Source organism: Helianthus annuus, chromosome 5, assembly GCF_002127325.2.
Source record: "Helianthus annuus cultivar XRQ/B chromosome 5, HanXRQr2.0-SUNRISE, whole genome shotgun sequence".
Taxonomy (NCBI): domain Eukaryota; kingdom Viridiplantae; phylum Streptophyta; class Magnoliopsida; order Asterales; family Asteraceae; genus Helianthus; species Helianthus annuus.
In genome coordinates, this window is record NC_035437.2 from 137,049,905 (window position 1) to 137,121,993 (window position 72,089).

General features: G+C 38.3%; 3 protein-coding genes across 3 annotated transcripts; 2 read left to right on the forward strand and 1 right to left on the reverse strand.

The window, feature by feature from the left end:
* The first annotated feature begins 10,604 nt into the window (after nt 1-10,604).
* LOC110943664 lies at nt 10,605-11,714 on the forward strand. The gene is made up of 3 exons (XM_022185399.1): nt 10,605-10,803; nt 10,977-11,057; nt 11,587-11,714. The coding sequence occupies exons 1-3, from the start codon at nt 10,605-10,607 to the stop codon at nt 11,712-11,714; spliced, it is 408 nt and encodes a 135-aa protein (XP_022041091.1).
* A 1,006-nt stretch (nt 11,715-12,720) lies between these two features.
* LOC118492172 (protein FAR1-RELATED SEQUENCE 5-like) lies at nt 12,721-14,136 on the forward strand. Its single transcript, XM_035989989.1, has 4 exons — nt 12,721-12,741; nt 12,823-13,392; nt 13,490-13,584; nt 13,638-14,136. Exons 1-4 carry the CDS (start codon nt 12,721-12,723, stop codon nt 14,134-14,136), a joined length of 1,185 nt encoding a protein of 394 aa, XP_035845882.1.
* A 19,908-nt stretch (nt 14,137-34,044) lies between these two features.
* On the reverse strand, nt 34,045-35,239 carry LOC110943663 (major centromere autoantigen B-like). The gene is made up of 2 exons (XM_022185398.1): nt 34,872-35,239; nt 34,045-34,288 (listed from the first exon to the last, which is right to left on the reverse strand). The coding sequence occupies exons 1-2, from the start codon at nt 35,237-35,239 to the stop codon at nt 34,045-34,047; spliced, it is 612 nt and encodes a 203-aa protein (XP_022041090.1).
* Nucleotides 35,240-72,089: the final 36,850 nt, after the last annotated feature.

A 72,089-nucleotide genomic window follows, 5' to 3' on the forward strand; every position in this document is an offset into this window, starting at 1 on the left:
CAAGGGATTCATCCGACCGAGCTTCTCGCCTTGGGAAGCCCCAGTACTATTTGTCAAGAAGAAGGACGGTAGTTTCCGTATGTGTACCGACTACCGGGAGTTGAACAAGCTGACAGTCAAGAATAGGTATCCTCTGCCAAGGATTGATGATCTGTTTGACCAACTGCAAGGTTCAAGCTTTTACTCAAAGATCGATCTTCGATCTGAATACCATCAGTTAAGGATACAAGAGTAAAGTATCCCGAAGACAGCCTTCAGAACTCGTTATGGACACTACGAGTTCCTAGTTATGCCGTTTGGGTTAACAAACGCACCTGCAGTATTCATGGATTTGATGAATAGAGTCTGCAAGCCGTATTTGGACAAGTTCGTGATAGTGATTATCGATGACATTTTGATTTATTAAAAGACGAAGGCTGAGCACGAGCAGCATCTTAGAGCTATTCTGGAGCTGCTAGAGAAGGAACAAGTTATTTGCCAAGTTCTCTAAGTGTGAGTTTTGGCTGCGAGAAATGCAATTTCTTGGACACGTGGTGAATGGAGATGGAATTCATGTTGATCCCACAAAGATCGAGGCGATCAAGGATTGGGAAACGCCAAAGACGCCAACCGAGATTCGGCAATTCTTGGGTTTGGCTGGCTATTACCGCAGATTCATTGAGAATTTTTCAAAGATCGTTCAACCATTGACGCTCCTCACTCAGAAGGACAAGAAGTTTGATTGGGGAATCAAACAGGAAGAAGCGTTCCAGGTATTGAAAGATAAGCTTTGCAACGCGCCAATCTTAGCCTTACCAGAGGGTACAGATGATTTTGTGGTATACTGCGACGCATCGCGCCAAGGATTGGGTTGTGTGTTGATGCAACGCCAAAAGGTTATTGCCTACGCATCACGCCAACTGAAGATACATGAAAAGAACTATACCACACACGATTTGGAACTCGGCGCAGTAGTTTTTGCTTTAAAGATCTGGAGACACTACCTTTATGGTACGAAGTGCACAATCTTCACAGATCACAAGAGCCTCCAACACATATTCAACCAGAAGGAGTTGAATATGAGGCAAAGACGATGGGTAGAACTGTTGAATGACTACGACTGCGAGATTAGGTATCATCCAGGGAAGGCGAATGTGGTCGCCGATGCCCTAAGTCGAAAGGAGAGAATCAAGCCCATAAGGGTTAGGGCTTTGGAGATGGTTATTCGAACCGACTTTCCTCTGCGCATTCGTGCCGCGCAGAAGGAAGCTCTCAAAGAAAGAAACCTTGAAGAAGAGTATCTCCGTGGGATGGAGAAGTTATTGGTACCAAACAGGGAAGGAACGTTGTGTTTTGAGAAAAGGATTTGGGTTCCTTTGTTTGGAGGTTTAAGAAAGGTTATTTTCGATGAAGCTCACAAGTCACGGTACTCTATCCATCCTGGAGCGGATAAGATGTACCAGGATCTTAAAGATTACTATTGGTGGCCTAGGATGAAAGGCGATGTTGCTATTTATGTGAGCAAATGTTTAACATGCGCCAAGGTTAAGGCAGAATACCAGAAGCCTTCGGGACTTCTGCAGCAACCAGAGATTCCCAAGTAGAAGTGGGAACAAATCTCTATGGATTTTATTACGAAGTTGCCAAGAACGCCAAGAGGCCATGACACTATTTGGGTAATAGTGGATCACTTAACGAAGTCAGCACACTTCCTACCTATCCGAGAGAAGGATAATACGAGCAAACTGGCCGAAATTTACATGAGAGAGATTGTTACACGCCATGGAGTACCTCTCTCGATTATCTCTGATAGAGACGGAAGGTTCGTGTCAAGGATATGGCAATCCTTGCAGGAAGCTTTTGGCTCAAAGTTGAATCTGAGCACTGCTTTTCACCCGCAGACCGACGGCCAAAGTGAGCGGACGATTCAGACGTTGGAGGACATGCTGAGAGCGTGTGTGATGGATTTGGGCGGTAGCTGGGATAAACATTTGCCTCTGGTGGAGTTTTCATACAACAACAGCTATCACACCAGTATTGGTGCCGCGCCATTCGAAGCTTTATATGGGCGCAAATGCAAATCACCGCTCTGTTGGTCTGACGCAGGTGATAGACAGTTGGTTGGTCCTGACATGGTACAGGAAACCACAGGTAAGATCGCACAGATACGAGATCGCATCAGTGCGGCTCGTGACCGGCAGAAAGCCTACGCAGATCGAAGCAGGAAACCTCTAGAGTTTGAGGTTGGTGATATGGTTTTGTTGAAGGTATCACCCTGGAAGGGTGTGGCACGCTTTGGGAAGCGTGGGAAGTTGAATCCAAGGTATATTGGACCGTTCAAGATTTTGGAAAGAATTGGGACCGTAGCATACAAGCTGGACTTACCTGCTGAACTAAATGGTGTTCACGATACATTTCATGTATCCAATCTGAAGAAAAGTCCAACACAAGATACCGTTGCCATTCCTACCGACGAAATTCATGTTAGCGACACGCTCCACTTCGTTGAAGAAACCGTTGAGGTCACGGATTGGAAAGTGAACAAGACCCGCCGGAGCAGTGTCAAGCTCGTCAAAGTTCGTTGGAATGCCCGCCATGGTCCTGAGTTCACCTGGGAGCGTGAGGACCGAATGAAAGAAAAATACCCCCACCTATTTCCTGAGAACCCTGCTTCTACAAGCAGAACTTAAAATTTCGGGACGAAATTTTTCTAACGGGGGGAGAATGTGACAACCCTCACTAAACCAGGTATCCGTACGATCTAATTAATAATTAATTGCTGCTTAATTACTGTGCTTACTTGAAATTACTGATGAACTGCTACTTGACTGTTGATACTTGTACATATCTGCATCTTACTTTGATTTCCGTCACTACATAATTTACATGCTGTACTCTAGTGACAAACATGATGCACAAAATCACAGTAGCACCGTGACCGGATAACCTATTGAACATGCTGATAAAGCCAGCATCAGGCAGACACTGCCTCTAAGGCCTGTATGGGCCAGAAATATTTTACTACACCCATATTGAGTGTAGGGATACAAGGGTTGTAGAACTGCGTCTCTAGGAATAAGATATAATGACTGGATGTGCCTAAAACGTACTCTAAGCACGAAACACAGCACTTTTATTTATATACTAGCTTCTGGCTAACTAATAAAGTGCCAAAACATGAGGAAAATATTCCTGACACTTTGGGAAATAAGATGTGTCACTAAAAATGTTATTTACGACACTTAAAAGCTTATTTAAGCACTTTAACGGATTACTATCCAACCAAACAACCGGACTTTACCCGGAACATAAAAATATTGACATTAACAATATTGGTCTTTTTCTGAGCCAGTTAGGGTCCCTGAATACCCTAACACCCGCATTAGAACGCATCACACCACTAACCGAGTTAAATCCTAAACTTAACAAGATTAACCTAACTAATGTCTAACTATTTAGTTGGATTTGAACTAGTACCCCCCCCCCCATTGAAATCGGCCAACTAGTGGGGACAAGAGATGATTTCTTTTGATTAAAATATTATAGTTGCCTAATATCTTGGAGACATGAGAACCAATGGTTAATTATCATAAACTTTGTCTATAAGTAGCCTACATAATCCATCATATTCATCACCACTTAAACTCTCACACACACACTCCCTCTTGCTCTCTAACTCTCGGCCGAACTCCCCTCCCCCTCTACATCCATTTTCGGCTCTTGATCATTCCATTCCAACATCATACAAGTGTTCAAGGTCACGCATAAGGAGTCTTGGAGCTAACGGAAGGCGAAGGACCTCGTTAGAGTAAAAATAATATTTACAAACGTTGACAAATCCAAAATAATACAAACGCTTTCACGATAAACATATAAGTTACAACGGTAATTATTATTACCACACGATTACTAAAACGTAACTTACGCATTATACGGAAATAATTATGAACGCGTATTTTATCAACGTATTGTTTTTGGGGAAAAATTATGTGAAATGGAAATATAATATTTTTGAGAAAAATATTTATATTTGGAATTAGAAATGAAAATATATTAAGCGAGACTTAATATTATAAATTGAACGCACATGTATTAAATCCCCCATCCTTGGGAAGGAGATTAACTACCAAGTACATGTAAAATATAAACGCGAAATAGTTGTCTAACTATTTCCCAAAAACCTAAACTATAAAGCTAAGGCACGGCCATCCGTCTAATAGAATTAGTACATGTAGGTCGTCGCACAGCAGACATTCGGAGTACTTGGTAGAGACGCACTGACTGTGAGTTCATGTCCCCCTTTTCTCTTAACTGTTTTCAGTTTTCTAAACTGCGGGGGTGAAATACATGTTACAATGTTTATGATTACTTTATACATGGTATGGTTAGCGTAAGGAGGGTTACTTTTTAGATCATGTGAATGGGTAGGCGAAAACTTGAGGTCATTAATCCTCAGGGTAGGACCGAGGGGCAGGAGCGATAGATCTATTTGGGTGTAGCGAGCCCAGTCCCAGGCCCAGCATAACGGACCTTGGGATGACTTTGTACCCGACGCATAAATCTGCTAGGTTTGAGCCTTCCTACTTGCATTTCACACATATCAATGGCCTTGCAAACCATTGGTGATCTCTTTTTCCTTATTTGCTACATACCAGGATTTTTGATAAATACAAAGGTTTATTTACTCACTTACGCATGAACTCGCTCAACATTATTGTTGATTTTTCAACTTACATGTATTTCAGGGAATTAAAAGGTCTGGCACGGTATGGCACGTTTTCCCGCTGCACTAGTTTCCAAGATCATCCGGGGTTTAGGGAATGTGACTCTTTCCTGGACAAGTCACAGTCCTTAAACTGTGTTTATGTTATGTTTAAGTTCGTAATGTTTGTTGAACAAGGATATGGTTGTTAGGGCGTGTTTCCCGTTAAAACAATGGTACTGTATTTGGTTTTTAAAACTTAATGGATGATTCTTGCATGTTTTTAATTCATATAGCTTTGTTATGATTAAGCTATGGTATTAAGAAGTCACACCAAATTAACCACGCTTCCGCAAAGCCAGGGTGTGACAACTCCCTATCTTTATCTTCACCCCCCTAAATTTAAAAAAAAAAAAAACCCTCACACGAGCCCCCCCCCCATACACGAAAAGCCAATATTCTCCTCTATATCATCTCTCCCGCACACACATATTTAAAAGAGAGAGAGAGAGAAATAAAAAAAAATAGAGAGATATGTATTAAGAATGAGAACATTCACATCCTTTTCACCATTTTCTACCCTATAATTTAACTATATATCTCACCTATTAAAATTATTTAGGGAAAATTTCACAGAATAGTAACCAAGTTTTAAAAGTATTCTAGTTAAGTCACTAGTGTTGTTTTTGTCCCAATTAGATAACTTAACATTCAAATCGAGCCATGTCCTTTTTTCCACGTGTCGAGAAAAAAATGAAGCATAAGATGTTGGGGTCGAATTATTTTAATATATGAAATTATATTTATTAAAAATAAAAACCATTTAATTACATTAAAAATTAAAAAAATAAGTTACAATCCACGTCATCACTGGACGTTAGTATCAAATAAAAGAGAAAAAAGAAACAAAATCCACATCACCACGGTTACCTATGAAATGGATGAAAAAACCCTTAATTTTAATGAAGAATGAATGTTGAGTGACCTGATTGGAACACTTTTGAAACTTGAGTGACCTAATTAGGACACTTTTAAAACTTGGTTACTATTCTACAAAGTTACCCCTAAAATTTATCTCTTATTAAAAAAACTCCTACATCCCATCATACCTATCTCTATATTCTTTTTTATTATCTTTTCTCTTTCCTTTTTATTATTTTTCTCTCTCTTTATATATATATATATAGTCATTTTGGATCACGCATATTCCTAAGCTTTTTCATAATATAATGTGTAGTTTAAATTTGACTATATATATATATATATATATGTGTGTGTGTGTGTGTATTGTTAAATCTTGAATTATACACATATGTATATAGTCAATTGTAAACTATACATATGTGTATATTATGAAAATCTTAGGAAATATGTGTGGTCCAGAATGTTTAACAAGTTTCTCAATTAGTCTATTGCTTCTCACACGATCTTAACCATATATATAAGTGATGTATATGAAGAAAACTCATTTGAGTTGAAAAACTCAAGAAAACCCTATGCAACATTTTTGTTTTTTGCTAGAAAAAAGCAGGGAATGTAACATACATGTAGTTGAACATTTTTATAAAAAAAATGTAAAAAGGGCCGACTAGTTTTTTTTTTAATGTTCAAAATCCGTATGTTACATTTTTTTGGATATATATTATATAACATGGAATTTTTAACATCTAAAAAAAAACTACTTGGCGCTTTTTGGTATTTTCTATTATAAAAATGTTCAAATACAGGTATGTTACATTTCCTATTTTAAAAAAAAAATAAAAATGTTACATAGGGTTTTTACAAGGGTTTCTTGAGTTTTTTCAACTCAAGTGAGTTTTCGTTTTAACCTTGCCCTATATATATATATATATATATATATATATATATAGGGTAGGGTTCATGAGTGAACAATGGCAGTAAACGAACCGAACGTTCAGCGAACAGTTCGTGAACCGTTCGGCGGGAAGTTCGTTTATGTTCGTTCATTTAATAAACGAACGAACATGAACAAGAAATTTTGTTCGATTAGTTAAATGAAAGAACATGAACAAATGTCTCGTTCGTTCGATTGTGTCGTGAACGTTCGGTAAGGTGTGCGTGAACGTGTTCGTGAACATTCGTTGATTTGCGTTCATTTATGTTCGTATGTTTGTGTTTTAATTGAAGATCTTTGTACTTTCTTATATTTTATTTGTACTTTTTATATTATTAAACTTTTATTTATTTTATTACCCTAACAATTAAACTAGGAAACCCACTTTCACCTTGTTTATGCATCATTTCCCTTTCATTTCTCATTATTTACATCGGCGAATACGATCGACCTCCGTTCCACATTAAGGGATTCAAGTTCGAGTGCTACTCTCTGGGCCATCTATCTTTATCCTTCGTCGCGTTCGCCAAATTTATTTGTGTTCGTGAACCGTTCGCGAACACGCTCATTTCCTTAATGAACGAACACGAACATAAAATCTCGTTCGGTAAGTGTTCATGAACCGTTCGTGAACACATTTATTTCCTTAACGAACGAACACGAATAAGGCCTTGTTCATGTTCGTTCGGTTCGTTTACAGCCCTATATATAAGTGATGTATATGAAGAAAACTCACTTGAGTTGAAAAACTCAAGAAAACCCTATGCAACATTTTTGTTTTTTGCTAGAAAAAAGCAGGGAATGTAACATACATGTAGTTGAACATTTTTATAAAAAAATGTAAAAAGGGCCGACTAGTTTTTTTTTTAATGTTCAAAATCCGTATGTTACATTTTTTTGGATATATATTACATAACATGGAATTTTTAACATTTTAAAAAAAAACTACTTGGCGCTTTTTGGTATTTTCTATTATAAAAATGTTCAAATACAGGTATGTTACATTTCCTATTTTTTAAAAAAATAAAAATGTTACATAGGGTTTTTACAAGGGTTTCTTGAGTTTTTTCAACTCAAGTGAGTTTTCGTTTTAACCTTGCCCTATATATATATTCCTCTGCATTGACGCAATTTATGATACTATCGGAGTGAAAAAGGGGTCTAAAGAAGAACAGAGACTGGGCTGTATTAGTAACAAGTAAATCCTTTGTGTGTTTATAAAAGGTCTCTAAAAATTTTGGGGATCAACACCAATCCTAAGGTCTGAGACGACCCAAAAAGCAATTGATCAGATCATGATCTCTTTTATAAGCCTACTTGGGTATTGAGTATTTATTTGTAAGAACTGAATTTTTTGCACTCGAGAGTTTCAACTCCATATATATATATAGGGGAAGGATGTATAGAAAACCCACTTTAATTTAGAAAACCCGGGAAACTCAAAGCTACCGATGTTTTTTTTCTTGAAAAAATTTACACATGTTATATACATGTTTTTAAGGGTTTTGGGCAAAAAAAATCAAAAAAACACCGAGTAGATATTTTTTTAAAAAATAAACAAGTTTTGGTGTAACACATGTTACATTCATCTGACATATTTGTAACATGTGTTACACCAAAACTTGTTTATTTTTTTTTTAAATATCTACTCGGCGCTTTTTTGATTTTTTTTTGCCCAAAACCCTTAAAAACGTGTATATAACATGTGTAAATTTTCTCAAGAAAAAAAAACATCGGGAGCTTTGAGTTTCCCGGGTTTTCTAAATTAAAGTGGGTTTTCTATAGATACTTACATTATATATATATATATATATATATATATATATATATATATAGGGGAGCGCTAAAATGAAAACCACATCCAGTTGTAAGAACCATGAGAACCACTTTCTAGCCATTAGATCTTCAAGAAGGATGGATGAGATTAAAATGTGTTAAAATTAATATATTAAATATTTTTTGTCTTATTGTGTTTTTAATATTTTAATGCAAAATGGTAGTTTGGTAAATTTACACTTTTTTGTCTTTTTGTGTTTATTATTTTTTATTACTTTTTTTGTATTATAATATTAGTTTTTACTTTTTAAACAAAAAATTTTTATTAAATGCTTTTTAAATTCAGATTTTTAACAGATTTTTTAAACTTTTTACGTTTTACGTTGAACTTTTTACATTCTACGTTTTTACGTTAAAATTTGTACGTTTTATGTTAAACTTTTTACGTTTTACGTAAAACTTTTTAAGTTTACGTTAAACTTTTTACGTTTTACGTTAAATTTCTTACGTTTTACGTTAAATTTCTTACGTTTTTACATTTTATGTTAAACTTTTTATGTTTTACGTTAAACTTTTTACGTTTTACGTTAAACTTTTTACGTTTTACGTTAAAATTTTTACGTTTTTACGTTTTATGTTAAAAAGTTTACGGTATAACTTTTTTCTTTTACAAAAACTTTTTTGCGCAAAACGAACGCACCCAGAAATCGCAAACTCGGGAGGTGTCTTAGATAGATTGTTATCATCATCGAATGGGAAAAAAATATAAAAAACCAACAACATCAAAACAATATGTATCTTGAAAAAAAATGGGGCTTGGCTCAGATTTTCTGATAATCAAATGGCTGCAAAAGTGGGGTTGCAGGTTAAAAAACCTACCCTCCACCGTCCTTGCCGCGCCATAGTCATCAAAAGCTACATTTTTTTTTTGCATCATCGCCGCCCCAATCGAAAACAGAAATCAAAACCCACAGATTCAAAATACAAATCAAAAACATAAATAAAAAAGAACACATCAGATTCAAGAACACACCACTTCATCAGATTCAAAAAACCATCAGCTTCAAAAAACCATCAGATTCAAGAACACACCACCATCAGATCAAACCCCCAAACATACCAAAATACCATCAGATTCAAGAACACACCACTGGTCGTCGCTACCTTGTCGGCATCCCACCAGCCACCCCCATTACCTCAGCCGTTCAAAAAACCATCATATTCAAGAAGTCGGAGCCCTGCCGGAGCTGCATCGCCACCGTCGCCGTTCTCTTTCTCTCTCCTCGGACTCTATTTCTCTCTCCTCGGACTCTCTGCCTCTCTACAACGTTTCTTTTCTCTTTCTCTGAAATCTGATTCAAGAACACACGACCATAAGATCAAACCCCCAAACATACAAAAACAAAAGGTTTCATGGTGGTGAACGAGTATGAGAGAGAGAGAGAAATAGGGGTGGGTGACAGTTTCATCCTCACCATCAGTCGTCATCATCATCATCTTCGTTTAACGGGCGGCGGTCGCCGGCAGAGAGACAAAGAGGTGGGTGTGGTGGTTGAATGAGAGATGGTGGTTGGATGAGAGATGGTGGTTGGATTAGAGATGGTTGGGTTTTTTCCTTTATGCAGGAGATTTCGAACAAAGGATGAGAGATGGTGGTGAAGGATTTCAAGAGAGAGAGATGATGAGAGATGCTGTTTTAATTTCAAGAAATAGATGGTCTGCAACTTTAAAAGAAAGACAGAGGAGAGAGGAAGGATTTGACATTTGGAGTAAATGACCAATATACCCTTTATGTTGGCATAATCTGATTGATTGAAAGTGGTTCTCGTGGTTCTTACAACTGGAGGTGGTTTTCATTTTAGCGCTCCCCTATATATACATATATATATATATATATATATATATATATATATATAGGCTAATTATAATGAGAAAACTTACTCCAGTTGACTAAACCCTGAAAACTCTAATATGTGGCTAGGATTGATCCACGATTAAATATAGATTAAAAGGAGTAAGGGCATGATCGTCTTTTTCTATCTTACATTTTTGACACCAACTTGGTGATGGGTTGGTGATGTGTCTGCACACGCAGACTTCTCATAATACTTGCTTCTTCTTGTCACCATTTAATTAATTAAAGTTGTACTTGTGGAACTAAAGAAAGTTTGCCTTTTCTCTCACATCTTCCATTAATACATATCCCTCATCATCTCACATCATTTATTCGAACCAGAGAGAAGAGTGAAAGAAAGAATCCTTACTAACCATTGAAGAGTATTTGCATTTAACATGGCTGATTCGAACAGCCAACAACATCGAACTGTCGTCGGTGGTACGGGGACACTCAACCTCAATGATGATCCTGGTTCACCCTTAAATGTTGTCCCACATAATCTTTCACTTCATTTTTCATTTAATGAAGATGAAGATGCATTGGTTGAGAGTAGAGTTACACAAGATCCTGAACCTATTTCTTCAGAGCTTCCAGGTGAGTGATTTTTTTTTTCGGTTGTATTAAATGTACAGCTTTAAAAGCTTGTTTAGATTGCCGTACAATTCTTCTTGGTTCATTTTTTTTTCTGTTGTGTAAATTAAGGATTTCTTGTTTAGATGTTCATTGGATTCTTCTTGCTTAATTTTTTTTGTGTTTTTTATGTGTAGCCTCACTTCTGAATCAAAATGGCCCTAATGATGATGAAGATGGTGTTCAGGATTGTACTTTTACACAGTTGCTATCCACAGGTCATTGTTTTATGTGAAACCATGAATTTTTATCTATAGGGTTATTGTAACACCCCTATTTTTAATGTTTGTAGTTTATTATTATTATTGTTGTTGTTATTATTATTATTATTATTATTATTATTATTATTATTATTATTATTATAATAAACAGATGATTTTTTGGTTAGTTTGGTTGAAAATGTGGTAATTTTTTCTAGGTAAAAACAAGTGTAACCATTTTTTTTATGAAACAAGCTTTTATAAAACATGTCGTTACACTTGTATTAATTTTTTATATTTTTTAGAAGGTGAAAACATTCGAGATTACATTTTTTGTTTACATAAAAAAATGCACCAGCATCTACACTTTTTGGCGACATAAAAAAAAATGTACCTCCACGTTTTATTTGCATTTTTTTGGAAAACGTGTTAAAGTTGTTTTTGGGAATACAGTAATATGCATCAGTTTGTTAGGTTTCATGTTACAAGTAAATTTGTTTTTTAACCTATATGTGTTATAATTTATTAAACAATACCTTCTTTGTAGGTGTTCATGCGGACGAGGAATTTTATGTTCACCACACACCCAATGGCACTAGAATGTGGTGTCCTAATGTTCCTATTGTTTTAAAGCCTGTTGTTGGTTCTAAAGCCTGTTGTTGGTTCTGTATATGAAACGTGGAAGGATGTGTTCACTATGTACAAGGACTATGCTGTGTATTCTGGGTTTTCTATTCGTAAGGGGCAAACCAAGAGATGGAAGGGGTTTGTCACTCACCAGTACATAAGGTGTACTAAATATTCAAAACCACAGATTAAGCGTAAAACTGATACTTTGGAGCAGTCAACCTTGAGTATCAGGCAAAGTAACTTCACAGTGACAGATTGCAAGGCTAGTATACTGGTTAAGTTTTGCGAGGGCAGCTCTATGTGCACAGTGGTACGGTTCCATGAGCACCATAATCATCCGTTTGTTGAGCGTTTTAATCGTGACCTAAGTAGGATTTCAAGGAAACTACCCTTTGCATCCAAACAGTTTATCCATAACATGAGTTTGAACAGAATTGGTCCAATTGTTTCTCACAGAGTTTTAGTGTCCCTGATGGGTGGACATCACAATGTACGTGGCACGCCAACTGATTTTAAGAACTGGAGCCAGTCGGTTAGGCTTTATGTTGGTGATTGTGATGCGCAACTTGTTATAGATCGTCTCAAAGAAAGATCTGAGAGCTTACCAGACTTTTACTATGAGTTTGTTGTTGAGAAAGGGCAATTGAGATCGATTTTTTGGGCAGACGAAATTTCCAAGATAAACTATGAGGTGTTTGGGGATGTGTTAGCTTTTGATGCGACTTATCACACTAACAAGTAAGGTTTTTCAAAGTGGCACTTTTTTTCCCTTTAACATATTGTTAACTTTTGTTTATTTTCTTTGTCCCACAGGTACAACATGATTTTTGTTCCTTTCACTGGTGTTGATAATCATAAACAATGTGTGACATTCGGTGCTGGCTTGCTATTCAATGAAACCACTGAGTCTTACAAGTGGTTACTTGAATCATTTCTGAAGGCACACAAGAAGCAACCAAAGTTAGTTCTGACAGACCAGGACCCTTCAATGAAAGCTGCCATTTCAGAGGTTTTCATAGACTCTCGGCACCGCCTTTGCATGTGGCATATTATGAAGAAACTTCCCACCAAGGTTTTATTAATTTATGAATCTCTTTTGAGAAGTTTTTTTTTGTTACATTTTATTAAAAGTTTTGTGTTTTCATATGTATAGATTGCTGGAGACCTGTTACAAAACTCTGAGCTAAGAGCATTGATGCATTGTTTGGTGTGGAGTATTCACATGAAGCCATCTACATTTGAGACGCGTTGGCAACTTTTGATGGAGGAATATGGGTTACAAGATCACGACTGGTTGAATGACATGTACTCAATTAGAGACCAATGGGTACCTGCCTACTTCCGTGATATCCCAATGTGTTGTCTGATGAAGACTACATCAAGATGTGAAAGCTCTAACTCAAGCTTCAAGGTCAACTCTTCTAGTGCTAACACACTAGTTCAGTTCATGCTATGTTACGAAACTAGGATAGACAATCAGCGTTACAGGCAACGTGTTGCAGAGTTTAAAACTTCATCTAGTGTATTCATGGACAGTACTGACTTAGATATTGAGAAGCATGCTTTTGAGTTGTATACACATGCAATTTTCACAGAAGTAAGAAAAGAGATATACAAGGGGAAGCTGTTTTGTAACATTGTAAACACGGAGGATTGTGATGATGTTTGTGTTTACTATGTGAATCAGTTGGACAAACGTAACAATGCAACCAACACATTCACGGTAACTTGATGTATTCTTATAGTGGCATCTTTTTGTTTAAGCTTTCATTATGCTTTTTTTCACAGAAGCTTAATTATGTGTTTTGGGGTTTTTGTAGGTTAAACTTGAGTTGAGAAATCAGTCGGTCTCTTGTTCATGCAACAACTTCATCCGTATTGGATATCTGTGTAGGCACATTTTTGTGTTTACCGGGTAAACAATATTGAAAAAATCCTGGCCCAGTTTGTTGTTAAGTGTTGGTCTAGGGACGTGCTTCCTAAAAGTTTATTTTCTATTGAGAGTCGATATGGCGTTGACACTCGTCCACAAGAGATTCTTGAGATCGTAACTGAATGTGTAGATGCATTAAGAAGTGATGTTGGAGGACTTTCTTCTTTCGCTGAGCAGATAAAGGAACTGAAATGCAAGTTACTAAATGGAGGACCAGTTGATGACGAAGCCAACAATGATAACTATGCTGCTGTTGAAGAATTGCTTGGTGTTTCTTTAGATGGGGATGTAACTCTCAACAATCCAGACGGGATCAGGAACAAAGGACGCGGCAAACGCCGACAATTGTCTAGAGCATCACAGGAAGGAACGAGCAACTCTGCTGTCAAACCTCCCAAAACACCCAGGCTTTGCCGAACCTGTATGAAGTACGTGACTGGGCATGATTCAAGAAATTGCAAGAAAAAGAAGAACACGAATAAATCGGGTAACGAGGATGAGGACTCAAGCTCTGCGAGTCAGGAGTCCACTTGATTTGGTATTTTATGTTGATGTGTGTGCTGTGCGTGTTTTGAAAACTTTTATGACGCCAGCTTTTTGGTCTCCATTTTAGTGGAGCGCAACTAAACTTTGATCATCCCTTTTGTATTTTTTTGGGCTGCCTTTTGTACATGCACATGTTTGCATGTGTAGATTATCTGAAAATCGATGCACATGCATATGTTTGCATGTTAGGATGTATGTGGGTTTGGTATGTAGTATGGTTTTCAGTTTAATGACTATGACTTAATTGATTAGTTTCATTATGAAATGATATCCCCAATGTTTGTGTGAGAAGTAAACGTTGCATTGTTTGTTGAGATTAAGAAATAGGTGGTACTTAGTTGGATTATCCTTGTTAGTATGCTAATGACATTTTCGTTAGTATGTACTTGTTGATGTTTGGTTGAAGCTGAGATTTTTTTATGCTATGGATTTTTTGGGTTTGTTTTTTTCCATGTTACATTTTTTTTCCCTGAGATTTTTGTAGATTTTTGTTGTGTTGAATCTGAGATTTTTCTATCTCGTGGATTTTTTGGTTTTGTTTATACCATGTTACATATTTTGGACGTTACATCCATCCTAGTATATAATTAGTTAGAAAATGACCCATTTCGTTAAAAACCAGTAAAAAAAAAATCTAAGCACATATAGTAGTTTTTTTTCTTTTTTTGTATGTTTTTTTACAAAACACAAGCCGTTTTTTTTCTTAAAGAGATAACATATTTGGATAAAGTAACAACTTTTTACATGGTCAAGTTGTAGTTACATTTTTATAGTATACATACAACAAGATGTATCTTTTTGTTACTTTCTCCTTTTTATCTGGTGATGCATTTAATTTGTCATTTACTTTCATATCTAATCACCACCATCCACCCCCAAAGTTTATTTTTTTCATTATAAATAGTTTCAGCATACACAATGTGTATATCCCCAAAGCATTGTTAACTACTCATCACACACAAAGCATAACAATGCACAAGAGGCCATGCTTGGTTTCCAAAGTTCCGGATGTTGAGGCGATCGATCTCATGCCTGCAAAAAATGAGTTCATTAATGTCGGGAAGAGACTTCGAAAGTATGCATCGACTCCAGTCAGCGTTGGCGATATTCCTGAAACAAGCCCTCTACCCGCTATGCCCATACATACGCTTAGGAAGATTTTTACAAGTGATGGGCACCCCCGCGGGAAGAGAAGTAGTTGTTGTTCGACCCCAAAGGTGGAACCCGATGTGAAGCCTATGGCGCGAGCAATACCGAAAATCGAGCCTAGTGTTAACCCTACAGTCAAGATGGAGCCAAGAGTAGTGCCCAAGGGTGCACCGTTTGGGTTTGATAGATACACTACTGGTAATGTGATGCCTAACGATGAGCCTACAATATACCCAACAAAGAGACATGTTGATGATCCGACAAAGGTGGAACCCGATGTGAAGCCTATGGCACGAGCAATACCGAAAAACGAGCCTAGTGTTAACCCTACAGTCAAGATGGAGCCAAGAGTAGTGCCCAAGGGTGCACCCTTTAGGTTTGATAGATACACTACCGGTAATGTGATGCCTAACGATGAGCCTACAATATACCCAACAAAGAGACATGTTGATGATCCGACAACCAACGATTGGGTTGATGATATCTCATGGATGAGTGAAATTGAGTGGGATTCATATTTCCCAATAAACATATTAGTTTCCCCCGTGCCACCAAACCCATGCAAGTGCAAAAAGTGGTTCACATGAAGAAGTTCAGGTAGAAATCATGTGTTGTTGTTGTGTTTTACTAATTATGTTGTTTTTTAAGATGTATGTTTTTAGGTTAATTAGAAATTAGGTGTAGTATCAGGTTATCAACATTATCTAAGGGGTATTTTATGTGTCTAATGATTTTGTAATTTTTTTTGGTGTAATATCTAATGGAAAAAAAACTATCTAGTTTGTGTGTTGTTACTTCTTTGTTGGGATGTATTTTTTTTTTGGTGTTTTTGGTTATACACGTAGATATGTGGTGGTAAAACTTTCCCCAGGGGTAGGCCCCATGTTAAAAAAAAGTAATAAAAAGTAAAAAAAAGTAAGAAGTGCATGGATATGGGTAATGACAAAAGGTTTATATTTATACTGGGACCCACAAATGGTTGGTACATATCTTTATTTTAGATCCATCATTCCAACTACAGGCTTCCAACTATCTCTATCTCCAACAACCCAAACTATATTCAAATATAAGATTTTCTTATCTCTCTTTTTTCTACACAATTCATCTACCCCTCAAAAAAAGATGAAAAGGTGTTCATGTGGGAGGATTGTTACCATCCGGACATCATGGACAGATGATAACCCAGGAAGAAGGTTCTATTCATGTCCATTTAAGGTAAAAAATTCGAACCCTGATTTTAATAACTAAATGTATGTTCTAATCGTGTTTTATCCCCATTATTTTAATGTAGCCTAGCAACTGCCCTTTCATTGGTTGGGTCGACCCACCGATGTGCTTACGGTCAACTAGGATCATACCAGGTCTTTTGAGGAACATCAACAACCTACAAGCTGAACTGTTTACCCGTGAGCAAGAAATTCGAAAGAAGAAGAGGGTTATATGGTTACTGATATTAGCGTTAGTGATTGGCAGCTTACTTGTTAGTATTGTATGTTGTGATTAAGAAATAAGTGGTACTTAGTTGGATTATCCTTCTTAGTATGTTAATGACATTTCTAGTATGTACTTGTTGATGTTTGGTTGAATCTGAGAATTTTCTATGTTATGGGTTTTTTGGTTTTGTTTTTACCATGTTACATTTTTTCCCCACCTCAGATTTATGTATACTTTTGCTGTGTTGAATCTGAAAATTTTACATGTTTTTGATTTTTTGGTTTTGTTTTTACCATGTTACATTTTTTTGCCTCTGATTTTTGTACATTTTTGCTGTATCCGAGTTACATTTTTTTTTTCACTGAGATTTTTGTACATTTTTGCTCTATCTTTGTTTGATCATGTGCTTTTGTTGAAGGTTGCTTGAATATCTTTTTTTCCTCGACAACGTTGTATGTTTTTTAGATTTGATCACGTGACTCTTTTTTATTTATTATTTTTTCCTAGAGTGTGTAACTTATGTAAGCTTTTTTTTAAGATATCATCTTTTTTTTTTTAAATTATATAATAACGACACGATCTTTTCAATAACATAGATTGGAAAAACATAGATTTAACTCAATAGTTGACTACATAATAACTTTAACACTAGATATTGTAAACAATATAGCATAAGGAAAGTAGCCCCTATATTGCATGAGAGAGGGAAAATTGGGGCACTTTTTTTTTCACACACATACTAGCAACTTGACGTAAACACCACTTTTTAGTCAAGAAACGATCTTGGAGTGCCATATTCAATTTCAGTGCTGAATGGTTTTGGGCTAAGCTCACTCTCCCACGGGTTATGGTTGTCCCACGAGACAAGAGTGTTTGGAGAGTAACAAGAGTAATCATCATCTATAGGATCATCTTCGGGATCATTAGTAGTCTTTGGATCAACTACCGGGGGGTTCTCTTGGGTGGCATTGACTGCTTTAGCTTGGTCAGCGAGCACCACAGATGAAGAGTTTTTGACAGGGGTAACTTGTGTAGTTAAGTAAAATGATTCCCAGTCAATATCAAAAAGTGCCTCATCTAACCACATCTCATCATGTGTTGTTGCTTCAGGTTTAGTGTTAGTAAGGAGGTCACTTATAAGCTTAGCATCCATAGCAAGATTTCCTTCAACAGTTTATGGCGTTGTCGGAAGAGAAGGGGTGTTTGTGATTTGAGAACACTCTGGGTTGCCATCCGATTTTGGAGTTTGGAGTTCAAATGAAAGAGTTCTCCGCAATCGTTTGGTAACCCGTTTTGAGTCAGATGGTGATGCTGGATTAGACATAATAAGGTTGTTTTTTTTTTCACTTCTTTTATGGTGAACAAGTGATGAAACAAATGTTTACATTTCACCTTAATTTATAGAGAAACAAATGATGTTAGGTGGATAAATTAATTAGATTGTTTACATCAGTTTACATCAACATTAAATCTAATACACTAACCAACATAGAAGTTAAGTATTTTTTTTGCTGTTTTGTTTTTGTTTTAAAGCAATTAACTGGGAAATGTAACATAAGGGCCTGTAACATAATTACATTATAGATATAAGGGTCATGGGCTTAGGCTCATACATATAAGGCTGCCTATACATATAATTATTTCAACCAGTACCTTTTACATTTGATGTAACAACTTTCTTTAAAGTTTGTCATTTAATATTAAAGTTTTGTATTTTTGATTCTTCCCTCCTTTTGTTCACCCAACGTGATAGGTGTATATATATTTTATTTTATTGTTATTACACCACAAAGAGACAATTGGGATTCATTAAATGTTTGTACTATAGTTATCAAATCATGAGAGAGCTACTGATGCATGTGCATAAGATAGAGATAGAAATTGACTTTTTTTTCTTTTTCATTATTTTATGCTTTTTGCTTGCTTCGTGTAAACATCATTGACATTTGTACTTTATGCTTGCTTTTTTGTCCCATTTAGATTCCCTATACTGGGTGATTTATATCACATTGTACTTTCTTTTTGTTTATATATAATATTATAATTTTATCGGTACTATGATATATTTCTTGGATATGGTGTTGGTATGTGTGTATTTTTGGTGCAGAATAGATTAGACACTTCCAAGTTGGTAGCATTAATTTGTAAGACTCTACTTTTTTTTCTTTATAAAAATGCCCATAAAAATATTTTAACTAGGAGTAATATATGCTGTGTCTGCCCTATATGTTGTTACATTTTTTTTTGTACTGGTTTTTGTAACGAAACAGGTATTTTTTATATTGCTTTTTTTTGTAACAAATTAGCTTGTAATGATAATTACGACTATTTAACTAACGTTAATTATTACAACAAATAATAGACATTTTTTACACATTGTCAAAGTGATTAAAAAAGTTATCAAACCAAAATATCGCATTTTTACACATTTACTACATCTTATTGTATGCTATTCAAATGAAATTATCTTAGTCATACTTTCCATTAGTGTACTTATGGTTCGCCAAAAGTTAACATTAAACATACATAGTTCATATAAAGACATTTGTTCCAGATAAACGACATAGATTAATAGTGAAATACATAGACAGGCAACTGGCAAAGTACGAGTTATATTGTTTAAGGTGTCCACAAAAAACATAATACTAGCAGCAGCTTACACTGATAATGCAGCCTCGCGAACATTTGCCTTCATTAAATTCACATCAGAGAGTAGCATGCGTGTAGCGAATTTTTTTTGGAGGGCAAGAATCTATTTTTGCTTTTTCTTCCAGTGGCTGCTAAAACCACATTCAAAAGGTTCATTGATGCCGTTAAATTTCTGCATGTGCTGCATAAGGAATACCGCACTATCCATTGGATGCGCAGGGGTCGCCCATTTGATATCACACCTCTCAATCTTGGCTGCTGCGATTTCATCTTTTGCTGGATGTTCGGAACGCTCCAAATAAGCGTCCATCATATGCTTCTATTAAAAACCAATATAGTAATCAGTTTTGGTATGAGTTATTGTTTTTCATCTTGAAGTTTACAAGAAAAGAGAATGACTAACCACTTTGTATGGTGTATCTTTAATGTAGTAATCTTGATGATCCCTAATGCCAATTAAGGGTGTGCGATCAGGCCTGTGGTCTATGACGGTTATTGCGCCTTTTTTCAGATCGAAAACAATCAAGTAATATTGATCATTCTCTAGGATTGGAAAGAAAACCATTTTTATCCCAATGAACTTATATGCGCCGGCATCCGTCATCCTTATGCTGAACGTTTTCATACGTTCATCATCATGACAAGCAGAATCTGTCAATAACCAGCTGTCCTGAATTTTTTTTTCAAACAAGATGTGTCAATAAGCTGGTGTAAGACCCGAATTCCAATAATTAAAAAAAGTCTTTTAAATAGGCAAGCTGGTTGAAGAGCCAAAAGACTTAATAAATTCAAAATCATAGACAAAGATCAAACAATATAGTATGAATACTTACTATCACAGTTGTTCTAAAATAATACGCGTACAGGAGCCGTCGGTTCTTTCTAGTTCTTCATAATTCATTAAATCTACCCAAGCATCAACCACATCAGAGAATACCTTCACTTCCTCTCTCAATGTGCGCATCAGCGTCTTTGTGATTTCGGTGCCGTAAATACTCTTGAATATAATATCTCTACGTAAGACAATGTTAAATTTATAAATTAAATTCTGGATATAAAAAATCTACGAATACTATGTTTTACTTATATTTTATATAACTGAACTTACTCAGCAGATTGACCGAATTTTCTTGTTACCCCGCTAGACAAAGAGATGACCATTTTCCGTGGCCTGTATGTTGTTTATGAAAAAACGTATGCTGTTATACATTTTAAAGAAAATAGTGTAGTCGAAAAAAAAAACATTCTATTTGGAGCAAAAGATTCCCTAATCTATCTGGAGCAAAGCTTTGCTTAATGTAACAACTAGTATTTTATAATTTAAACGGAATCTTACATTGAGTATTTGACATCGGATAGAAAATCCCATATATGCTGTTCTTCCGATGTAATTTCAATTTCCATTTCGTCATCATGGTCATCACATGATCGGTTGAACCTACCAATTGGTTTTATTCGTTTTGATTCAAGTTCCTTTACCCAAGCGTTACTTCTGATATCATTTTCAGCCACTCCCTTGCCTGCTTATTTTTTTTTGTTAGTATTAATAAAAAAATCCTAAGTTTATTATAATTTTTGATTGAAGTTAAAAACATGTAGAACTTACCATTGATTTTATTCTTGGTCTCTTCTTCTCTTGATTTTTTTTCTTCTTGATTCATGGCATCACTTGTTTCATCGACATCAGCACCTGCACATTTTTTTGTTTTTTATAACTCTGATTATCTGTTATGTACAGAAATAACACATGTTACGGTTTTTTATTTTTTTATTTTTGGAATCATGACTTACCTAGTTCGGTTTCTTGTGTGAGTAGGTGAAAGGTAGGGCCATCAAGCAATTCTTGCATGATTTGTGTTTCGTTGCTGCTGTCCAATTCTATTCATTATATGTACACATACATGTATGTGTTAGTTTTTTCTGTATTATCGGTTCTTCTTAATTTTTGTACACATTTAACAGGTTATACGTGAGTTTATATAATGGTTTAACGAAACAAAAAAACATGAAGAACTTACTTGTCGATGTAGCTTTCTTCTCTTGATCTTTTGCCTGACTTTCTTCTTCGCGTGTCACTGCACATGTGGCCATTTTTTTGTGTACTAGCTGTTGAACCTGGTATCTTCTCTTGGGTTTTGTCACCCTCACCCCCATCTACATATATTTTACGTTTAGTTTGCATTTTAGGAGATACATAAGGTGGTTAACTTTACTTTTGGCTGATTACTTTGTATTACTTTTTTACGTTATTTTTAATTAAATTATGCTACATTTTTTTTATTTGCAGAAAAATGTAACATTATGCAGGGCTTTTTAACGGTAGTGTTATGTTTGTAAGATTAAATTGATTGAATCTAAGTAGGTATGTATAAAAGTTCATACCATCAATGTTTGCCACTTCACCTGCAGTTGCGGCATTATCTTGATCTTCTGCATTTGGCAAAAAAAAAAAAAACTAATTATTTACCGTTTGTAGTAAAAGTTAATACATATTTAAGGTAGTGATTTATCCGTCATTCGTATTACCTTCTGTGTAATCATTTTCGGGGTTTTGCACTGTCTTCTTGAGAGACATGAGGACCCCGGCAATTTTTTTCTGTGGGGTATCAGGCACCAGCCATACCCTTGTTTTCCTAGAGTGAACAATTTTCTCATACCGTTGTATCAATTTCTTAACTTGCACATTGTGTGGATGAGCATTAAACAACACATCCAATTTTGTTTGGACCGTTATCTTTTTGGCTTCCATGACATCCAAATGTTTTTTAATAGATTCAATCTCATTCTACAAAGAAAGTTTTAAAATACGTTTTGTAAGTAATGTTGAAAGAAGATAATTATTTTGAAACTGGTTATGATTAGTAATCTTACATTAAGAACTTCATCATTAACTCGCAACTCAGTTTTTCTTGAATCCCGTTTAACCACAGCAACTTCATGCAACTTGCCTCTTCCAAAACCACCTGTTTTTATCTCCAATCTTTCTCTCTTTTTCAGTTCGTTTTTATTCCAGAATACGATTGGGTTGATTGACCGGTCCACTTCAAGTCCGGTGCATTTAACTCGGTCGACGTACAGCAGCTGTGTAATGAAAAAAAAACAATTGAAAGTGGTAAGATAACTAAACAAATGTTGTATAGCTATATTTTTAGTAAGTTTTCTTACAGAAAACACTTACAGCCAAAAGCGTCAGTGGCCCGGAAAATGGAGAATCAGGATCACACCTCTTCCATCCATCTTTACACGATTTAATTTGCTGAATGACATAGGCACACCAATTAATTTTACTGAAATATGTATGTCCAGTAAAACTTTTCAAAATCCACTCTTTCATTCGCCCATTTCTATTACACTCAACCATGACGGTTAAGAATAACATTAGAAAGTCTAGTCGGAAGTTGAAACTATTCTCTTCATCACTTGTGACTATAGATTGTGCCAGTTTTGTCGGTGCCACAAATCGTGCACGGTATCGTTTTCTCCATGCCATAACAGCAACATCAAGCTTTTCAGATGGTCTTACATTTTGCATGTCTATCCCTTTGTTAGGAATTCCAAAAAGGTCATGCACAGACTCAACATCAACATTTATTGACCCACATGACATCTCGATCGCCATTTCTTCCGTGTTGAAGCGATCCACAACATAGTGTGCAAGTTTTGCAGGTATGCTACTGATGTTGAATGATAGCATCTTACCAAATCCTATCCTCTTCACGTCCTCTTGTTGATTACTGGTTAGAGACTTGACGCATTTGTACAATTGCATAGGCGCTGAACGTGTTTTTATTTTTGACCACTTATTGCTTTTTGGTTGTTTCCCATTTCGCCTTAGCACCCGTTCATGTTTTCCTTTTTTTGTTTCCCTCACCACAGTTGCATGCTTTTCTGGCTCAACCGCATTGCCTTTGTGACCCAAGGTGAAATCTCCAGTCATCTCTGAGTCGCTGTCGACTGAAACTAAGACACCAACTTTCAGATATGATTTACATAATTTATAAAGAAGGAAACAAGTTGTGTGTACATACCTATTAATTTCCTTTTCACAATTTTCTTTGTTTTGCTATCCGCCCGTGATTGTTGACCTGTAAATATAGATTTTATTAACAATTAGCATTAAAGTATTGAAACATATATTTATTTAGATTCCTAAAGATCACGTCTAAAAGAATTATGTACCTGCTCTAGTACGTGTTGCTGGACCACCCGCTTCGCCATCAGCTTAGAATGTTTTTACGAAGTTCATGTACATAAATATTAGATATATAAAAAAATGTAACAAAGAAACGTCTACAGAATAAAAAAAAACATACCTTTTTTTATTTTCTTCATGTTTTCCCCGGGGGTGTCCAAATCACTGTCTGGTGAAACTGAGACACCAACTTTGTTTTATTATTTATATAAAACATAATTATAAGACAAGTTAAAGACAAAAAAATGCTTGTACGTACTTATTAGCTTTCTTTTTTGCAACTTGTTATCCTGATGCGCTTGCTTACCTACATTTGTACGAGTTTTATATAAATCGCAAAGTACTAACAACCTTTACAAAATATATGTCTTAACAACAAAAAGAAAAAAGACTAATTTTAAAACTTTTTTACCTCCTCTTGTTCGCGTTGCTGGCCCACCCGTGTTAGCATCCGGTGTCACTATTTAGAAAGCTTAATAATTAGCATAAAGATGACATCTAAAACAGTTTTGTATATTCTGTATGTTTTTTCCGGTTGGGCCCACCCGCATCGCCATCAGCTTAGAATGTTTTTTACAAAGTTCATGTACATAAATATTAGATATAAAAAAATATAATGAAGAAACGTCTATAGAGTAAAAAAAACATACCTTTTTTTATTTTCTTCATGTTTTCCCCGGGGGTGTCCAAATCACTGTCTGGTGAAACTGAGACACCAACTTTGTTTTATTATTTATATAAAACATAATTATAAGACAAGCTAAAGAAAAAAAAACGCTTGTACGTACTTATTAGCTTTCTTTTTTGCAACTTCTTAACCTGATCCGCTTGCTTACCTACATTTGTACGAGTTTTATATAAATCGGAAACTATTAACAACCTTTACAAAATATATGTCTTAACAATAAAAAGAAAAAAGACTAACTTTAAAACTTTTTTACCTCCTCTTGTTCGCGTTGCTGGCCCGCCCGTGTTAGCATCCGGTGTCACTATTTAGAAAGCTTAATAATTAGCATTAAGGTATCGAAACATATATTTATTTAGATTCATAAAGGGCTCATTCATAAATATTAGATTTAAAAAAATGTAACAAAGTGCATGTACATAAATATTAGATTTTAAAAAAATGTAACAACGAAACTTTTATACATAAGAAAAAACATACCTTTTTTTATATTCTCCATGTTTTTTCTGGGTGTGTCCAAATCACTGTCTGTTGAAACTGAGACAACAAGTTTGTTTTATTATTTATTCAAAACATAATGGTAAGACAAGTGAAAGAAAAAAAAATGCTTGTACGTACTTATTAGCTTCCTTTTTTGCAACTTCTTATCATGATGCGCTTGCTTACCTTTATCGACAACCGGCGTACGACGACTCTTTTTAGCTGCATTTTGTTAATTGTAAACAACATTAATAAACTAACATCTAATTTAATGCGTAAGCATAATTTATCACAGGTTTTGTAATTATAAACACCTGGGCTCATTTTTTCCTCTGATCTTTAGTTGTAACAGCGGATGACTGCAAATTATCACGTAATCAACAAAGCATCAGTTTAAGAGGCTAACTATCTTTAGTTGAATTTTTGTTTTATTATTGAAGTCAAATGCTATTTGGGTATACAAGTTTTGTTGAATCAAGCTTTCCCTGTATTTTCATGTTGATAGATTAACTAAAGAATTAGCTTTTGGTAGGATTATATGAATGGATAGAGGGTTGTTCTAACTTTCAAGACTATACCCATAAGATTCAAATAAACAGACTACTCCCTTAAAAAACTTATATAGTCTATTTTTCTCAATAAAAATTAACACACAAATCAGAAACCCCCCCCCCCACTGCAATTTATCATGTGTTCATCCCTAAAACCACTAATGCTACCCTTTCATTAACAAAAAAGCCAGATGTATGAAAAACCGAGCACTTTGAAAACTGTTTAAAAGTTTATAGTCTCTATTTTTACACATCCCACATGAACTTTCTTGTTAACATTTGAGATTATTTAAAACAAACAAAAACCCTAACGGTACCTCTCATTAAGAAAACCCAAATGGGTATAAAGGAATCGAGCATTTTGAAAAGTCTTTAAAAACCCTATAATCTCTATTTTAAAACTCCCTAAAACAAAGTTGATAATGGGTTTTCCAGCGGTGACCGTTGAAACAAAGCATCGGTTTTTTGTTCTAGTTTTTTTTCTTTATCACATTATTGCCAAACATCAGTTTTAGATAATCAGTTTAATATAAACAGATGAGGGTGAAGAGCAAATACCAGGAACAGATTGCCGTACAAAATTCTCTGGCGATGTATTATTATAAACTGAAATCCCCTCGTTTTTATCCGGTGATTGTTGAATATATCCGGCAATCGTTGATATTCTACTACGATTTTGAAGATCTTAAGTCATTTTTGGCCGGTGATTGTGGGTATAGTTGCACATCTTCGGTGATTTTAGGTATAGATGAAGAGTGTTTGATGAAGATTTTTCCGAAGAGAGAGAACTTGTTTTGATTTTTGATGTTTTGAAATGATGAAGACTAATGGCGCCGATTTGAGAGGTCTGTGCATATGCAGACTTTTGTTTTTCTTGTAACAGATGAAAGTATGTTTCCAATATTACCCTTAATGTACAATCAATTTATTAAAAAATACTGAAAAGTGGAATTAAAGAAAGACATGGGCTAAACTTAATCTCAGCCATTCATTTAGTATGATCAATGGTGGTTATTGGGTTTCTCGGGTTTAGTCAACTCAACCGGGTTTTCGATTTATCCTTGCCCTATATATATTACATCAAATTAGGGGAGCGCTAAAATGAAAACCACATCCAGTTGTAAGAACCGCGAAAACCAGTTCCTAACTCAGCCATTCATTTAGTATGATCAATGGTGGTTATTGGGTTTCTAGGGTTTAGTCAACTCAACCGGGTTTTCGATTTATCCTTGCCCTATATATATTACATCAAATTAGGGGAGCGCTAAAATGAAAACCACCTCCAGTTGTAAGAACCGCGAAAACCAGTTCCTAACCACAAGATCAACAAGAGGGATGGATAGGATTAAAAGAAACTAAAATTAATATTAAATACAATTTGTCTTATTATGTCTTTAATATTTTAATCCAAAAGGGTAGTTTAGTAAAATTACTCTTTTTTTGTATTTTTGTCTTTATTATTTTTTTCTTACTTTTTTGTTTTATTATATTACTTTTTATTTTTTAAAAATAATTTTTTTTATTAAAAGCATTTTTAAATTCAAATTTTTTTAACAAGAATATATTTTTTTGCGCGCCGGTTTTTGCACGCCGTTTTTACGCCCGGCTTTTTCACGCGTCGTTTTTTAACGGGTCGTTTTTGCGGCGTTTTTTACATCCCGTTTTTTTTCACGGCGTTTTATGCGCCGCATTCGCGCCCCATGTGTAGGCGCCGTTCTATCACACAGTTTTTTTCGTTTTACAATTTATGTAGAAAAAGTTTTACGTTTTACGTTAAACTTTTTAAACTTTTTACGTTTTATGTAAAACTTTTTACGTTTTACGTTAAAACTTTTATGTTTTACATTAAACTTTTTATGTTTTACGTTAAACTTTTTACGTTTTACGTTAAACTTTTTATGTTTTACGTTAAACTTTTTACGTTTTACGTTAAAAAATTTAGGTTTTACGTTAAAAACTTTATGTTTTACGTTAAAAAGTTTACAGTTTACATTAAAAAGTTTACGGTTTTAACTTTTTTTTTACACAACCTTTTTTACCCAAAACTTTTACGTTTAAACTTTATACGTTTTACGTTTACCCAGAACTTTTTTTCTAACTTTACGTTTTAAAGTTTTTATGTCACACCCCCAAAATCCACACGCGGAGAGCTTGGACGAATGAAGCCCTTTTCCAAGAGCTCTTGCAGCTGCTTTGACAGTTCCTCCAATTCTGATGGAGCTAGACGATATGGTGCGCGAGCTATGGGTGCTGCTCCTGGAGCGAGCTCGATTTGAAATTCGACCTGACGATGAGGCGGTAAGCCAGGTAAGTCTTCAGGAAACACCTGAGGGTAGTCGCGTACAACTGGAATATCCTCCAGTTTCTTTTCCTTCACTGATGCATCCGAAACGAGTGCCAAGATTGCGGTGTGACCCTTCCGCAGACATTTCTGAGCCTTCAAGAAAGAGATGATGCCTACCACTGCACCACTCTTGTCACCTTGAACTTCGAGGGGTTCTTGACCAGAACGAGAAATGCGAACAATCTTTTTCTTGCATAGGATTTCTGCTTGCTGTTGCTGTTGGAGATTCTGATTTGCAGGCCGTGGGCTCCTGAATCCTTAGCTTCATGGCCCATCTACCTCTGGCAACGTCCCTCGTTGCACTAACCACCGTGGTGTCTGTTGCATTAGTTACACATTGGGTGAATTCCCCGATATCCACCCTGCCCCAATCCACCAGAAGTTGGCTGACTCGGCTCTGGTGATTACTATTCTTGCGCTGCTGCTGTGCTTGAGACTGAACGGTAGCGGAACCCTTGCTGGAATACCCATCCTATTTCCGCTTGTTGTCACTAGTAGTAGCGGGAGTAGCAGAAGTGATAGCGGTAGTAATAGCGCTGATACAACTAGGCTGCCTGTTCTGTTCCACTGCCTGATTCATGAGGCGATGAGTAAGACGCTGTATGTCTTCGATGTTGTCGAGGTTAGCCGATCTAACATGGCTCTGAATTTCTGAGGCTAGACCCTTGAGGTACAATTCGATACGCTTGCTTGGAGGGTCCACCATGGTTGGACACAGGATGGCCAGTTCGTTCGACCGTTTCGTATGAGCTTCAATTTCTGACCCCGTCATTTTCAAATGGCAAAGCTCCACTTCCATCTTGTGGATGTCATCACGCGTGCAGTATTCCCTCTTAATGCGTTCTTTGAATCCGTTCCAGGGTGTGGCGTTAGCAGCTGCCAACCCTAAGATCTGTATTTGCGTGTTCCACCAGGTTAGCGCGATTCCTTCCAAAGTACCAGTGGCGTACTTGACCCTGCGAGCCTCAGGGCATTCACACATCTCGAATACTGACTCGAGCTTCCCAAACCAATGGAGTAGTCCCGCTGCTCCTTCTGTGCCACTGAATGTGCTTGGACGACAGTCCATGAAGTTCTTGAATGTGCAGACAGGTTGCTGTGCGTTCTGACCCGTTGCGCAAGAAAGATAGGTCAAGGTTAAGCGCGAGAGTTGGGTCACGAGAGTAGGATCTAACATCCTAGGATAGGTCTGGAATAGCAGGTTATACCTCCTGCTTGTGCGGCTGCAAGCGCCGCAGCAACTTGTTCGTTAATGAGAGCCGTCAACTGGGCTTGAGTCATGTTCACACGTCCGGACATGATCTTTATAGTAAAGGTAGTGTAAGTAGGAATGGTTCGCGAGTAGGGCGATGATAGAAAAGTGTAAGCACGTAGGTATTCTCATGTAATGGTGTCATGTGTATCTAAGTGTACTACGAGCAAAGTTCTATATAGTTCTAGCATGCAGGTAATAAACATAAACCTTATTTCCTAGGATGTCGAGTCTTGCACGTGGAGCGAAGCGTCGTTGTGGATCGTTGAGAGCACTGTTCTGGTTATAGTCGGGTTTTAATAAAAACGTTTTCCCATATTAAAACCGAGTTCTCTATAACCAATGGCTCTGATACCAATCTGTCACACCCCCAAAATCCACACGCGGAGTGCCACCGCTTGGAGGCGTGACATGACCAGGATCAAGCCACCAATCATATCGAACATAGCATTTAAAAATAAAAGTAGATAATATAATTCATCACGACATGATTGATGTTCAAAACCAAACTTTGTTTAAGTAGCGGAAGCATATAAATAAACCCAACATAGTTAATAGTTTGAAATATCATAAGTGTTTAGCAAGCATTCACGAATCCTTGTCCACAACGACCCGCTCCTCTTTGTGCAAGCTCCATAAGTACCTAAGGTCATGCAAGGCATGCAGCAGAGAGTCAACAACTAGTTGAGCGAGTTCACAGTTAACAGTTTAGTAATAGTATAGTGTGAGTAGTAGTATGTTCGTTCGTTTATATCATGTATCGTATTTCCATCGCAGCCTCCCAGGCAGGTGTGCGAAGATATTAGGGGATGTTCTTCCCAAGTGTTCTAGACTAGGTTTATTTGTATCGCGGCCTACCAGGCAGGTGTGCGAAGATTAGTAAGTTCAGTTCGCGACCTTCCAAAGGCAGGTGTGCGAAGTCAGTCATAATATCGCGGCCAACCCTTGGCAGGTGTGTGAAGATCAGTTCAATAAGTGTTACTAGTCTAGTCATAGTTCTATCAGCTGCGTAGGTACAATAATCCAACAAATCCCATTCCCACCCGGGAACCCCATGCCTTGGCTGTGTGAACTCACCTTGGTTTGCTCGGCAGATACACAAAAAGGTTCTTGAACTAAGGGTGGTCAACCACGTCCTATCAGGGTTACCATACAAGTCAGGTTTTGACTTAAGTAATGCACGTATGTTTCACATAAGCTAGCAGATAAAGAACACACACTGATCATGGCAACATACACTAACACGTTCAACAGTTAATAACGTATGTAAGATTTGGACTCGCACAAGCCCAACATCCTTGTGCGGTCCACCCGATGAAGTTCAATAGTACCCGGCCCAGCAAAATAAGTAGCCCAAAACATATCGGCCCAAATAAAAACGACGTATAAGTGATTTGTGCGATCCGGGAATCTTGTACGATCGGGACACCTTGTGCGAGTGGGGACTTGGGCTGTCCGGCCCAACAGCTTAGCAATATTTAACATATGCGTGTGTGTGTGTGTGTGTGTGTGGCCCAACATATAAGCAGACATTTCAACTTGTGCGATTCATGCAATTCGTATAACCTTGTGCGATCAGTGTCCTTTGTGCGATTGGCCTTTGGGCTGTGCAATAGGCATGTGCGGCCCAATTATAACACTCGGTCCAGACATATTCGGCCCAAAAGCGTGATCCGCCAAAAGTGAGCCTTGTACGACCGGGCTGCACTTGTGCGACTGAAACTGTTGTGCGATTCTAGGTGTGTGATTTGGACTTGTGCGATTGTTTAACTAACTTCCATAATTCAAGCAATCGGTTACAATTATTCAAAGTTTCCAAGTTTACAATAATCAATTAACAGTTTCTATTCTAGCAATCATCGATCAAACCGGGTTGTTACAACCAAATCTCAAGAACCCTAATAAAAATCATAACACAAACAATAACTTAAAACATTCAAACTATCCGATTTACATGAGCATGTAGCCGATCAAGATAACCCGATTCACTAGCACATCAACAAGCTAACAATCTGAATCATATATCGTAACAACAATTTAACAAGCATCATCGAATCAGTTTTTGGTTTTTCTCATGCAAATCCGACCACAAGAGCATCAATATTAGTTTACATCATTAACAATCATGCATTCTCTAAGACATGTGAAATCACATAACATAAACCAATCAAATAATCAAACACTAACCGATTGATAGATGATGCAAGAACAAATCCAAACCGTGAGCCTTGGGTGCCGTCGGCTTCGAGAGAGAGAAAGGGACGAGAGAGAGCTCGAGTTCTTGTGTGTGTATTGTGTTTTGTAAAAAGTGTGAGGTAGTTGCCCTACCCTAAGTGTATACGAGTAGAGGATGGGCCGAACTCAACCATGGGCCGCCCTATGGTCTGATTACAAGCAATGCGGCCCAAAAGGGCTTGTGCGGTTGTGTGAGAGTTGTGCGGTTGGTTCGTGTTGTGCGGTTGGGCTATTTATATATACATATAATACACATTGCACATACTATCATAACATTCAATAATTCAATCAAGTTCACATACGTTACATACACTACAAAGACGGGTTCGAATTACGAGTTGTCACATTTTACGTTTTATGTTTTTACGTTTTATGTTAAAAAGTTTACGTTTTACATTAAAAAGTTTACGTTTTACGTTAAAAAGTTTACGGGGTTTGGCTCAGATTTTCCGATAATCAAAAGGCTGCAAAGTGGGGTTGCATGTTCAAAAACCTACCCTCCACCATCGTTGTCGCGCCATCGTCATCAAAATCTAGGTTTTTTTTCCATCATCGCCACCCAAATCCAACCGATCAAAACCCACATAGTTCACTTATCAAAAAATCACCGGAACATCAAAAAATCAGCCGTAAACATCAAAATAACCAGCATCATCAAAAAATCAGCCGTAAACATCAAAATAACCAGCATCATCAAAAAATCACCGTAACATCAAAAAATCAGCCGTAAACATCAAAAAATCAACAGAACATCAAGAAATCAGCTGTAAACAGGGACACAAGATCAGAACCAAAAACATCAAAATCACCAGATTAAACCCCCACCATCAGATCAAACCCCCAAAAGATACCGGGGGTCTGCCGGAGCTGAATCGTTCACTACCATCAGATCAAACCCCCAATATCAAAAACAAATCAACACAAATCAACCCCCCAAACATACCAAAATACCAAACATAATCAAGAACAGAAATCAACACCCACTATTTCTAGAGAGAGAAACCCACAAGAAATCAACACCCACCAAACAAAATCAAGAACAGAAACCACCACTACCGCCTAGGGGTCCGCCACCAAACCCAATGCAACCACCACCAAACACCAGTCGCAAACGGGGGCGGCGGGAGGAGAGGGAGGCCGAAGATGGTGGTGAATACTTCGGACCATCATCATCCTCGTAAACTCTTCATCGTCATCAGAAGCAACCGCCGTCACCACCGCCGTGGCGGCGGCGCCGTCGCTGGAATTCGCCACCGGTCACTCTCTCTCTCATCTCTGCTTCTCGGGTCTCTCTCTTTGATCGTTCTCCCCGTCTCTCTTGCTGTCGCCGCCGTACGCCACCACCAAACAGTGGTGGCTGGCCGTTTTACCCAAGAAATGGAAGGAAGTATCAGATGCTTGGTTTGAGTTGTGATTTGGGAGGTGGTTGTTGGTTTGAGTTGTGATTTGGGAAGATTTTGCACAGGATGAATAGGAGAGATGATTAAGGAATTCAAATAGACAGAGAGAGAGAGATGAGAGATAGGGTCTCAAGAGAGAGAAAGTTGCAATCTCTGCAACTATAAAGGCAGAGGGGAGAGGAGAGAGGAGAGAGGAGAGAGGATAGATTAGATATTTAAAGTAAATGACCAAACTACCCCTTTTTCTGATTGGTTGAGAGTGGTTCTCGCGGTTCTTACAACTGGAGGTGGTTTCTATTTTAGCGGCTCCCTATCAAATTATTCCAATAAATGTTAGTTAATATACCCTTATATAAGTTTAAATTTTCTAATTGGTACTAAGACCATGTGTAGGGGTAACACCATATAACCCCCTTTGGTGGGGTTTATGTGACAAATGGCAAGAGTGGGTTATGGGGTTATATCACTAAGGTGTGTAGTGGTAACACCACATAACACCAAGTATAATCATTACTCAATTGATAATTTTTCTTATTATTTTTCAATTAATCTCTAATAAGGACACTGCCCCCTCAAAGCCACAAAAACTTTGGCGAATGCTCTGTTTAGCGATATCGCTCAGAGCCTGGGAGACGTTTTTGATTTGTCATCCCACTAGAAGGCGGTGTTTGAGTGCCTGAAGGGTCCCTATCCTTAGGATTTTTTTACCGTTACCCTGATTTAGTGGTTGGGACAATGCATGTCAGCAGTAGAATACAGAGCCATTCTCAAATACCGGTTGATGATCCCTATGTACCCGGAAGATGAAACTTGCCCGATATGTCGTAAAGCTTGTATGGATAAATACTGGGAACACACAGTTCATTGTAAAGAGCTTCCTGGGTTCAAATATCGGCATGACTGGGTGCGGGATGTTTTGTGGGACATCCTAAGAAGAGCTGGGATTTCTTTTAAGAAAAAGGCCCCTATGAATTTCCTTACGGACCCTATAGAAATGAGTTCTACTCTGCGACCAACGGATCTGCTCGTCTTTGATTGGGCTGGGGGAAACATGCTTGTGTAGACCTCACGGGGGTTTCCCCTTTTGTTGGTTTAAGGGAAAATGGGTTTGTAGCTGTACAAGCAGCAAGAAAGGTAGAATAAAAGAAAGTTGATAAGCACGCTAAAGCTTGCGCAGAGAACCAACATGTCTTTGTCCCATTTGCCTTTGGTAGATTTGGCTCCCTAGCACAAGAAGCTATCCACTTCTTGACCAGGGTCCAACGGGTCATCCACAACAATTGTTCAACCCCAGGGGGGCAGGGGTTTGTCTTTGGAAGGTTAGGGTTTGCAATTCAGAAAGGGGTGACGGCGCAGCTTGTTGCCCGTCTACCTTCTATTTTGATGTAACTTGGCAAGTTTTTTGGTGAATTATATAATTCCGATAAAAAAAATATTTCATTAAATTTAAAACACATTACGATAATTTAAAAGACATTACAATAAAATATATTTAAGACTACATGCCTACGTCGCTGTTTTCGACTTATTCTTCTTCGTTGTCTCCTTCATCTAAACATTTGTTTTCAAAGGCTCCATCTTTGAAATCTTCTTCTTCTTCTTCTTCTTCTTCTTCTTCTTCTTTGAAGTCCTCTTGGTCATTGTCATCGTGTCTAATGCGGCGAATCGCCCAAGCATGCTCGACTAAATTCGCCTTTAACGCGTGTGTAACACCCTGGAATGCAATAGTTGGCCGTTTAAGATTCTCTCCTCCATTGTTGCTTGCTTTCCTTCAACAACATCTTTCGAAAAATAGTTTTGGCAGATTGCTTTTCCTTCGTCTTCTAAAATCATATTATGCATTATGATACAAGCATACATCACCATTCTAATTCTTTCTTTATCCCACATACGACAAGGATTTCTAATAAATTTCATTGTTGTTGAAGGACTACGAAACACCTCTCGATGTCCTTTCGCGAAGACTCTTGTAGTTTTTTAAAATATTATCTTTTTATATCGAGCGTTTCAGAAAGCGTTTTGACTATATTTGAATACTCCAGATATATATCATCGCCCAAATAGTATCCATCGTTGTTGAAGGACCCCAAAACACCTCTCGAAGTCCTTTCACGGAGACTCTTGAAGTTTCTTAAAATATTTTCTTTTCATATCAAGCGTTTCAGAAAAGGTTTTGACTATATTTGAATACTCCGGGTATATACCATCGCCCAAATAGTATCCATGCCCGTAGCCATTCCCATTCAATTAATCTCTAAATTTATAAAATTTAATAATAAATAACATTTCATTAAATTTAAAAAACATTACAATAAATTAAAAGACATTACGATAAAATATATGTAAGACTACATGTCTTCATCGTCGTTTTTGCCTTCTTCTTCTCCGTTATCTCCTTCATCCAAACCTTTGTTTTCAAAGGCTCCAACTTTGAAATCTTCCTCTTCTTCTTCTTCTTCTTCTTCTTCTTCTTCTTCGAAGTCCTCTTGGTCATCGCCGTCGTTTCTAATGGGGCGAATAGCCCAAGCATGATCGACTAAATCCGCCTTTAACGCGTTGTGTAACTCCCTAGAACGCAATAGTTGGCCATTTAAGATTCTCTCCTCCATTGTTGCTTGCGTTCCTTTAACAACATCTTCCGGAAAATAGTTTTGGAAGATTTCTTTTCCTTCGTCTTCTAAAATCATATTATGCATTATGATACAAGCATACATCACCATTCTAATTCTTTCTTTATCCCACACACGACAAGGATTTCTAATAAAACGTCATCGTTGTTGAAGGACCCCAAAACACCTCTCGATTTCCTTTCGCGAAGACTCTTGTAGTTTCTTAAAATATTGTCTTTTCATATCAAGTGTTTCAGAAAACATTTTGACTTTATTTGAATACTACGGGTATATACTATCGCCCAAATAGTATCCATGCCCGTAGTCATTCCCATTTGCACGAAACCCGGCTTTCGGTATCGTACCCGAAATGTAACCCTTTAGAAATGGTGAAACTCGAGAGTATTAATGTCATTCATACACCCGACGAGACCAAAGAAGGCCGACCAAACCCAAAGGCCGTAAAAGGCAACCGCTTAAAACCAACATCGGCCCTTTCTGGTCACCGCGTGTATGTTGACCTCGCCATGCAGTTGGACAATTATACCAACGCCATTGACGACAGTCCAAACTACCAATCATGTCATGCATTCCATGTTTTTCTAAATGCACCTCATATATTTGTTGAAGGTCGTTCCAAGTCGGGTTTCTCAAGTAATGTTTTCCATATAATTGGCATATACCTAAAAACTTATAAATTATATATAAACGTATTTATTTTTTTAAAAAAATTATATATAAATTATACGAGTAAGTAAAAATATACCGTAGTAGAAATAGTTCAAGGTGTCGCGTGTTGTGTTCTCCGCCATCTTCAAGTACTCATTGTTGATGTCGTACGTGTTTCTGTAGGTGAGTACACGTAACGCAGATGTTACCTTTTGAATTGAGGTGAATCCTATATATCCCCTTGCGTCGATTCTTTGCTTGAAGTGGTCATATTTACCTTCCAAATCATTTTTAATGCGCAAAAATAACCTTTTTGTCACAGCCCGATATTTCCACGTATTACCGGTGGGGAGTATGGTGACGTAGTTGATATCATCGTAGTCAAACAATCATAGTTAAATGCACAGCGGAAGTCTAAAGTAATAATAATACAAACCGATTCGAAAGTATAATAAAATATTACACAATGGTTGTATATGGATCCACAGGCGGATCTTAAAACAGAAATATAAACACTGTTCAACAGACTTTAGACGTTTAGAACTTGCAAGATTCCTTATTAACGCCCTGAGCTCCCAGCCAATTACGTACAGTACCTATCACTTAATCTTTTTTGGAAAATATGTCAGTTTACACTGGTAAATACAATTAACTGACTCTTTTGAAAAGTGTTTATAAAATTGGTTTGAATGCACAAGGCATAAAATCTTCTTTTAAAACTTGGGACAATTATATTTTTAACAATCTTGTATCAGATTTACATGTTTGTCCAACATTTAGGGCTGGTGTTTAAATAAACCGATCAAGATTAATCGACACACCACAAATATAAACTCACAAGAAGTTACCTCACAAGTGAGTATATCTTTTACATACGCAACAGGCAGGTGTATGCCTACACCCTGTTCTTAAGTTGTGGCCATTTACGCTTTTTAAATGAGCCAAGGATATCCAGGACACGGTCATTAACCCCCAATGTTATTTGTTATCAAGCAATACTGATTAAAACGGGATTATGCAATTTAATCATCTCCGATTAAAAGGTTTCTACACCTGACCAAGCGGTAATAATTTACCGTATCCCACGCCCGTATAAGGGAAAATAAGTTAAAAGTATTTACCTGAGCTAAAATGTAATTTTATTCTCAACCGTATATTCAAATCAGCAAGCACAAGTACCTCTACTGGGGCTCTCAATCTAGAACGAAGGTTTTATTAACCTATTAGATTCCTAACGGGTCTTATTTAAGTTGTAACTTAGACCGGTTAGTTTTAAGGAAAGGTTTACGGTTCGAAATCGCAAGATTAAGCGAAGACCGGATTAGAATGTGATTTAGACCCGACAAGTATGGATACTTGTATAATATGGGTAAATTAAACACATTCTGAATTTTGAAGTGAAAATGATAAGGTTTGACCCGTCTCGGTTAATTTATGCAAACTAGTTACATAAACCGTACCGAACACAAAAAATGCATAACGGGTAAGCAAATGAGTCATGAACATGTTTCACAAGTTAATATGCCTTAAATATGTTGTGATATCAGTAGGATATCTTCCATTATGGCCAAAACGGATTTAAAATCAATTTAAGCCCCGTAGGGGTATTTTGGTCATTTTTAAGGTTATAAAAGAGGTTAAATAATAATCTGAGGTTCGGGTCTAAAGTGATCAGTAAAAATATTTATTTTAGTAAGTTATATCAGTAAGATGTCATACATATGTGAAAATTATCGATTATGGCCAAACTATGCGCCGTAGGGGCGTTTTGGTCATTTTACATATGTAATAAAGGTCAAATTTGGAAATCTGAGTTCAAAACTTTTACTTACTATTTAAAGTATAAAAATTTATTCATAACATCTGTAGGTAACAAGCCTTAGGTGCCAAATATGGTTTTAAACCATACTATGCGCCTAAATCGCATAAAAGTCGGTATTTGACGATATCCGGGTTGATTAAGGAAATCTGAGATTTTGTTCAACCTTTATTGTTTAAAATAACTTATTTAATATATAAAATCAGTAGAAAAAGGTTTGGTATGTAAAGGATGTGTAAAACTCATTTTATTAGCGAAAAGGGCATTATCGTCAATTACCGAGTCTATGCAAAAACTCTATGTTATGATCACTTTAAAATTTAATAAAAATTTCCAAAAATCCCTAAATATTATATAAAAATATTGGGTAGAAAGTTTGGTGTAAAAATTGGGTTTAAATAGGATTTATGTCAAAATGCCATTTAATTAATAAAAAGCCTTCATTTTACGATATCGAGCATAACTCTCATTTCAGACCACAATCTGATGTCAAACATTTAGGACATAATTAAATATCAGTATTAAAGGTTTCTGTCTTCTCACATTTTCAAAAATCTCGTTTTAATATCAAAAGGGCATAATGGTCAACTTTTAAGCATTTAACGGAAACATGCAATGAACTAGGATTTCTATGGAACCATGTTGTATAACCTTGGAGGGTTATACTAACATATAATATGGTCCTAAAGGAATCCTAAGGCATAACTAAACTAAGCTAAATCGGGTCAGAACTGAAAGTCAAAGCAAAAGTCTACTTTTGCGACTTTCGGTTCCGAACCGAGCCTAAACTCAGAATTGTCGGGTTGAACATGCCTAGACATGTTCAATTAATATTTACTAAGTTATTAAAGTGAAAAAACTGATTTTATTGACCATTACATCATTAGTTATGAATTTTATTTAAAAACCAACTCGTTTGACTTTTATTTTAATTACTTTGACCCGACAATTAACTAAGCAAACATGGTAATTAAGAGGTGCCCTTTTGAGGGTTTAATACCTACCTAATTACGATTACGTAGCCATTGTTGGTGCATATGTCTGTCGACTTCGTCTTGTATCGAGTCTTGTTTTAGATTAGATAGATCAGGGCACGTTATACGAGAAAACTGTCAAATATGGGTTAGAAGGTCATTTCCCACGAAATGACAGATTGTCATTTCGCACGAAATCAAACGGTCATTACGCACGAAATAGTCATTTCGTGTGAAATTGATTTCACTTGAACCATTCCATGCGAAATCACCTTGCCTATTAATAGTGATCGTGTCTTGTCATTTGTAACTTTCCGGTTTCAGTGCCGAACTGCTGCCGAAGTGTCTACTCGCTGTAAATCATTGTCAAATCAATCAAAAAAACAGTTTAAAGTGAATTGAAAGCTGAATCACCTCAATACGTTTGTTTCCGCCTCTCGTATTGAGCAAAAACTCTTTTGATTGACTCGTTTGGGTCAGAAAACGATCCTACAAGTGGTATCAAAGCTCAGGAGGAAGAGTTCTTATCGATTCAGCTCAAAATTCTGATTTCTACACCTTGTTTTTCAAAATTAACAACTTTTCACGGTTAAAATGGATTGATTTTCACACATTATATGCGAAACTGTGTTTTAACAAAGCCTTGAAAGAATTGGATCTAAAATCGGACTAAAACTTGATCAATTTGACAAAATTTCGACCGAGATGATGACATCAGCAGCATTTCGCATGAAATAAGGATTTCATTTCGCACGAAATAGCATATTCAGGCTCATTTCGCACGAAATCATTTCAATTTCGTCTATTTCGTACGAAATCACTCTATTTCGCACGAAACCAGCTTATTTCGCACGAAACCAGCTCATTTCTTACGAAACCAACCCATTTCGTACGAAATCAACTCATTTCGTTTCAAAGTGTTCATTTCGTTTGAGATTGTCATTTCGCATTAAACAGGACCTCATTTCGTACGAATCAACTATTTCGTTTGAAGGTTATTTCGTTTGAAAGATCAAGTTTGGGAAATTTTGAAACCGAATCATGGAAGAGGAATTTTATAACGCCTTTGCTACTCCGATTAGTATTGCACAGAACACAATGTTAGAAAATGAAACGGGAACTATGCAAAAACCGCCAAAGCTTATGAATATCGAGGAGTATAAGGGATGGGAAGAGCGATTTGAAAATTGGGTTCAAGCAAATTACTTGGATGCTTGGGAATGTGTTGAAACAAAATATGTTAGACCGGTTAATGATGATGAAGAGGTTATTGCAATTAAAGATCTTAGTCTTGAAGAGAAAAAGAAATACAAAGATGAAAAGATGATGACTAGTTTACTGCATCAAGCTGTTAAAGAAGATATCTTGATTTTATTGCAACACAATGGAACTGCGTATTCAATTTGGAAAGCTTTAAAATCTAAGTTTGTTGGAAGTAAAGAAATGATCAAGAACAAAGAATCACTTTTGAAAAAGGAATTTGATCTATTTCGGGGTCTAAGAACTGAAAGCACTAAGCAGATCATAGAAAGATATTGTAATTTGTTAGTCAACATGAAGAGAGTAAGCATCACAAAAGATAATGAGGAATTGATTGAAAAGCTGGCTGATGCGTTGCCACATGAAACTTGGGGCACATACCTCATGATGTTGAGAAACAAGAAAGATTTTGGGAATCTAACACTGATGTGTGTAAAATGCAACATATAAATTACATCAAATGAGGCATAAAACTAACCCTTTTTAAGTACTAATGTTGGAAAAAGAGTGTTTTTTGTCTTCCTTTTGTATTTTCAGGATGAAATGAGCTCAAATTCACAAAAGAAGCAAAAAGACAGCTAATTCTAACATAAATACAAGAAAAGGAACAAAAGTAGATTGCCCGACCCCTCAACGGCATCCTCCCAAGCAGAGAAGAGAAAACAGAAGACTGAACACGCCCCGTGCTCAGCCAGCACGGGGCCGTGCCCAAGAAGCAGCAGAAAAGACAAACCTATAGAAGCTTCTATTGCCCACCACGGGGCCGTGTCCAGTGAGCACGGGGGCGTGGCGAAAGTACAGCAGGCGCATTAATTGTAATTGCGAATTACAATTAATGAAGAGAGAGAGTGTCAGACGGGCACGGGGGCGTGTCCAGCGGACACGGGGCCGTGCCCAGCCTTCTGTTCAGCCTATAAATAGGAGTGCTTGGTTTCATTCCAACTCATCCCTTGGCACACCACCTCTCTCACACTTCATCCACCACCCACCACCACCATAAACCATCATCCATTGTCCATCATAGAGTGTGTGAGTCGTCTCGGGATCCAAGATTGATCGTAAGAGTTCTTGACAATCAATGCCATGTTTGCCTAAGTCTCTTACATCACTTGGTGAAGACAAGTGTTTAGTATAATACTTTTTATTTTTAATCTTTTGCACTTTTTATTTGGTTTTGTATTAATGACTTTAATAACTAGTTGCTTATGTTGAAGGTGATCTTTCCTTATCGTTTGTCCGTGGTGTCTTGGCATTATTTTACTGTCTATATAAAATAAAAGATTTTCACCATTCATATCTCCACGGTCTATATGGAGGTATGTTGGCTACCTGGTCGGGGGTTAAGGGAACGGTTTGGTAAGGGTCTTGCCCTTGTTCAGCGTTTAGAGGTCCTGCAAGGGACCTGGGTCAAATTTAGTAGGATCTCCTTCAATGCCCATAGGTATTGGATGGCGGGGATCCAAACTCTTTGACCCCCTCATAAGTTAACTACTATTAATACTATAACCCGACTATTTAGGACTGTATCCCTGCTGACTCGGACTACTTAGCCGAGGGTAACGTCACCGCCAAAAGCGGGGCCTACCACAATTTGCATTAATAACTTAATTAATTATCTTCCAATAATCCAACCCTTTCGGATTGTATCCTTGCTGACTCAAACTACTGGGTTGAGGGTAACGTCGATTTCAAAAGAGGGGCCTACTACAATAACTAAGATAATCTCTTAAACAAGTGCAAAAGTGCGAAAATAATCAAAGGTTATACTAATACATGAGTCGGATCCAAGTGATTCATCTTGTCTATTTGTTTTTTTATTTTATTTTATTTTTCAGCATTTAGTTAGTTTTTATTTTTCTAGTTTAAAAACCTTTTCTAACTTTTTGATTTGATTAGACGTTGAGGATAAACCGGTACTAAAAGCTCTTGTGTCCTTGGACGACCTCGGTATCTTACCAACACTATACTACGTCCACGATGGGTGCACTTGCCCATATGTGTGTTTAGTGTTAGTAAATATCGTGTTTTATAAATTTAAAACTTGGCTAAAAGTGTAAAAAGGGCTTAAAATATACATCTAAATTATAACACACTTCACGCACATCAAGTTTTTGGCGCCGTTGCCGGGGACACAAGGATTTTAAGAAAGCTTAAAATCGATGGCCTAATCAGTTTTTCAAAACCTTTTTAAAACGCGCGCACATTTTTCTGCATTTTAGTTTAGTTTGCATTTACAGTAGCCTGAACACGGGGCCGTGCTCACTGAACACGCCCCCGTGCTGCATATTTTTAGTTAGATACCCAGATACAGAGACTGAACACGGGGCCGTGCTCACTGAACACGCCCCCGTGCTCAACGTGACCAGTAACTTTAATTAAAACGCCCAGATACAGACCCTGAACACGGGGCCGTGTTCACTGAACACGGGGCCGTGTCCAGCTTCTGTTTCCGTCTTTATTTTCTGGTCCCGAGACTTGGTTGTGGTCTGCTGAGTGGTTCTTATGGATCAATACTCAGGAGGTTACAACTACACCTATGATGAGGATGATTATAGGGGTAATTATTGCACTAATTGTCGTAACACACGCTCGGTTCAATATAATAACTCATATCAACCATCCAATTCATACAACTACTATGAGGAACCCAGGTACGAGCCATCAACTTCATACACATCCTATGAAGACCAAAGGTATGAACCTCCTCCCTCATACACATATTTTGATGAACCAAGGTATGAACCTTCATATTCATACTTTGAGGACTCAAGATATGAGCCACCACCTTCATACACTTATTATGAGGAACCATGGCGTGAACAACCCACCTCATATGAGTACTATGAAGAACAAAGTTTCGACCCTTATCCATCATATACTTACAATGAAGAACAATGGTGTGAACCATCTACTTCATATGAGTACTATGAGGAGCCAAGGATCGAACAACCGGATTCAAGCTTTGAGGATCCCAAATATTTTTCTCTCACCGAAGTGACCAATAGGATATTAGAACACATTAAAACTATCGAACGTTGCATAAAAGAATCTCGCGCAAGGGAAGAGGAATCCCGCGCAAGAGAAGAATTAAATTGTAATAATAACGTAGAGATAGTTGAAAATGTAAAAATGGAAGAACAAGAAAGTGAAAAACCGACACATGAGTTAAACAACGAAAAAGGTGAGTCCGATAATGTTAAAATTCAAGAAGAGTCTAATTTTGAAGAAATTAATCTCTTGTCACCTACTTTCGAAAATCATTGTTTAGTAACCCCTCATGCCAAGTTTTTAAAAGAGTTAAACACTAGTGCTAAAATCAAAGAAATAGTGAGTGTTAAGTTAACTAATGATCAAACCTCGCTAATAAAAGAAGATCCTTTTGAAATTAACATTACACCGGTTCCATGTTTCTTTCAAAACTCATTTATTAGTAATATCACCATTGATAAAGATCTTTGTGTTAACATAATGCCTAACTACATTTTTGAAAAATTAAGTATTAGTGACTTTACTCCACTTCAAATACCCATTTTTCTATCCGATCGAAAAGTGATAAAATCAATCGGTGTAGTTGAAGATGTTTTGGTTCAAACAAATCAAATGGTAATCCCAACCGACTTTGTCATCCTCGATGACGCTCCTTTAGTCTTGGGAAAACCTTTTGTACAAACTCATAAAGCTTTGAAAAACCGGAAATTCAACAATCTACCTCTTCAGTTAGGGGCATTCAAAAGGAGCATAGATCTTGAGCGTTCAATGAAATATCCTTTTGGCAATAATGACCCCCTAATTGAAGATGAAGTTGAACCACCCGATACAACTAAAGAAGATGACCACTTTGTTGAAGAAGAAATCGCCATAGAACAAACCTTTAAAGTTCTTGATCTAGATGAGCCACAAAATAAGGTGTCTTCTAAAGACCCACCCATTGAGCTCAAAGAACTTCCTAAAGGTTTGGAATATGCTTTTCTAGACAAAGATGGTAGTTTACCTGTAATTATTTCTTCTAAATTAAGTAACATAGAAAAAGAGAAATTAGTTAATCTTCTTAAAAAACACAAAAACGCGATCGCTTGGAAGCTTGTAGATATTAAAGGAATAAGTCCTTCCATGTGCACGCACAAAATTTTAATGAATGATGACTACAAAACAGTAATTCAACCACAACGAAGAGTAAATCCCAATGTACAAGAAGTGGCTAAAAATGAAGTCATCAAGCTACTTGATGCCGGACTAATCTACCCTATCTCCGATAGTCCGTGGGTGAGTCCCGTCCAAGTAGTCCCAAAGAAAGGAGGTATGACGGTAATAACTAATGAGAAAAATGAACTAATACCAACAAGGACCGTCACAGGATGGAGAGTTTGTATAGACTATAGACGATTAAATGAAGCAACAAGGAAAGACCAATTTCCTTTGCCTTTCATTGATCAAATGTTAGAACGACTATCCGGCCATAAATTTTATTGTTTCTTAGATGGTTTTTCAGGTTACTTTCAAATACCGATAGCACCAGAAGACCAAGAGAAAACAACTTTCACATGCCCCTACGGAACTTTCGCCTATCGACGCATGCCATTCGGTCTATGTAATGCACCTGCAACATTCCAACGTTGTATGGTAGCCATTTTCCATGATATGATATAAAAGACAATGGAAGTCTTCATGGACGACTTTTCTATCTTTGGAGACTCATATGACCAATGCCTCGATAATCTTGAACGAATGCTATCCCGATGTGAGGAAACTAACCTCGCCCTTAACTGGGAAAAATGCCATTTCATGGTAACGGAGGGAATAGTACTCGGTCACAAAATCTCAAGCGAAGGAATGGAAGTCGATCGAGCAAAAATAGAAACTATTTCTCGATTACCTCCACCATCCTCCGTGAGAGCAATCAGAAGTTTCTTAGGGCATGCCGGATTTTATAGAAGATTTATCAAGGACTTTTCAAAAATTTCAAGACCTCTAACAAAATTACTTGAAAAAGATGCACCTTTCATCTTTGACAAGGAATGCAATCAAGCATTTCTAACCCTCAAGGAAATGCTAGTCAATGCACCTATCATGATAGCGCCTGATTGGAAATTCCCTTTCGAAATCATGTGTGATGCAAGTGACTTTGCCGTTGGAGCAGTCTTGGGACAAAGAAAAGAAAAGCATTTCCACCCAATTTATTATGCTAGTAAAACGCTTAACGATGCACAAGAAAATTACACAACTACAGAAAAAGAATTACTAGCCGTGGTGTTTGCTTTTGATAAATTCCGTTCTTACCTTGTTCTTTCTAAAACTGTAGTCTATACAGACCATGCAGCTATCAGGTACCTCTTCAAGAAACAAGACGCAAAACCCCGTTTGATCAGATGGATTCTACTCCTCCAAGAGTTCGACATCAAAATCAAGGACAAAAGAGGAGCAGAAAACACTGCTGCAGATCATCTTTCACGCCTAGAAGACCCAGCTTTGGAAGCGACCAGGGACGAGCAAATCAACGAAAAATTTCCCACAGAGTCCTTGGAGATGATGGAGAGTAGACAAGAACCATGGTATGCCGACTATGCTAATTATCTAGCTAGCGGTATAGTCACCAAAGGATGGCCGCATCACCAAAGAAAGAAATTCTTTGCTGACGTAAAGCATTACTTTTGGGAAGACCCTTATCTTTTCAAAATGTGTGCCGACCAGCTCATCCGAAGGTGTGTCCATGGTAATGAAGCACGAAGAATTCTCCGTCACTGTCATGAAGGTCCATACAGAGAACATCATGGTGCCGCGAGTACCGCACGAAAAGTATTTGATTCAGGATTTTATTGGCCAACCATTTACAAGGATGCACAAAACCTTGTAAACACATGTGATGCTTGCCAAAGATCAGGTAATATTTCTTCCAAAAACGAAATGCCTCAAAATGGCATTCTCGTTTGTGAAATTTTTGATGTGTGGGGACTCGATTTCATGGGACCTTTCCCACCGTCAAAAGGAAACAACTATATACTTGTGGCAGTCGATTATTTGTCTAAATGGGCAGAGGCCGAAGCTCTTCCAACAAATGATGGAAGAGTAGTGGTAAAATATCTGAAAAAATTATTTTCTCGTTTTGGAACACCAAAAGCTTTGATAAGTGATAGAGGTACCCATTTTTGCAATCATCAACTCGAAAAAATATTAACAAGGTATGGGGTCTATCACCGGGTCTCAACAGCGTATCACCCTCAAACAAATGGGCAAGCCGAAGTGACTAACCGAGGTTTAAAACGAATACTTGACAAAACCGTAGGACTAAATAAAAAGGAATGGGCTGACAAATTAGACGATGCTTTATGGGCCTTTCGAACTGCTTATAAAACCACTATAGCCATAACCCCATATAAGCTCGTCTATGGAAAAAGCTGTCACTAGCCGGTAGAGATAGCTCACAGAGCCTACTGGGCAATAAAAAATGTAAACTTAGACCTAGAAACTGCCGGTAAAAAACGATTTTGTCAAATGAATGAATTAGACGAATTAAGGAACTATGCGTATTCTAACTCCGAAATTTATAAAGAAAGAATGAAAAATTTACATGATAAATATATTAAGTCTAATGAATTTCGGGTAGGAGATCAAGTTCTATTGTTTAATTCACGACTTCGATTATTTCCTGGAAAACTAAAATCTAGGTGGTGAGGACCTTTTTCCGTCACCCATGTTTTTCCTCACGGTGCAGTAGAAATTAAAACTCGAAATGGGATACCATTTAAAGTCAATGGCCAACGGCTAAAACTCTACCGAGGATCCATTGAGGATGAGGAAGAGGAAATCTCGCTTCAAACGGTTAACGAATAAAATCAACATCATACCCGACATGTTACGAACAGGCGAGTGTACATCAAAAACCGGTAAGTCTTCTAACCATTTTCGGAAAAAGGGGCATGCACACGAGCACAAAAAAAAATAAAAATAAAAATAAAATTTTTTTTGCTCGGCACGAGGCCGTGTCCGCTGGACACGGGGCCGTGTCGAGGCAACTGTCGGGATAAAACCCTCTTTTCATAACAGTTACCTCATTCCACACGCCCCGTTTTGCCGAAAACGCTCTGGTTCCAGGCGATTTTCCGCAGATTTTCGACGTCACTCCCACGTTTAACAACATCAAGGTATGATTCTATCATCTTTAGTAGTTAGATTAGTTACTTGCATGTAGTTAAAACATCAAAAATTGGGGAAAAATCTAGGGTTCTTCATGTTCATCCGGATCGAACTTCAAATTTTTGATGCAATCTGTTAGTAGTAGTTTAGATTAGTGTAGTAGGAAGTAAATATACATGTGTTGTTGATAGATTCGTCCGATTTCTGACTAAAACCTCAAACCCTTGTTTTTGAACCGAAAAAGACGAAATTGGAAGGGTAAACGGTTTGTTTTGGGAAAAACGACACTTAGGGTTTCATTTTCGGGGGAAACCGCAACTACTTGGCTAAAAATTTTCAGGTTTTCGGAACCGGGACGAAAAATGAAGTTTTTGGGTTACAGACGCCTGGACACGGGGCCGTATCCAGCCTACTGTTTGCAGTTTCTTTAAAAATTTCTTTGTTTCATACTAACTTTTGGTGTATTCTTTCAGATGGCAAAGTTCACAAGGTTCAATGCAAGCGAACTCGATGCTAGGGCAAGATATGAAATACTTCAAACAAGACCCGAGGAGTACCCTAGGCGAGCATGTACGGACCTGTTAACCATGGTGAACCAGCTAGACCGATTCAACAACATCGTGACGGGGCCACTAGCAGTTGCATTGAACACTCGACTTCGGTCGGTGCATCAATGCACCATGGAGTTTTACAGTACTTTCGCTTTCAATTCGAGGTGTGACCCGTTTGACAATGAAGGGGTCGCATTTCGGTGTGGCAGGACAAAGTACTCGATCTCCATGGCACAGTTTGGAGCCATAATAGGACTGTACGGTGAAGAGGAATCGGGAAATGAGGAAAACACCGGGGGATTACGAGACTTGGATGAGAATGAACGTCAAGCCGCATGGGCCCAAATCGGTGAAGGGATCTACAACCCTAGCAGCACCAAGAGTACCAAACTGAGGGGCCCGCTATACCGCTACATTCACAGGCTCCTCACCTACTCGCTAAACCAGCGTCACGACAGTAGTGGCGTTGTAGGGTTGAAAGATTTGGTTGTCCTTCACTGCATCCACAACCGGAAGACTCTCGATGTTCCATACGAAACATGCATCTCAATCGCCTTGCTCGCGCTCCAACACCTATTTTCTTTGGGGGATGGGTGTACCGTCTTTTCAAGCATTTCACGAATATTCCGAGGTCCTTTGAAAGAAGTCCATGGTCGGGACGAGTTGACTACCACATTTGCCGAGCCATGAACTTACTTTATGAGGCGGAAGACGGGACGGTGAGCTTCCAAAGAGCACAAGGCTATGCATGGAACCCACAGGAGGCCCTAGTTCTTCATGCACCACCTCCCCAATACCAGTACCAACCCCATGGCGATCCGGGTCAATCCTCCTCACAAGGAGGTGGTTTTCCTAACTTTCAAAGCTTACATGATCTTTTGCAGGAAAACCTCATGTGTACCAGGAACACCTACAATCTCGCCAACAACACATACCACCGGGTCGAAGCTATTGAACACAACATCAACGATATACAAGATGATATCGGTAGTATCCGGGAGTATATGGCGGGGCATGGGGGTGGAGGTGATGATAGAGATGAAGACATGGAGTAGGAGGTTTGAAGGAACAAGGAGCGGGTTGATGGTGAGCCCACAGGTTTAAGTACCCTTTTCTATCAAACAATTTATGGCCTGCGTGCCAAATGTTGAACAATTTACTTTCCTTGACTACTTTTAATTTCCGTTTTATTTTTCTTTTACTTTATGCTTGAAGACAATTAACTATGGTAATGTAGGATGTTTATGTTGCTTGGTGTGGTATTAAGTGATGAAACAGGTACAAACCAAGGGTTAGAGTGCTAAACCTTAGCACTTATAGGCCCAAAATGGAGAAACCGGGGGAAGAAACCTGTTTTTCAGGCTTACAGACTGTCCACACGGGGACGTGTCCAGCCGACACGCCCCCGTGTTCACCTCCCAGACCTGCTGTTTGGTTACTGTCCTGCAAATATTTGCCAGACACGGGGCCGTGTCTAACCAACACGCCCCCGTGTTCACCTTCTGTAAGTTTTCGTTACTGGCAGTTCACCACGGGGTCGTGTCCAGCGGACACGGGGTCGTGTCCAGACTGCCAGTAACATAAATCTTTGCTTTTTAACACCACATTACACATCCAATCAACCTAAAAATTTATTTTTGGGACACATTGAGGACAATGTGTAATTTAAGTGTGGGGGGGAAGCTAAAACCTTGAAATTTTGCAAGTCCTAACAACAAGCCTTACACAAAACTCTATTGGAACCGCTAAACACCCCAAATTTTTTTCAAAATTTTTCATTTTTTTACTTGTCTAAAGTTTAAGTTAGGAATCCTAAGATTAATAAGGTTATATTTTTACAATTTTACAACCGAGAGCGTCGTGATAACAAGAACCAACATAAGAAAATTATGAAAAGGCATGACAAGTCTAATTAAAATTTGATTATATATACTTGATCACATTAAAAACCCATTCCCACAAAAGTGAGTTTTGAGCCTTTATTGAGCATACAAATTTACATCCTTAGACTAAATGCTCATTTTTCGTTTCTTGTGTGAATAGCCGCTTGGTTCTTACAACTCTAGAACTTGCCACAACGATTCATTCCCAGTCCTTACCAACTTAAACCCAAGTAAGTAAATGATGGAGGCATTAGGACTAACCATTTTTCTTTCCACACCATTATTTTTCATTTTTTTACCACCTACCCAAAATCCCCCTAGTTAACCCCTTTGAGCCTAAACCTTTCATTTCTTTACCCTAAAACCCTTTTTACCCACAAAAACCTTTTTTATTTTCACCCTTTATTTTAGTAACAAGCTCGGTTTTTCGTAAGCTCGTTTTTTTTCGTGTGACCAAAAAAAATGATGATGAAGTCAAAAATAAACAAACAAAGCTATGAAAACAAAAGCTTGTTTGGAGAAATACTTCAAAATAAAAAGTCACTAAAAACAAAGTGTTTTACGAAAACCGATGCTTTTCGCCCTTTTACTAACCACTAACCCAACCACCCACCTTTAACCCAAGCCTAACCCTTCACCCAAAAAGTCTTCTTGATATTTACAAAGGTATATAGTTAAAAAGGAGGAGGATTGATTGCTTGGCAAGCTTATGGTAGGAATAAGTTCCATGCCGCTCTCGAGAGATTCACTAAAAAAATACACCTTCGGCCGAGTGTTGAGTGATTTCTCCCGTGAGGTATGTGAACTTGTATATAAATGAAATTTTAAAAAGGCATGCTAAGCCTAAATAAGTAATTTCTCTTTTGAAACGTTCTAAATAAATCATAACGAATAGGATTGTAAATAAACAAAAATAAAACCCAAAACGATCTTGGATTCCCGACACTCTATGACAAGCCAAAAACCTTCTCTTCTACCCATTCCATTTGGGAGTGTAAGCCACATATTTAAAGAGTTTTGCTTGAGGACAAGCAAAAGTTCAAGTGTGGGGGTATTTGATGTGTGTAAAATGCAACATATAAATTACATCAAATGAGGCATAAAACTAACCCTTTTTAAGTACTAATGTTGGAAAAAGAGTGTTTTTTGTCTTCCTTTTGTATTTTCAGGATGAAATGAGCTCAAATTCACAAAAGAAACAAAAAGACAGCTAATTCTAACATAAATACAAGAAAAGGAACAAAAGTAGATTGCCCGACCCCTCAACGGCATCCTCCCAAGCAGAGAAGAGAAAACAGAAGACTGAACACGCCCCGTGCTCAGCCAGCACGGGGCCGTGCCCAACAAGCAGCAGAAAAGACAAACCTATAGAAGCTTCTATTGCCCACCACGGGGCCGTGTCCAGTGAGCACGGGGGCGTGGCGAAAGTACAGCAGGCGCATTAATTGTAATTGCGAATTACAATTAATGAAGAGAGAGAGAGTGTCAGACGGGCACGGGGGCGTGTCCAGCGGACACGGGGCCGTGCCCAACCTTCTGTTCAGCCTATAAATAGGAGTGCTTGGTTTCATTCCAACTCATCCCTTGGCACACCACCTCTCTCACACTTCATCCACCACCCACCACCACCATAACACCATCATCCATTGTCCATCATAGAGTGTGTGAGTCGTCTCGGGATCCAAGATTGATCGTAAGAGTTCTTGACAATCAAGGCCATGTTTGCCTAAGTCTCTTACATCACTTGGTGAAGACAAGTGTTTAGTATAATACTTTTTATTTTTAATCTTTTGCACTTTTTATTTGGTTTTGTATTAATGACTTTAATAACTAGTTGCTTATGTTGAAGGTGATCTTTCCTTATCGTTTTGGTCAAAAATTACCGAAGCAATTAAGTGATCAAATTAGTTAAGTGAGGTAGTGTGCTAAGAGAATGTGTTCAAAAATATATTAATCGAGTTATTTGCAAAAACAGTTTCAGGATACGGCTCAGGATATCGAGCTGTATCTATTATCAAACAATGAGCAAAAAGTAAAGGGATGACACGAGATGTACGAGGAAAGCCCTTGATCAATTTAGATCTCCGGCATAAAACCTCGGGAGCTGACAATCGCAGCTGCCTTGTTCTTCTTATTACTTCAAGCTTCAGGATACAGTGCAGGATGTGGTGCGGATCGACTAAGTGTTACAATATGATTTGGATACAAGTGTGGTGATTGCAGTAAACTAGAGAATGAAAGTGTACGAAAGTGTTAGTGAAAGATTATGTGCCTTAAACTGATCCGCCCCCATCTATTTATAGTAAAGATAATGCAACAAACTATCCTAAACTCCCGGGATCCAGCGAATATTCCCACTCGAACGTTGAGGACCAAGTCTTTCGGGTTCAACGGCTACCTCACAACAAATTCGCCCGAGTCTTAAGGAGAAGAAGTCCTGATGACCGTTAGTAGCTTGCAACCATTAACCTGCACGTGTTTAATTCACTCAACCCCAGGATATCACCCAGGATGTCAGCAATATCCTCGTCCAGCATCCTGGTCACAAATAAATAATTAAAAGCGGGATATTAGTCAGGATATGTATACTCAGAAAATGACCCATAACAATTGTCCCCAAAATATATCGGTTGGTATACCAATCCAACGGATATATTTTAAAGCTTATCTCATGAATCGAGGCAATTAATACGATTGGACATTTGAAGTGACAGTGTGCAACTTCCCACGCGTTTTTTACTCGATGGCTATCCATTTAGCCCCTATATCTTCTCTCTTTTCGTTTGATAAACCATCATCTCCACCGGAATCTTCAGGTAAATTCCTTTCTTTCCCTCTTCTCTGTTTCTTTTTCTCTCCACGGAAATCCCTCATGGCTAGCGGAACTAGATCCCACACAGGCGATTCAATCCCAACTTTGGAAGCCCAAAACCTTCTTAAAGAACCCGAGAAAGAGGTCTGCTCCTTCGACAATGCTGACATTGCTGCCTTGCAAGCTTCCGGTGCTTTCCCTGTTGGTACGATCATTCGCCCTTTCGATAGAGAAGTCCGATCGGACTTTTCTTCCAACGAATGGGTGTGCTTCTTGGCCTACCCTTTCTCTATCGGACTGCGATACCCCTTTCCGGCTTTTATATCTCGTTTCTTCGAACTTACCGGTCTCAGTTATGCCCAAACCATGCCCATGGTTTGGCGCGTGATGGTGACTTTGGACCAGATCAGATCTCGATTTATCCCCAACCTTTGCATTGAAGACCTCCCGATGGCCTATCGCCTTCGTTCTCATGGCAACAGTCGTTTTCTCCTTTTCTCAACTTCCAAAAACCCTCTCGTTCTTAAAGCCACCAAGAATGAGGAAAAATGGCAACGAAAGTTCTTTTTTGTAAAAAGGGATTCCATCACTGGAGGTTTTGATCTTCCAGTGAAGTGGTTAACTTCTGGTAGGATTTAGGGTTTTAGGAATATCCCCAACCGTATCCTAAAGTTATATCCTGAACTGACATCTTTATTTCTCGTGCAACAAATTTCAAAGATTTAGCACCCCCAAGCGCTGAATCAGATTCGAGAATCAAAAGCATTTACCAACTCCCGGAAAGCGAGAGAACTTTTTCTCTGTCATTTGCAAGTTCAAGCCAAAGATCCAGCTCCGACATGTCTGGTAAGCACATTAGCACATATGAAACAAATATAATAACTTATGAATATTCGAGAGTTAAATGTTTTTCCCTTTTATGCAGCACCAGTCAAAGCTCCAGAGGTCTTCGATCTTGATGAACTGGACAGCTACTCTGCTCCCATCCTGGTGAAGAAAGAACCAAGCCCTAAGGTTCCCACGTCTTCCAGACCCAGCAGCTCGAAAGCCGTTACCACTCCCAAGCCTCCTCCAGCCACCAGGACTCGTGCTCTCAGCGCCCGGAAGAGGAAAGAAACAGATTCTCCGGCTGCTTCCGAGACTTTCCCATACGAGAACTATGGATTCAATGAAGCCAGTGGGTTTATGACTTCATTTCTCAATCAGGTAAAAATCCTCATCTGGTATCCTGCACACGTATGTTAACTATTAGCCTGGATATTTTACACATATGTTAATACCTGTACTTTTGGTTGTAGGGCCTGGAATGTCTCATGTTCCTCTATGAGGATGCGTGTGGGCTTAACAAGATGTTGGAGCTCAAGCTCAAGAAAGCTGAAGAAACCATCGCCGACCAAGGGACGATCGCCGCCGCCAAGTCTAAGCATTATGAAGATAAATTCAAGGCAATGACCCAGGAGCACCAAGCCGCTATACACAAGGCCAACGAGGACGCCCAAGCCATGCTGGATGTTGCCCATCTTCAATATCAGCGGGATATGAATTCTTACCAGGATGGCCTCAAAGGATCCGTTGTTGTTTCCCTTCTCCAAGCCAGGCTAAGGATGGCCTATGAAGCCGAGGCCTTGGGCTTTGAATGCCCTTCCTGGAATGTCAAGGCCTGGGAAACGAAACTGGCGGATCTCAAAGGCACCCCTGTGGAATGTCCTACAAAGCATGCTGGTGGGGATCCTTCCAAGACGACAGATGCGGCGGTCGATGCTGGCGGTGATGCTGAGAAGAATCCCGAAGGTGATGCTGGTGCTGGTGCTGATGAAGCGATGGTTGAAGAGGGTGCTGCCCCTTGAATGCAGCGAAGTGGGCGATGATGGATGTTTATGCCGAGGCCGGAGCCCACTTTTTAAACTTGATGGTTGTGATTGTCTGAACAATTTACTTTTCCTGCTTTTGAACAATTTACATTTCCTGCACTTTTAACAATATGATGACCAAAGGTGGATGGGTCCTGGGTTTCAGGATGAAGCCCTTGGTCATCAATTAGCATCGTTTATTTTGAACAATATAACAGTTGAAGGCGGATGGGTCTCGGTTTGAGATGAAACCTTCAATCTGTTAAGTAAATCTAATTAAGAACTTATTGTGCTTTTGGTGGATGGGTCTTAGTTTAAGGCGAAACCAAAAGCACAACTTTTGACATGTTAATAATATGACCCATCTTTGACTTACTTGCTTTTGTCAATACTTTAGTTTCTCATTATATATTGTTTTAGTATCAACTAGTATAATCATTCAAATACTTTAATCCACATTTTTAGCAATATTTTGTAAAAACAAACTTTGGCAAACAGATCTTCTCAAAGCCCTCATATCTTGGATCGAGTTTTAAAATAATTTATTCTTTGTAGAACCTTGAATATTTTAAAGTGTTTAAAGAAACAAAATGGTCTATTTAGTTTAAACAAATTCCATTCCGATTTTTAAACTTGAGTACCGTACCCTAAATACTCCAAACAAATATCCTGTATTATATCTTGAGGATGTATTCTGAGAATATATCCTGAAGATATATCTTAGTCAGGATAATTAAGCTTTAGACATGGTTCCAAAAGTTCAATCAAGTTGTGTAAGATTCTCAAAGGAAAGATCATACCAGGGGTAGAGTGTAACCCTAGTTTCAAACTTTAATCCTCTTTTGCGATTCCTTGTACCAAGATGTCCCCGGTCTTGGTATACTTGGTTCTGACTTGACTCTTTGTGTCTTACATAATCGCCTTAGGAGAAATGTCCCCTGTGCATGAAATCTTCCAACACTTAGAAAAAATTGCTTAGATTCATATCCAACCGCGTAGACAGCTTTTGTGTTACTGAGATAAATCCCGAGCACATCCTGGAGATAAATCCTTAGTATCCTGGGGATAATCCCAAATTTTCATGCGCTACAGGCGGGAGTGTATAAACTCCTAGACTTAGAAAGGTGAAAACCTTTAAACCTTAGAGAGTATGAAAATACCCTTTCGTGAGAGAGGGTGATCAATCCTCATATACCTTTAGGATTCAGGATATAGCCAACAGTAATGAAATTGTCAGCCACTTTTACATGGACTGGTCCCGCCACCTTGAACTATTCCCGAATAACTCGCGCTCCAGGCGGGGTGTTTAAACCCAATTCGGATGAAAGGTGAATACCTTTAAACCTATGAAGGGATCAGGATCCCTTATACGTGAGAGAGGGGGCCAATCCTCTAATCTTCCGAAACATCCTGAGTGTGCATCCTGGAACTATATCCCGAAGCAAATACTGCAAAACATTCCAAAACTAAGGTGGGTGTTAGCTTGGCTAACACCCCTCCGATGCTTAAGTTAGTATTGGGTTCAAATAAGATAAAGTATATTCAAAAGAGACAGAATTCATACCATCTTGAGTTAAGAATTAAATTCTAAACTCACGTGAAATAGGCTTTGAGATGTATAGCATTCCAGGATCTTGGTAGTATATCCCCCTCCATATTCTTAAGCTGGTATGCTCCTTTTCCGGATTCTGATTCAATCTCATAGGGTCCTTCCCATTTTGGGGCCAACTTTCCATCAGCAGGATTCGTAGTATTCTGAAAAGCCTTTCTTAACACCCAATCTCCAACCTTAAATCTTCTGGTCCTAATATTCTTATTATACGCTCTGGATATTCTTTGTTGATATGTTGCCATTCTCATCTTTGCCGCATCCCTTGCCTCATCGACAGTATCCAATTCTTGACATAGGGCTTCAGGATTCTTCTCAGGATCCCTGAGGTTGGATCTTACTGTAGGTATCGCCATCTCTGTCGGGATTACTGCCTCTGCTCCAAATACTAAGGAAAATGGAGTTTGCCCAGTAGCATGCTTCACAGTTTTCATGTCAGCCCATAGGACAAATGGTAATTCTTCTGCCCATCTTCCCTTCTTAGCCCCAAGTCTCTTCTTCAAATTGTTGACAATTATCTTGTTTGAGGATTCTGCTTGTCCATTCGCTTGAGGGTGTACTGGAGTAGATGTTATCATTCTGATCCCCCAACTCTTGCAGAAATCAGTGGTCCTCTTGCTTATAAACTGGGATCCATTATCACAGATGATTTCAGCTGGTACCCCAAACCTGGTCAGGATATTCCTTTTTATGAAGGATACTACTTCTTGGTCTCTAACTTGGACAAACGCTTCAGCTTCAACCCACTTAGAGAAATAATCCGTCATTGCTAGCATAAAGACTTTTCCTCCCGGGGCCTTTGGTAATTTTCCTACTATATCCATGCCCCACTTCATAAATGGCCAAGGGGAGACAATAGGATATAACGGTTCAGCGGGCTGATACAATATGTTACTATGTCTTTGACACGCATCACATCTTCGAGCATACTCTGCGGCATCTTTTCTCATTGTTGGCCAATAATATCTTGTCCTTAATACTTTTGAGAATAATGACCTGCCCCCAGTATGGTTACCACAATCCCCTTCATGTATATCCTGAAGTACTTCTTTGGCTTCAGGATCCTCCAAGCATCTCAAGTATGGTCCTGCAAGAGATTTCTTGTATAAAATATTATTTATAATAGTGAATCGTGATACCTTCATCCTAAATGCCTTAGGATTTTCATCTCCGGGGATATGTCCTTCCTTGAGATATCTCATGATTGGGGCCGTCCAGGACTTAGGATCCTCTTCAGGATACACCGCTCCAGGATTCTGAATACCTGCTGTTTTGGTCAAAAATCACATAAGGATAATGTGACCAAACTTTATGTAAACGGGGTATGATGCTTGGTTAATTATAAAAGTAAAGGATCACTTTTATGAGAAATATGCAAAGACACAATGATTTATACGAGGAAAAAGCCCTTGATCAATATATGATCTCCGGCATAAAAAACCTCCAATTCTGCTTCTCTTTGTAGATCACTACTGAAATCAGCCACAAAGTCAGCTAGTGCTTGGGATTTAATGGCTGTTCTTGGCTCATATCTTATATCATGGGCACTAAGCTTTACTGCCCACTTAGCCATTCTTCCTGACATCTCTGGTTTCCTGAGGACATTCTTAATTGGAAAGTTAGTTCTAACAACAATAGTATGGGTTTCAAAATAATGCCTTAACTTAGCTGATGCCATGATTAATGCAAGAATAAGTTTTTCGAGGTGTGAGTACCTGGATTCGGCATCAAGTAAACTCTTACTTACATAGTAGATAGGATATTGTGTACCTTCATGATCCTTAACAAGGACAGCACTTACAGCGGTTGAGGATACCGCCAAATATAAGGATAACACATCTCCTTTTTCGGGCTTTGTTAATGCTGGTGCCGAGGACATATATTCTTTAAGGGCTTGTAAAGCATTCTCATGTTTCTCAGTCCATTCAAACTTCTTGTTCTTCCTTAGGATATCGTAAAATTCTTTACATTTTTCTGAGGATTTTGATATGAACCTGTTCAGAGCTGCTATCCTGCCTGTTAGCCTTTGCACATCCTTAGCATTGGCAGGGGACTTGATGTTTACTAGTGCTTTAATTTGCTCCGGACTTGCTTCAATGCCTCTCTGAGTTACCATATATCCTAGGAATTTACCTGCCTTAACACCAAAGTGGCACTTTGAAGGATTAAGCTTCATGTTATATTTATCAAGGATATCAAATGCTTCTTCTAAATCCCTTAGGTGATCCTCAGCTTTCTTTGATTTGACTACCATATCATCTATGTATACTTCCATAGTTTGTCCAATTTGATCTTTGAACATCATATTCACCAGTCTTTGATATGTTGCACCTGCATTTCTTAATCCAAAAGGCATGGCAATATAACAATACAAACCTGTTGGGGTCATAAAGGCTGTATCCTCTTGGTCAGATGGTTCCATCTGAATTTGTTGGAATCCAGATGATGCATCCATAAAGGTCAACAGTTCATGCCCCGCTGTTGCATCCACCATGGAGTCAATGTGGGGTAATGGGAAAGGATCCTTGGGACATGCCTTATTCAGATCAGTGAAATCGACACATACCCTCCACTTTCCATTTTTCTTTTGGACAACGACCACATTGGCTAACCATTTTGGATATTTTACCTCTCTGATCATACCTGCTCGAAGTAGTCTCTCTACTTCTTCTTGGATAATGGCATTCCTTTCTGGTGCAAACTTCCTCCTTTTTTGATGGATTGGTTTGATAGACCTGTCAATGCCAAGTTTGTGAGTAATAATATCCTTAGATATACCTGTCATATCTTCATGTTTCCAAGCAAAGGTAGATTTTCTTCTTTTGAGGAAGGATAATAAGTCTTCTTTCATCTTGCCAAGGATCCCTGATCCGATATAGATTTTTGATTCAGGATCACTAGGATCCAAGAGGATTTCGTCCACATCTTGTTCCCTTGCCTCCAAGACATTCCTCGGAGGATACTGTAATTGCTATTGCTCCCTTGGCTTCGAGGTTGGCTTCATGGATGAGGTATAACAATCCTTAGCCTCCTGCTGATCACTGTCGATCTTGATTATTCCCCATGGGCTAGGGAGCTTCACACATTGATGGTAGGTGGATGGGACTGCTTTCATATCATGTATCCAAGGCCTGCCAAGGATAACATTGCAACAAGACAAACAGTCAATAACGCAAAATTTCTGGTAATTATGTAATCCTTCCACGTAGATTGGGAGTTTGATGTCCCCCAGAGTTTTCTTCGTTTCCCCACTGAATCCTACAAGCACGGAGGATCTTGGTGTGATGTCTGATTCTGGGATTCCCATCTTCTTCAGAACATCAAGCTGGATAATGTTCACTGAGCTTCCTCCATCAATAAGGATCCTGCAGACAAAATGGTTAGAGATAAAGAGAGTGATAACTAAACTATCATGATGAGGATCCTGAATGTTAATGCGATCATCCTCATCAAACGTTATCATCTTCCCTTCTGAGACACTTGATGTTCTAACAGGCCTTTCTCCATTATCCATTTTTGACTCCTTTGCATGTCTTTTGGCCGCCGAGAAGGATGTACCACAGATGTCTGATCCTCCGGAAATAAAGTTGATCACTTGTGCATTTGCCGGAGGTGCTGGAGCCTTTTCAGGGATCCTTTCAGGATCCTGAATCCTTTGCTTTTTTCTTCCCAACAATTCTTTTAGGTGCCCCTTGCTTAACAGATATCCAATCTCTTTTCTTAAAGCTATGCATTCTTCAGTTAGATGCCCGAAATCCTCATGGTATGCACACCATTTCGACTTGTCTTTAGTCCCGGATGGTTTATCGTTCTTCCTGGGCCATCTAGCCTTTTCACCTAGATTCTGCATTGCAAGGATCAGTTCATGATTATCAACGGAAAAACAGTATTCTGAGATTGGAGGATAATCTTCATCATCCTCTTCCTGGTCAACAGCATGCACATTCTGGTTATCGTTTCTATGGTAGGATTTGAACTTATTGCTCTTGAAGGAGGATCCATGCTTCTCCTGTTTTGAGGATCCTATTTGTCTCTCCTGGATCCTCTTGTCATCCTCTAGCCGGATGAACCTGAGTGCTCGAGTTCTTACTTCATCTAGATTCCTGCATGGTGTCATAACAAGATCATCATAGAATAATGAATCCTTAAGCAGTCCCATTTTGAAGGCTTCAACAGCCGTAGCCATATCCAAGTTGGGAATGTCCAAGGATTCCTTACTAAATTTAGTTATATAATCCCTTAATGATTCATTATGATTCTGAGTTATCCTGTACAAATCACTAGTTAATCTTTCAAATTTTCTGCTGCAAGAGAATTGGTTATTGAATAAATTAACTAAATTAGCAAATGAAGTAATAGAGTAGGGGGGAAGACTTAGCAGCCACTTAAGAGCTGATCCAGTAAGAGTGGATCCAAATCCTTTACATAGGCATGCTTCCTTCAACTTTTCTGGGATAGGATTGATCTCCATCCTTTCCCTGTATTGTGCTATGTGCTCCTCTGGATCCGTTGTACCATCATACAGCTTCATAGTAGGGATATGGAACCTTTTGGGTACCTCTGCATCACAAATTGGTGGTGCAAAGCGAGATACCTTGTGGCTTCCATCTGCAATCTCTGGGATAGGCTTGACTACCCCTGGAACACTTGAGATTATATCTTTTAGCTTCTGCAACTCCCTGGCCATAGCATGATTGGTACCTGTATCCTGCATGAATCCATGGTTAGTGGTAGGATAATTATTTAAAGTGTTACCTCCCATTGGGTTCAAGTTAGGGAATCCATATTGCTGGGATTCTGGAACAACGGAGGGACCAGTGGAAGCAATGGTCTGCATTGGAATGAAGTCCCCTTGATGGACATCTAGACTTCCTGTTTGCAAACTTTTTAGGGATCCTGGCATCTGGAAGGATCCTGGTGTCTGGGATGATCCTGGAACGAAGGAGGATCCTTGAACCTGGGATGATCCTGGAACAAAGTAGGATCCTTGAAACTGCTGTGCCGCCGGATAGGCTCCCGGGTTCATGAAGGATCCCAAATGCTGGGGGTAGGATCCTGCTGGCTGGAAGTGTGAGCCTAATGCCTGAGTCATTGCTATCGATCCGTGGTGCAATCCTCTTGATTCTCCCATGATTTGCACGTCTGGAATTCCTGATGGCTGAGAAGTAATCATTGGAGTATCAAAGCTCAAGGATTTGGGCATCAGTGGAGAATGATCCTCTGCCGCTTTCTTTTGTCTTTTGAGATCTCCAATTTCCCTGAGGATCCTTTCGTTAGTTTCATCCTGCCGCTGCATACGATCCTTCATCTGCAAAATCAAAGTAAATACATCACTAGTACTGGGAATATAAGAATTCATAGCAGAAGGAGATGGAGTTTTAGAATTAGTAGGAGTTTGTCTCTTCTCAGCATTCTTCTGAGATCCTGCCGGTGGTGGAGGCAGAATGTTCTGGGACGAGGTGACTGCAGACATTGCCGTGGACATGTTTTTCAATGATGAAGCCATGTAATTCTATGAAATGATTTCGAACAAAAGGTTTTCTTATGAATGAAGCACCAATTGCCCCACGGTGGGCGCCAAACTGTTTTGGTCAAAAATCACACAAGGATAATGTGACCAAACTTTATGTAAACGGGGTATGATGCTTGGTTAATTATAAAAGTAAAGGATCACTTTTATGAGAAATATGCAAAGACACAATGATTTATACGAGGAAAAAGCCCTTGATCAATATATGATCTCCGGCATAAAAAACCTCGGGTGATGGCAACTACCGATCACCAAACTTCAATATAAGAACAAAATGGTTACAACTTCGGATGATAATGAGCTGAGTACAAGGATCACTATTGTTTCGAGTGTCTGAGTGTGTGAGAGTTGCGTTGTATGTCGTGTGTTCTTCCAAATGAGGAAGAGTGGTATTTATACAAGTGTAGGTGACCTATTTTAGGTAAAAAGACTAATAATCAGCTCATTACCCCTTTAGAAATAAAAGACAATCTAGCCTAAATTGCCGCCCTTAAATCAAGCTAAGTTTCCATATCCTTTGCAACGTCCATCTTTGATTAAGCTCATGCTATAATTGTGAAGACGCGTCCCTTGATTATGATACTAAGAGCATATCCTGCTAGATGTTCCTGCAAAATAACATTGTTTCAAACGAAGGTAACTGTTAGCATGAGGATCCTTTAATGGTCCATGATCCTGATCCTGAAGTCCTACTGAGGATCACTGTCTGCCAAAGAAACAAGGATCACTGGTTAGGATCACGTATAAGGATCACGTATGATAAAAATCCAGCCCTAACACCTACTACTTCTTTATCCTGAGGATTCGTTGCAGGATACAGGATATGTAGTATCGGTATTGGGGTCCCTTCTGGTATCCTGATTGATGATCCCAAGTTTTCCAATGCGTCTGCTTCGGCGTTATCCTCTCTTGGTACCTGTTCAAGTGTAAAAATATCGAAATATCCTGCTAACTTTTTAAGAATACCGAGGTATTCAATTAGTTTCTCACCCTTGACTGCATAGGATCCATTAAAATGATTAGTAATTAACAAGGAATCAACATATACTTGCAAATTCTTGATATTCATATTCTTAGCCAATTCTAATCCTGCAATTAAAGCTTCATATTCTGCCTCATTGTTAGTAGCAGGGAATTCACATCTAACAGCCTGGGGTATTATGTCCCCTGTGGCGATTTTAGTAGTATACCTAAACCTACACCCCTTACATTAGATGCACAACAGTATATAATGTCCAGGATTCTAAGTTTTCTCCTAGTTGTTGCACTTCTAGGTCTACTTCATTTTGAATATCACTACTGAAATCAGCCACAAAGTCTGCTAGGGCCTGAGACTTTATTGCATTTCTAGGTTCATATATTAAATCATAGGCACTTAATTTTACCGACCACTTAGCCATTCTACCCGACATCTCGGGTTTCCTAAGCACATTCTTAACAGGATAATTAGTTTTAACATGAATCCTATGTGTTTCAAAATAATGTCTAAGCTTTGTTGATGCCATTACTAGAGCCAGTATTAGCTTTTCTAGGTGAGAATATCTAGTTTCAGCATTCAACAAACTTTTGCTAACATAATAAACAGGATACTGCTGACCTTCGTAATCCTTTACGAGTACTACACTTACTGCATTCCCTGATACTGCAAGATACAGGGATAATGGTTCACCATCCTCAGGCTTCATCAATAGAGGCGCGGTTGAGAGATACTGCTTCAAATCCTGCAGGGCTGCTTCATGCTTCTCGCCCCATTCAAATTTCTTATTCTTTTTCAGGATATCATAGAATTCTTTACACTCTTCCGAGGATCTTGAAATAAACCTATTCAAGGCTGCCACTCGTCCTGTTAACCGTTGAATATCCTTCATATTCGAGGGTGACTTTATATCCAAGATAGCTTTGATCTGCTCCGGACTTGCCTCTATCCCTCTTTTTGTCACCATGTATCCTAAAAACTTTCCTGCCCCCACTCCAAAATGGCACTTTGCAGGATTAAGTTTCATATTATACTGGTCCAGGATATCGAATGCTCCTTTAATATCCCGGAGATGATCCTCAGCTTTCTTGGATTTGACCACCATATCGTCAATGTACACCTCCATGGTGTCCCCCAGTTTGTCTTTAAACATCATGTTCACCAATCTCTGGTACGTTGCACCTGCATTTTTCAAACCGAAAGGCATAGCAGCATAGCAGTAAATACCTGTTGGTGTCATGAAAGCAGTATCCTCCTGGTCCGAAGGTTCCATTTGAATCTGCTGGAATCCTGAGGATGCATCCATGAAGGTCAACATTTCATGACCGGTAGTGGCATCCACCATCGAGTCTATATGAGGCAGAGGGAATGGGTCTTTTGGACAAGCTTTGTTCTGGTCTGTGTAGTCTACACAGACTCTCCACTTCCCATTCTTCTTTTGAACCACTACCACATTTGCTAGCCATCTAGGGAATTTGACTTCTCTAATCATCCTGGACTTCAATAATCTTTCAACTTCCTCTTGGATAATTGCATTCCGCTCAGGGGCGAATTTCCTTCTCTTTTGTTGTATAGGCTTGAATGACCTGTTAATTCCAAGCTTGTGAGTAATAATGTCTTTGGATATACCTGTCATGTCCTCATGCTTCCATGCGAATGTTGACATCCTGCATTTCAGAAAGTTAGTTAATTGCTCTTCAATATCCTGAGGGATATTGGTCCCTACGAGCACCGAGATATCAGGATTATCCTAATCCCGGAAAACTTTCTTCACATCCTGCTCCGGATTCTCCACGATATCCTGGGCCCGCATCTTTAATTGCTATGCTGCACTTGGTTTGGTCGAGGATTTCATTGAGGATGAGTAACATTCTTTCGCCTCTTGCTGATCACTATCGATCTTGACAACTCCCCAAGGGGTAGGGATCTTGATGCATTGGTGATATGTTGATGGTACGGCCTTCATATCGTGAATCCACGGTCTTCCTAGGATGATGTTATAGCAGGATAGAGAATCCATCACACAGAAACGTTGTATCTTGTTGACTCCTTCAACATATACAGGCAACTTTATCTCTCCCACTGTGTTCCTAGCTTCTCCACTGAAACCAACGAGCACAGTAGACTTCGAAGTGATATCCATCGGAGACACATTCATTCTCTTCAGAGTCTCCAGTTGGATTATGTTGACGGAACTGCCATTATCAACCAGTATCCTGCGTACAAAATGGTTAGCCACATATAACGTTATTACCAGAGCATCATGGTGAGGATCCTGGACAGTATCCCTGTCATCAGCGTCAAACGTGATCATTTTGTCAGTTGTGAGGGTAGTCATCCTGACAGGTTTGTTTCCCCTCTCAGCCTTAGCTTCTTTTGCATGTCTCTTCGCCGCCGAATACGAAGTCCCACAAATGTCTGATCCTCCCGAAATAAAGTTGATTATCTTGGCATCCGCGGGAGGTGAGGCTGCTCGTTCAGGATCCTTTTCAGTATCCTGTCCTTTATTCTTCTTTCTTCCCAAGAGATCTTTTAGATATCCCTTGCTCAGAAGATAGCTTATTTCCTTCCTCAAGGCAATGCAATCCTCCGTAACATGTCCGAAATCCTCATGGAAGGCACACCATTTGGATTTATCCTTCCAATCAGCTTTTTGTTGATTCTTCCGAGGCCACCTGGCTTTATCTCCCAGACCCTGCATAGCATACATTAGTTCAGGTATATTAACAGAAAAACAATATTCGGATAATTCAGGATATTCTTCGGGATCCTCGTCTTCAACAGCATTCACTCTCTTGTTATCATTTCTGCCATATGGCTTGGAACGGTAGGGTTTGTACGAGGATTCTGACTTCCTGTTAGTTTATTCGTATGTTGAGGATGCATTCATCCTTTCTTGCATTTTCTTGTCGTCCTCCAATCGAATATATCTCAGAGCCCTGTTACGAGCCTCGTCGAGATTCCTGCAGGGATTCATTACAAGATCCTGATAAAATTGAGAGTCCTTTTGCAACCCCATCTTAAAAGCTTGCACAGCTGTTGCAACATCAAGATGTGGGATATCCAAGGATTCCCGACTAAATTTGTTCACATAATCCCTCAAGGATTCCTGAGGTCCTTGAGTTATCCTGTAAAGATCACTGGTTAGTTTTTCAAAACTCCGACTGCAAGAAAATTGACTATTAAATAAATTCACTAAGTGGGCAAATGATGTAATCGAATGCGGAGGAACATTTAACAGCCATTTTAAGGCTGATCCTGTCAGAGTAGAGCCGAAACCCTTGCACAGGCAAGCTTCCTTGAGATCCGGAGGGATTGGGTTGATCTCCATCCTTTCCCTATATTGGGCAATATGCTCTTCAGGATCCGTGGTTCCGTCGTAAAGCTTCATGTTCGGAGTCTGAAATCTTTTTGGGATTTCAGCATCACATATAGGACGTACGAACCGAGATATCCTGTGGCTATCCTGGGATACTTCAGGAATTGGCTGCACCACCCCAGGTACACTGGATATCATATCCTTTAGCTTCTGAAGCTCCCTGGATAATTCTGACGTTACAGCTATATACTGCAAAGATCCAACACTGTTAGTGGCAATAGCATTATTATTATTAGATACGTTACCAGTCGGAGGATTCGGCCCATATCCTGAAGCATATCCTGAGCTCCTCACGGTTGACATCCTAACCGAGGAGGGTATTTCAGGAGTATGATTCTGAGGAAGGCTAGGCACAATATTCCCCCTATTATCCTCAGTATACACAGCTGAACTAAAGTTCAAAGTTCTGGGCTGTAATGGAGTGACGATATCCTCAGCAGGTCTGCTCGAGCCGGACTTCAGGAGTTGTATCTCCCTCAACAGCATCTGGTTTGTTTCCTGTTGCTGCCTCATTTGTTCCTGCACACTCCCAAATAAGGTTAGAATCTCATCATTAGAAGCCAAAATTGGAGTAGATCCCTGAACATTCCGAGTAGGGATAATGTCCTGAGGTTGCGAAGAAGATTGCATCCTTGGAGGAGGCGGTGGAAGCACCGGACCAGTAGTAGCAGAAGTTGTAGCAGACACAGTGGAGGAACTCATTTTTGTTTTCGAGGCCATTGAAAACAGTATAGCAAAAAGTTTTGAAAATAGAAAACCGATTGACGATTTTACAAAAGCTTTTATTAGAAATAGCACCACTTGCCCCACGGTGGGCGCCAAATTGTTTTGGTCAAAAATTACCGAAGCAATTAAGTGATCAAATTAGTTAAGTGGGGTAGTGTGCTAAGAGAATGTGTTCAAAAATATGTTAATCGAGTTATTTGCAAAAACAGTTTCAGGATACGGCTCAGGATATCGAGCTGTATCTATTATCAAACAATGAGCAAAAAGTAAAGGGATGACACGATATGTACGAGGAAAGCCCTTGATCAATTTAGATCTCCGGCATAAAACCTCGGGAGCTGACAATCGCAGCTGCCTTGTTCTTCTAATTACTTCAAGCTTCAGGATACAGTGCAGGATGTGGTGCGGATCGACTAAGTGTTGCAATATGATTTGGATACAAGTGTGGTGATTGCAGTAAACTAGAGAGTGAAAGTGTACGAAAGTGTTAGTGAAAGATTATGTGCCTTAAACTGATCTGCCCCCATCTATTTATAGTAAAGATAATGCAACAAACTATCCTAAACTCCCGGGATCCAGCGAATATTCCCACTCGAACGTTGAGGAGCAAGTCTTTCGGGTTCAACGGCTACCTCACAACAAATTCGCCCGAGTCTTAAGGAGAAGAAGTCTTGATGACCGTTAGTAGCTTGCAACCATTAACCTGCACGTGTTTAATTCACTCAACCCCAGGATATCACCCAGGATGTCAGCAATATCCTCGTCCAGCATCTTGGTCACAAATAAATAATTAAAAGCGGGATATTAGTCAGGATATGTATACTCAGAAAATGACCCATAACACTTATCGTTTGTCTGTGGTGTCTTGGCATTATTTTACTGTCTATATAAAATAAAAGATTTTCACCATTCATATCTCCACGGTCTATATGGATGTATGTTGGCTACCTGGTCGGGGGTTAAGGGAACGGTTTGGTAAGGGTCTTGCCCTTGTTCAGCGTTTAGAGGTCCTGCAAGGGACCTGGGTCAAATTTAGTAGGATCTCCTTCAATGCCCATAGGTATTGGATGGCGGGGATCCAAACTCTTTGACCCCCTCATAAGTTAACTACTATTAATACTATAAACCGGCTATTTAGGACTGTATCCCTGCTGACTCAGACTACTTAGCCGAGGGTAACGTCACCGCCAAAAGCGGGGCCTACCACAATTTGCATTAATAACTTAATTAATTATCTTCCAATAATCCAACCCTTTAGGATTGTATCCTTGCTGACTCAAACTACTGGGTTGAGGGTAACGCCGCCTTCAAAAGAGGGGCCTACTACAATAACTAAGATAATCTCTTAAACAAGTGCAAAAGTGCGAAAATAATCAAAGGTTATACTAATACACGAGTCGGATCCAAGTGATTCATCTTGTCTATCTGTTTTTTTATTTTATTTTATTTTTCAGCATTTAGTTAGTTTTTATTTTTCTAGTTTAAAAACCTTTTCTAACTTTTTGATTTGATTAGACGTTGAGGATAAACCGGTACTAAAAGCTCTTGTGTCCTTGGACGACCTCGGTATCTTACCAACACTATACTACGTCCACGATGGGTGCACTTGCCCATATGTGTGTTTAGTGTTAGTAAATATCGTGTTTTATAAATTTAAAACTTGGCTAAAAGTGTAAAAAGGGCTTAAAATATACATCTAAATTATAACACACTTCACGCACATCAAACACTGAGTAAGTTCATTGAAAAACTTGAAGCTCAGGAGATGGAACAACGTAAGATCTCAAGAATGAAAGATTTTGATGGTGAACAAGATATTGGGCTTTATTACAAAGGAGGTATCAGTGATAACACCAACATGTCACCAAAGGTTGAGACTGCATTCAATGCTAAGAGTTCGTTTGGAGGGTCATCTAAAGGATCAAATAGCAAAACGGGATTTTCTTCATATCCATCATTTGATCCAAACTTGTCAACAACAAAGAATGGCAAAATTCTTCAATGCAACATTGCATTAAACCTTGAAAATGATCAGAATTATTCAGAAGAAGTTGCAAAAGTCACATGTCTTTGTTAGTGACTGTATTAGAGTCATATGGGAGTTTAGTTGCAGGAAGGATCGGGAATCCAATGTTGACAAAAGAGGATTACGATCAGATTGATGCTGAGGAAATGGAATTGATGGATATAAAGTGGTATATGGCAAGTGTGTTGAGAAGAGCTGAGAAATTCAAACAAATCACAGGAAGAGATGATTTTCGTGATGCAAATGTTTCTACTTTAGGTTTTGATAAATCTAAAGTTACTTGTTTTCGTTGCAGGGAAAAAGGACACTTCAAGAGAGAGTGCACGAATCGCGAAGCAAGTGGAGCTCAAAATCCGTTCAACAACAATGACTACTATCGGAAAGCAATTTATCATCAAGTTGCTCAACAACAACAAGAACCACAAACTGCACATGCTAAGAAGACGATCGATGACTCATCAAAGAGAGCTTGTTGGTGAATCAAGATGATAAAAAATCAACAAAAGGATCCAGTTGGGATAAATATATTTCAGCTGACAGCAAAGCATTTCTGATAGATCAAGATGATGAAAGATTACCAGAAGGTTTTAGCTGGAAAAATTTTAGTTGGGATACTTATTGTCCGGATAAAGAGATTCTAAAAGCCAAAGCTTTTGTTGCTCGAGTTGTTGAAGACAGTGATAATGATGATGATTATTATGCAAAAAGAATGGAAGATCACTTAAGAATGCTAGAAAAGAGTGATAGTGATGATGGAAAGATTCGAAAGAAAAAGAAGAAAGTTAAAAAACTAGTCAGCAATGATGAAGAAGAAGTTCCTGTGAAAAAGAAAAAGGCAAAAGAAGTTCCAGCTTTCACAGTTGATGCAGAAGCTGATGCACAAAAGATTCATGTGAAGTGTGAAAACTGTGAAGCAGTGAAAAAGCAAAACAGTACTTTAATTCATAACATGAACAGATTGAAAGAATCCTATGATGTTCTGAATAAAGCAATGAATCAGTACAACCAATCAAGCAGTGAACAAGCAACAGCCATGAAAACACTTCAAGGAGCTTTCATGACTAAGCAGAAAGTTGTCAACAATTACATTGAGAAGTGTTCTGGAACAGAAACTGGAAACCCAGAGGATTGAAACAGAAAGGGTAAACAGGTTGTTAAAAAGTTACTCATGTACTTCTTATGTTATTGACAGGATTTTTCCAACAGTTGAAGGCATGAAGGCATTTGAAGAAGTCACATCTGAAGTAAAGACTTCTTAAACAAAAAAAGAAACTGAAGTGAAAGATTCTGGTAAGAAACAAAGGGTTAGTTACAACAAGTGTCCACCCCCGCTTGAAAATGGATATTCGCCACGAAATCCAAATTCTAAAAGAGTCGAAAAGGCAACCAACTTAGTGTAGGAGTCTGATCCATCAGATAACTTGCCAGAAAACATTGATGTCACTTATACATCGTCTGACACTGATCAACAATCTCAATTGATGAAGAAAGTGGTGGATCATGTGTTAGATAAAGATGATATGGAAGAGTCCAAGTTAGAGTCAAAGTCTGAGTCCAGCACTTCTAGTCCAACAGTCAAAATGGACAAACGGCTTTATAATAAAGAATTCTTGTTACCAAAATCTAATTTGAATGATGAAACATTCAAAGTTGCTTATACTTTGAATGATTCTGACAAATTATATTCTGATGAAGAGTTTCCAATAAGAGGTGTCAAAACTGAAATGATCAAAAAGGTTTTTAAACTAACAGAAATTAATATTTCTGAAATAAAAGATGTAAATTTTTCTGAAAAACCTAAAAAATACACCACAAGAGTACAACAAAGAGAAACACAAGAAAAAGGGTTACAGTTCTGGTTCTGGTTATCGAAAGAAACCAAACCATAACGGTAATTTCAAAAAGAAGGGATTAGGTTTTATACCACCGGAAAATCATAAAAATGAAAAACTTATAAACCAAAAATTGTATTTGTTTCAGGAGCAAGTTCGAAAGAAGAGGAGGAAAATTCATTCTAGAAGCAGACAAACAAAGAGTTCCTTGCAAAGAAGCAAGAAGAAACGAAGAATGAAGATGTTCAGATGAAAGAGACAATAACCTGTTTTCAATGTAAAACAGTTGGTCATATTGCCAAGAATTGTCCCAAGGCAATTCAATCAAAACAGGGAGTGTCTCTCAAAATGAAAGAAAAGATGGTTGAAAATGAACCACCAACCACACCATATATAGTTTTCAAAAATTCAAAATTTGAGGTTGGTGAATGTTCAAAAAGGTTTTATAAGAGAAAAGCAAATCTTGACAATCAAAAGTGGGTTATTAAGAGATCTGATGATAATTATAGCGATGATTCTAATTCATCAAAATCAGAAGAACTATTTTCGGGCGATGAATCTGATTCCACAAAGTCAGAGGAGCCACAAGTTGAATCAAAAGTTGAAAAATTAGTTCCTCAAATGGATGATGCAAAATTTCCACCATTGAGGGCTGAAAATTTTAAACAAAAAGTTGGCAAAGTTGAGATTTCAAATCAATTCTTTTCTGAAAAGAAAGAATTTGATGTTGAAAAGGCCTTTAACCCCAAAGTGAAACATATTTTTGGAAAAATGACTGATGGGAAAGTCAAAGGGGTAAAATAATATTATGAGAAGAAGATGAAAGGAAAGAAACCGAGTGTTGATAACTCGGAATCTCCCAAGGACTGTCAGGCTTGGGAGAATCTCTTTAACTGAAAAACCTGACTTGCCGAAACTCCCAGGTTGGTAATTGGGGAGTAGGAATCGGCATCTTTCTTGAGAAATTCACAACTGTGAAATTTCGATTTACAAACGGTAGTGTTTCTTGATTTTGTCATATCTTATCTTACAAGTGGTATGTTTGGTTTGTGAATCTACAAGTGGTAGAAAAGTGGGTTTTCACCTACAAGTTGTCAATCAAGGTCATTAAATTGAACTTGATGTAATCCTCATACAAGTGGTTGATAAAACAAAATGATGAATTAACCCCTATCCTACAAGTGGTTTATGGAATCAACAAAACTTATTTTCCGGAAAAACCATTTTGACTAAAACAAACTTAAGTGTTTTGAAATCATAATGGGAAAATAGTTTGTTGTAAGGAGGAGTTCTGATTGTTTATGCCAAGTGGATGGCGAATTGAAGCAATTCACATCAGTTTGTCACTTTATTTGTATAGTTTGTTTTCAAATTTTCTCAGAAAATCAAAATTGAAACATATTTTGATTTTAGGGGGAGTAAAAAGTTAGAAAATTTCGAAAATTTGAAAAATCCAAAAACATGATAAAAATCCAGAAAAAACAAAAAACATTAAAAAATTGAAAAAGAGTTTTGTTGTGAAAAAGAGGAAATGATAGTACATCAGTGGATTATCACAACACGCTAAAGAATTGGAAAGTCAAAAATGTGATAAACGATCTCACTGAGGATATGCCAGTAGGTTTTTATACATTTAGTAGATTGTTTTCGAGATATAAACCTAAATACATATAGCTTACTTATATCGTGGGGAACATCTCTAGGATATATGGGTAACCCCCGAAATTTTGTTTGAAAGATTTTCTATTTCTGACATATTAGGTCTTTGTGCGTGATGATATCTGGGGTATTATACCAGGACTTCTGATTTGGTGGGAGCAATAGCCTAGTCCTCGTATAATACTTTGCATTGCTTTATTCTTAAAGCTAGCCCTCAGTACATTAAATGATGAAACATTGAAAAATGATAATCATGTACTGTTGAAGAAAAGATC

What these genes read in the sequence shown, in the direction of transcription:
- LOC118492172 (XM_035989989.1), top strand. Translation starts at nt 12,721, where the DNA reads ATGAAGAAACTTCCCACCAAG. An exon ending in ATGCAACCAACACATTCACG is followed by an intron (nt 13,393 to 13,489) that starts GTAACTTGATGT and finishes GGGTTTTTGTAG; the next exon opens with GTTAAACTTGAGTTGAGAAA. An exon ending in CACATTTTTGTGTTTACCGG is followed by an intron (nt 13,585 to 13,637) that starts GTAAACAATATT and finishes GTGTTGGTCTAG; the next exon opens with GGACGTGCTTCCTAAAAGTT.
- LOC110943664 (XM_022185399.1), top strand. Translation starts at nt 10,605, where the DNA reads ATGGCTGATTCGAACAGCCAACAACATCGAACTGTCGTCGGTGGTACG. An exon ending in TATTTCTTCAGAGCTTCCAG is followed by an intron (nt 10,804 to 10,976) that starts GTGAGTGATTTT and finishes TTTTATGTGTAG; the next exon opens with CCTCACTTCTGAATCAAAAT. An exon ending in TACACAGTTGCTATCCACAG is followed by an intron (nt 11,058 to 11,586) that starts GTCATTGTTTTA and finishes CCTTCTTTGTAG; the next exon opens with GTGTTCATGCGGACGAGGAA.
- LOC110943663 (XM_022185398.1), bottom strand. Translation starts at nt 35,239, where the DNA reads ATGGTGATGTATGCTTGTATCATAATGCATAATATGATTTTAGAAGAC. An exon ending in AAAAACGACGATGAAGACAT is followed by an intron (nt 34,289 to 34,871) that starts GTAGTCTTACAT and finishes ATGTTGTTGAAG; the next exon opens with GAAAGCAAGCAACAATGGAG.